General features: G+C 38.3%; 7 protein-coding genes, 1 long non-coding RNA gene and 2 pseudogenes across 11 annotated transcripts in view; 7 read left to right on the top strand and 3 right to left on the bottom strand.

Moving 5' to 3' along the window:
• The first annotated feature begins 1,408 nt into the window (after window positions 1-1,408).
• On the top strand, window positions 1,409-3,318 carry LOC133743258 (uncharacterized). Its single transcript, XR_009863020.1, has 3 exons — window positions 1,409-1,775; window positions 1,868-1,947; window positions 2,974-3,318. It is a non-coding gene; the product is annotated as an uncharacterized LOC133743258 (long non-coding RNA).
• An 8,882-nt stretch (window positions 3,319-12,200) lies between these two features.
• On the top strand, window positions 12,201-15,051 carry LOC133743265 (UDP-glycosyltransferase 82A1). Its single transcript, XM_062171133.1, has 2 exons — window positions 12,201-12,726; window positions 13,975-15,051. Exons 1-2 carry the CDS (start codon window positions 12,243-12,245, stop codon window positions 14,916-14,918), a joined length of 1,428 nt encoding a protein of 475 aa, XP_062027117.1. The 5' UTR covers window positions 12,201-12,242; the 3' UTR covers window positions 14,919-15,051.
• A 1,039-nt stretch (window positions 15,052-16,090) lies between these two features.
• LOC133725789 (OVARIAN TUMOR DOMAIN-containing deubiquitinating enzyme 11) lies at window positions 16,091-20,323 on the top strand. 3 transcript variants are annotated; one of them, XM_062153170.1, is made up of 10 exons: window positions 16,091-16,516; window positions 16,939-17,138; window positions 17,891-17,964; window positions 18,203-18,257; window positions 18,365-18,439; window positions 18,773-18,846; window positions 18,971-19,019; window positions 19,576-19,660; window positions 19,875-19,931; window positions 20,029-20,323. In XM_062153170.1, exons 2-10 carry the CDS (start codon window positions 16,971-16,973, stop codon window positions 20,070-20,072), a joined length of 681 nt encoding a protein of 226 aa, XP_062009154.1. In that variant the 5' UTR covers window positions 16,091-16,516; window positions 16,939-16,970; the 3' UTR covers window positions 20,073-20,323. The 3 variants fall into 3 exon arrangements, with proteins under 3 accessions (XP_062009154.1, XP_062009153.1, XP_062009155.1); XM_062153169.1 differs by having other exon boundaries at window positions 16,101-16,420; XM_062153171.1 differs by lacking the exon at window positions 16,091-16,516 and adding an exon at window positions 16,658-16,837.
• Window positions 20,324-21,229: 906 nt separating this feature from the next.
• On the top strand, window positions 21,230-28,007 carry LOC133725790 (heat shock 70 kDa protein 17). The gene is made up of 15 exons (XM_062153172.1): window positions 21,230-21,338; window positions 21,587-22,388; window positions 22,820-23,052; window positions 23,455-23,614; window positions 24,143-24,388; window positions 24,475-24,611; window positions 24,758-25,100; window positions 25,217-25,378; window positions 25,731-25,805; window positions 25,894-25,994; window positions 26,086-26,155; window positions 26,507-26,563; window positions 26,674-26,735; window positions 27,276-27,348; window positions 27,469-28,007. Exons 2-15 carry the CDS (start codon window positions 21,615-21,617, stop codon window positions 27,634-27,636), a joined length of 2,661 nt encoding a protein of 886 aa, XP_062009156.1. The 5' UTR covers window positions 21,230-21,338; window positions 21,587-21,614; the 3' UTR covers window positions 27,637-28,007.
• A 7,836-nt stretch (window positions 28,008-35,843) lies between these two features.
• Window positions 35,844-36,901, bottom strand: LOC133731800 (uncharacterized; annotated as a pseudogene).
• A 10,480-nt stretch (window positions 36,902-47,381) lies between these two features.
• LOC133725791 (UPF0481 protein At3g47200-like) lies at window positions 47,382-50,138 on the bottom strand. The gene is made up of 2 exons (XM_062153173.1): window positions 49,805-50,138; window positions 47,382-49,357 (listed from the first exon to the last, which is right to left on the bottom strand). The coding sequence occupies exon 2, from the start codon at window positions 49,288-49,290 to the stop codon at window positions 47,920-47,922; it is 1,371 nt and encodes a 456-aa protein (XP_062009157.1). The 5' UTR covers window positions 49,291-49,357; window positions 49,805-50,138; the 3' UTR covers window positions 47,382-47,919.
• Window positions 50,139-50,579: 441 nt separating this feature from the next.
• On the top strand, window positions 50,580-52,194 carry LOC133731815 (uncharacterized). Its single transcript, XM_062159240.1, has 3 exons — window positions 50,580-51,611; window positions 51,926-51,941; window positions 52,037-52,194. The coding sequence occupies exons 1-3, from the start codon at window positions 50,580-50,582 to the stop codon at window positions 52,192-52,194; spliced, it is 1,206 nt and encodes a 401-aa protein (XP_062015224.1).
• Window positions 52,195-60,838: 8,644 nt separating this feature from the next.
• On the top strand, window positions 60,839-63,395 carry LOC133725792 (pentatricopeptide repeat-containing protein At4g02750-like; annotated as a pseudogene).
• A 170-nt stretch (window positions 63,396-63,565) lies between these two features.
• LOC133725794 (UDP-arabinose 4-epimerase 1-like) lies at window positions 63,566-67,089 on the bottom strand. Of its 2 annotated transcripts, none has more exons than XM_062153175.1 (10): window positions 66,631-67,089; window positions 65,959-66,094; window positions 65,597-65,710; window positions 65,394-65,501; window positions 65,199-65,290; window positions 64,965-65,106; window positions 64,670-64,764; window positions 64,420-64,549; window positions 64,169-64,313; window positions 63,566-64,055 (listed from the first exon to the last, which is right to left on the bottom strand). In XM_062153175.1, exons 2-10 carry the CDS (start codon window positions 66,082-66,084, stop codon window positions 63,817-63,819), a joined length of 1,191 nt encoding a protein of 396 aa, XP_062009159.1. In that variant the 5' UTR covers window positions 66,085-66,094; window positions 66,631-67,089; the 3' UTR covers window positions 63,566-63,816. The 2 variants fall into 2 exon arrangements, with proteins under 2 accessions (XP_062009159.1, XP_062009158.1); XM_062153174.1 differs by having other exon boundaries at window positions 65,959-66,097; window positions 66,631-67,088.
• A 1,422-nt stretch (window positions 67,090-68,511) lies between these two features.
• The window catches only part of LOC133725795 (protein PAT1 homolog 2-like), a 5,748-nt gene continuing 3,925 nt past the window's right edge, over window positions 68,512-70,334 (top strand). Inside the window, exons 1-3 of the mRNA XM_062153176.1 lie at window positions 68,512-68,875; window positions 69,506-69,657; window positions 69,992-70,048. Coding sequence (XP_062009160.1) covers window positions 68,818-68,875; window positions 69,506-69,657; window positions 69,992-70,048 — 267 coding nt within the window. The 5' untranslated portion in view covers window positions 68,512-68,817. The remainder of the gene's footprint in view (window positions 68,876-69,505; window positions 69,658-69,991; window positions 70,049-70,334) is intronic.

Genomic DNA, 70,334 nt, shown 5'->3' on the forward strand with positions numbered 1-70,334 from the left:
AATAAATATTATATTTTTATTCGTCGATTTTGAAATTTCTGAAAGATTTTCGATGGATTTATATTTTTCGATTATTTATCGCCTTTCTGTTTTGGCATTGGGAATGCTTTAGCGATGATTTCGGTTTTGGGTTATTGCTTATGATTTATAATTTATAATTTAATCTCGCTTATTTGTTATTGATTCGAGAATATTTTGGCTTGTGGGACACGTCGTTCAATTTATTTGATTTGTCCTTGAGATTTTCCGAGTACAATTTGTGCTTTTATTTGCAAGATTTTGGGGAAGCTTTATGGATTTCGGTTTTCGCAATGTTTTCTTTCACCATACTTGAGTTGCTTTATTTAGGCTCCTCCTCACGTGGGTTGCAGTTGAGTGTTTTGTATAGGCGTCCTCCTCACGTTTGTGTTTGTGAGTTGCAGTCGAGCTCAGAGCCTGGGAGGCCCCGACCCGAGCCTGGGAGGCTCTTTGTTGTATGGTGATATTTATATTGCCCATACTTTATGTTTACTCTTAACCAGTAGGGCTGATATGTTTTCATAAGATTTTGAGTTTAAAGAAATATGTTTTATACACCTTGCATGCATCGAGGTTTTATACATTTAAATACATGGGAAAGTATTAAAGTTTACCATATTTAAATTATTTTGATTATTTATTTTTTGTCCACTCACACTAACGTGTTTTCCAATACTTTCTCCTGGGCTCTTCGGTTTCAAATGCCCAGTTTGCAGGCTAGTTTAGTTGAGGTCGGGCGTACCTGGAGTCGATGCATAGTCAACATCACAGCTTCTGTATAATTACCTTATTTTTAGTTTCTTGTATACCTTATGTATTAGATTGCTCTGATAACCTGTGGGCTAATTGTTCGTAAGTTGAGACTTGTATTGTGTTTTGGGAGTTGATATGATTCGGGGAGCAGGGTGGCTCCAGGAGTTGATGATGATGTTTGATATTAGAAGTGTAATTGTCTTTCTACAGGCTTTAGGTAGTCCATTTTTAGGGGTGACTCTGCCGAATTTTCGATAGAGTTATTCTTGAGGTGGGCCCCACAGGGTCATCTCGGATTTCAGGATGAAATTTGGGGCGGGTCCTATCAAAACACATAGTAAAATTTGAAATAATACAAACCTAACAACCTTCCAAATGGGGTTCCAATGCATAGGCCCAACCCAACTTCCACTCAAAACTGCGAGGCACGCTCGTAGTCACCTCACGCGCCACCATCAAAACTAGGGCTGGGATTTGGAACCGTAAAACCGGAGAAACCGCACCGAAAGTCTCGGTTCGGTTCTACGACATATGTGTTTGAATTTTTCTCGGTTCGGTTCATTGAGTTGTCTACTCGGTTCGGTTCCGGTGCTTGATTTTAAAACTTCCTTGGAACCGAAATACAGGTCAGTGTATAATTGGATAATAAGGCCGATGCTTATTTCTGTAAAATAGAAAGTTTCTCATGTGATCAGCCAACTTGTATGCGATCGGAATCTTATGTCATAATCTCCTATCCATTCGATCAAATTTTTTTAGGGTTATCTCTTCCCTCAAACTCTCACTCTCTCAGTCTCCATTCGATCACAAACGGAGACGACTCTGAGTCTCTGACTCTCTCACTCTCTCAGCCCTAATTCAGCAATGCTATGATCAAAACCCAGACGAGCGAGACGAACCCAGAAACATCGCGTCTTCGATTTGTGTTGGCCATCTGCGATTTGGTTGATGCAGCTCAGCCTGGGATTTGGTTGATCCGTCTTCGATTTGGGCCATGGCTCAATGTAAGCTTTCAATCCTTTCATTTTTCTCACTATACTCTCATCGCTCTGCAATTTCCCGTGAAATCTGACCACTTTTTCCTTTTCGTTTGAAGTTTGAACCCTGTCCTGCAGTGAGTGCAGTCCAGCGACTTTAGCCTGTGATTTCTTCCCATGAGCACTTCGAGTGAAATTGGTAAGCTCCAGAGTCCATGAATATTGTTTATTTATTGTTATTCCATCGTTTTGGATCTGTTGTTGACTGAGGTCTTTGTATTGGCTTTGGAAGACGATGAATTATTTTATTACTTAAGCATCTTTCCTGTAGGTGATGTCTGGGTAATGGTACAATTGTGACCATTTTCTGGGCTACAAAATCTTTTTATAATGAATTCAGTGGAAGATATAGTTCAGTAAGTATATCTGGTAGACAAATGAGTTTGGTTAATTTGTCTGGTGCATGCATCTAGTGCAGTGGTAGATATAGTTTAGTAAGTATTGATTAGCTGTGAAGTTATGCATGTTGAGATTATGTTATGATACCTTGATGATTCTTCCCTTTTGGCTATATAGCAATTAGCGGTATGTCTGAATGGAACTAATTATGCCAAACAATGCAAGTGGAAATTTTCTCAAAATAATGACATTCTACAAAATCAATTGCAGTGTCTATTTTACTAAACATGGAAAGGTTCTACATTGCCTACTGTACTTTACTGTCATTGCATAGCTGCCAATGTAGGTTTGCTTTAAAATCAATAAATCTAGCTCAATATAGTATCAAGCATTGAATTTGACCGTGGTTATGAGTTGTTCGCCACTGCTGGAGTTTCAAAGTGCATAAAAGTTTTTGACTTTTCCTCGGTATGATCTTGATTTGAAGGTGTTTTACAATTACTTTCAATAATAATGGTTTTCTATTAGAAAATGGATGCATTCATTATAGTGTACGATGCATTCATTATAGTGTACTACTAAAAGAGAGGGTAGAGAGATTATGCTATGTAGGTACTGTGAGGGGATTCCAATCCCAGTGGCTCAGACCACATGGTAGAAAACCATGGGCTTGATGATCAGTCCTGCTAACCATGTGTTGGTGGGCATCAAGATGCAGATTTTCAGTTGTAGCATATTGAAACTAAGCGAGGGCCAGTTAGCGTGCTTTAATACAATATGTCTTTCCCAACTCTTAACATTTATCTTCTGGTGATTGAATGTGCAGATGACTGCTTTGACAATGGAGAACATAACTCTGATTCTGAAGTTGCAAATGAACAATAGTCCATCTGTGGTTATGCGCAATGATGATAGAGGAAATGGTGAAGACTTCATGCTCTCAAAGCACGATTTGGCTACTGGTACAACAGAAAGTAGGAAGGAAGCTCATGAGTTTCAGTATTTTGGTTTGCTGCAAATTAATGCAGCTGCATTGTTCAAATTGGACAGTCTATTGTTTATTTTTATTTGCTGCAGTTTGCTGGGAATGTGTATTATTGCAGACTTGCTTTGACAGTTTGAGAGTTTTGAGTGTTTGATGGTTTAATGCTTTCATCAGTTTCATCTTTCATGCTTTGACAGTTTGGGAGTTTGCAGGAAATTGCTTATTTGCTATGTTGATGTTGATTGTTGAATATGTAGATTGTAGATAATGTTGAGTTTGAATGAGTGAATAGATTGTGCAATATTGAATCATTTGATTGTATGTATGGAAATCAGGAAAAGTGGAAACTGGATGCTGAAAAACAGTGTTTCTATATGGAAAAACCGAGGAACCGATCTGAGATTGGAACCAAAAAACCGAGAAACCGAGCTGGGAACCGAACTGATAATGGAATCGAGAAACCAAGAAACCGACCCGAGAATGGTCGGTTCGGTTCTATATCGGTTCTTTATAAAAAAAACAGCGGACCCGAACCGATAACCACTTGTCGGTTCCGGATCTGGGTTCAGTAAATGAAACTGCATAACCGACCCGAGGCCAGCCCTAATCAAAACTAAACTGTCGGCATGTTATCGCGTTGCAACTTGCATGCACTAGCTAGCAAAGAGTGGCATATCAACTACTTCATTTACCTTACAATAACAGTGGCATATCAGAATGTCATAAAACCAATAAAGTAGCTTTCCTAATATGATGACAACCGGAAATAAATCCAACAACACAACGTTTCATCCTGCCACTAGAAGGTAGTATACATTGTACAAAAATATATCGTTGCCTCTCTAAGGCTGAGAATGCACTCGGAGTGCACACACATGCAAATAGCCCGACTAGTCGTACAATTGTAAAGTAGGAATATATTGTTAGCCTAAGGGCTAGTTTGGGATTGCTGTGACTTTAAAAAAAAATGACTAAATTCAGTTTAGTCCCTCGAACTTTAGGGCTAAAATCACTTTGGTCCCTGACTTTTTTTTTTAATCACGATAGTCCTTGATCTTTCAAATTGCATCAATCACGTCCAAAATTTGAAATTGGCTTGAATGATGACGTCACTTGCTGAGTTGGAGCCGACATAGGGCCCCATTTTTCAGCCTTTGACCCGCCGAGAAGGGTAAAATGGACATTTCCCTTTCTATTCCCAATTCCAATCACACTCCCACCCTTCCATCTCAACTTTTCCAACCGACCACCCCAATGTCAGGCACCACCGCCGCCGCCCCACTCCAAACACCCCCCTCCTCTCTCTCTCTCTCCCTCTCCCCCCCCCCCCCCAGCACCTTCTCCGGTGCAAAACGACCACAGCTTCACTAGCAGCAAGCTATAACTGAAATGGTCAGCCCCAAATCTTCTCTCTACACCCAGAACCTCTTCGACTTCGCAATCAACCAAGAAGCCCAGAAAAGCCGCCGAGGACGGCGGTTCCGATGGTACCCAAAAACACAATCCGTCAAAACTCAATCGAATTCAAAAACCAGTGATACCATCATGTAGAGCTTGGAGAGGAGATCGATTTTCATACCTTACACAACCCCAAAGATCGCCGGAAATTGCAGATACACCTCCTCAATCAGAATTCCAAAACCTCAGTCACGGTGGTAGACTCCTCGGGCTTGGCAGAATCCGACGGCTGAGATTAATTGTTGGAAGTACTTTCTAGCAACCTCCTCTTTGAGCCGGCCCTTGGCGACCTTGTTGAAGGGCTCGCCGCCGCGGACGTACTCCATGACGAAGTAGATCTTGGCCTTGGTGGCGATTACTTCGAAGAGCTGGACGATATTGGGGTGGCGAACGCAGCGGAAGATGGAGATCTCGCGTTTGATGTGGACGATCAAACCGCCCTTGAGGATCTTCTCTTTGTCGATGATCTTAATGGCGTGGGTCGAGCTCTGATGCTTCTGGGTTTCTGTATGAAAGAGAGAGTTCGAGGAGAGAAAGCAGCTCGAGAGGAGAGAGAGAGAGATTTATTTTTTATTTTTTTATTTTTATGAATTTAACTTCAAAGGTTATTTTAGGAATTTACCCTTCTTAGGGGGTCAATGGCTGAAAAATGGGCCCCAATGTCGGCTCCAACTCAGCAAGTGACGTCATCTTTCGAGCCAATTTCAAATTTTGGACGAAATTGATGTAATTTAGAAGATCAAGGATCATCGTGATTAAAAAAAAAAGTTAGGGACCAAAGTGATTTTAGCCCTAAAGTTCGAGGGACTAAACTGAATTTAGTCCTAAAAAAAACTGTTGCTGATGTGTTGTGAGAATAATCAGCTGTGAATTAAAACAGTTTTGTGTTTGGTAAATAATATTTTTAAAAGTGCTGTCAGTACATAAAACAACTGCAGAGTGTGTTTTGATCTATAACAGCTTCTAAAAGCAACCTCTAGGCTGCTTCTAAAATTTGCTGCCAGTGACCTATAACTTTCAATTAAAGCTGCTTTTTATTTATTTACCAAATACAATAAAATCTAAAATTTTGAACAAAAGCTGATTTTTTTAAAAGTGAAGCAATCCCAAACGGGGCCCCTAAAACAGCAAACTAAAAACACAAAGTACAATGGCAAAATAGTCAAATTACCCCCTGACTTATACCATGATTGTCGATTTACCCCCTGACATTTTAATTTTGATTATTTACACCCTCACTTTACTAATTATTGCCGATTTAACCCCTACCGTTAACTTTTAGACATTTCATCCAATTTCTCCCTTAATTTAGTTAGCATGTGAGGAGCATTTTAGTCTTTTCAATTGTCTATCGAAAAAAAATTAAACAAATTAAACCAACAATCAATGTCAGATTTTAGGAGAGAGGGATATGGGGAGAGACGAAATCTGTCACCAACAATCCTTCGTTAATATGTGAGAGCTTTATTGGTCTCTTACCTTGAGTTAATATGTGCCCAAATTATGTTGGACAGTAAATATTATCCTCCATTGACAAGAGAAATGAACCTAGAATCCTCACATGCTAATCAAGCTAACGGAGAAATTAGATGAAAAATAAAAAAATTAACAGTTAGGGGTAAATCGGCAACAATTGAAAAAGTGAGGGTGTAAATAATCAAAATTAAAATGTCAGGGGGTAAATCGACAATCATGGGATAAATCAGGGGCTAATTTGACTATTTTGCCTAGTAAAATTTGAAATAATATAAACCTTACAACCCTCCAAATGGGGGTCCAAGACATAGGCCCAGCCCAACTTCCAGTCAAAATTGCGAGGCACGCTCGCAGTCACCTCACGCGCCACCATCAAAACTAAACCATCGGCATGTTACCGCGTTGCAACTTGCATTGACCACCGGTTGACGACGGCAGCCTAACTTCCAAGCCAGCGAGATTGAAGTCCGATCCATATCGCATATCAGGTCGAGGCCTCAGATTTTTTAAAGTCCCAATATATATAAGTTCCGACAAAGAGAGCAATATTTATCTCTCTCTCTCTCTCTCTGTTTTTTTTTTTTAACTCTTTTATGATTGTTCTCAAATTTATTAAACCATCTTGGGAGAATGCTTGTTTTTGAAGAGTAACATTTATTATGTTATACAACATGTCTGAAGGAATTGTGTCCTAAAACAATCATTTTGATGTAATTATTATTGTAATTATTATTAATCAAAAGGGCAAGTTTATTGTTCATTGCTTATATTTAATATTTGATTGAACAAGGTCCAAGGAATATGAGTTAAAGAGAAAGTAATCTAAAGAGTTACATGTGTGAGACCTTTACTCTTTCATACTCTTATCCTAAAAGGTTCCTAGTCATAGGATTATCACTTGGACATTGATAATCCGGAAAGACTAGCACATACTATGTATGCTCAATATGGAGGATGATATGTCTCTTGTCATTTGTGTAGAGACACTAATACAAGTATGTGGGTGCTCTTAACTTAAAGAGTACACTGAACGCGATCATTAGAGTTCTTGTATGGAGTCTTACTTACATGTCAAACTTGAACTCTAAATTGCAATAATACAAATTAGTCCTTTGACCTGAGACACCATAGTTGTCTTATGAGTGAATGGATTATCTCTTGATGATGCAATAATATTGTGTCCCTTAATGGATATAATAGATGCATTCATTGGTATAATCAATTCGGTCATGGAGACATGTGAGTGTACAATAAGGAATCTCTATCCTTAAGTAAATAAGGTGTATGTTCAAAGATGTGATTCAATGAGTCTTTGGCCAAAGCATTGAATGAGATTAAAAAGGAGTTTTTAATCACATTCTAAGAATCACATAAGAATGAAAATCACATTAGGGGATTGACATATCAATTCCATACCCCGATGATGTGATTTAGAACATAGTGTTAGAGAAGGACCGTATTGTATTGTAATTCCAATTGAATAGGTTCTTTGTCATTCTACATTAACTAGGGTAGTCATGATATGTTGCAAGACGTCACTCATGACTTGTGAAGTCCCCGAGGATTAATAAACATTTATAATCCTAATAACAAGGGAGAATCAAAAATGGAGTTTTTGATTCGTAAACAAAATAGAATGGTTTCTATAAACTTCACTGCCTTGTTAATTAGAACCTAAGAGATCGCACACCATATAAGTGGATCCTTGAGATTGTATATGAAGAAGATTAAACAAGAGTTGGTTATGACCAAATAATTAATTAGATTTATTATTTGGACATAATTAGGTTTTTCGGGTAAAACCGAACCTATTGGGCCTAAACGATTGTCGGGCTTTTCGTGTGGACTTGGGCTTCACTAAATGAGATTTAAATGAAAGCCCAAGACACATTTTTAGTGCCCAATAACAAGTATGGACCAGCCAAAATATTGGCTTTATGAAAGTCAATATTTTCTTTTAGTAATTGGAGTTATTTCCTATTATATAAAAGTGAAAGCATGGACAAAGAGAATAAGTGTGTCTCCACACTATTATTTTCAGATTTGAGAGAGAGAGAGAGAAAGAGTTCTCTCTTGGTCCATCACAAAATTAAAGGAAAGAAGAACACTTGCATAATTTCTTCTTTTCTTTCATCTTTCTTCATCTCTTGATTCACTTGGTGAAGATCCTTAGAGGCCATATATTTTTGTGGCTTTACTTGTTACATCAAAGAGAAGATTACAAGCACAAGAAGGAGTACAAGAAGGAGTTCTTAATCCAAGGTGCTTCAAGGTGGAGGAAACACACACAAGGAGAGATCAAGGAGAGGAACTTTGGTGGTTCACTTGGATCGGATTAAAATCACGCTCCAAGGGTGAGTAGAACATAAACTCCCTCTTTGTTCTTCCTTACTATGCATGCTATGTTTATATACATATCACAATAAGCCAAGATCATGGGTTAAAGGAATGAATTTTATGTTTAGTTAGTAGTTTAATGGTTAAACTAATTCCGCACTAATTAAAAAGTTTTGAAATCCATCCATTCCTTCAATGTCATGATGCGCGCTATAGAGAATTATCGCTAGCTAAAAGCTAAGAGCAACTCCAACAGCTTCCCCATATTTGGATTTTTCTCTACTTTAGGGAAAAATGAGTCTCTTTTGCTCCAACAGATTCCCTATAACTATCCCTATTTTAGAGAAAGTGAGGAAAGAGAAAATCAAATTCCCTATATTTACAGCAATCTCTAAAATTTTAAGGAAGAATATGAAGATTTTAGAGATTGCTGTAAAATAGGGAATCTGTTGGAGTTGGAGAAGAAAAAGATGCTAAAGTTTTGACATTTGCTTCCCTATTAAACATAAATTATAGGAAAGCTGTTGGAGTTGCTCTAACACACTTTACTCAAAACTTAATGAATTGCCTTTATCAAATTTTCGAGCATCTCATGCTGTACCATATAGCAAGAGAATTTAATTTCCAAGAAATGAAACGTGACCATTTATTTTCCAACTCTAATTTCTTCCCCGATCTTTTGAATGGAAGAGACCAAATGACAACGTCGTCGAACGTAATAGCATAACTCAGCAGAACTCGTGGTGTTTATTCTCATATTTATCCCAAATTTCACGCCTTGGCCTTTAATTTGCTTTATCTACTATCCCTCTCCAGGTGGACAAATGAAGCTTGGTCTGTTTCACATGCGTATATATGATGCGTCCCTTTCAAATAATGATCAAGGCTTTCATGCTCAAGCATTTCATTTCTAATGCACTTCCTGCTTCTTTACCTGACTTTGGTAGTTGGATGGCAGACTAGCTTGAACGAATACCTTATGCTTTAGTTCATCATGGAAAGCATGCATGCACTTTTTTCTTCTGCAATTGTCTATTTTATATAGCCGAGCAAAGAAAGTAAGAAACCAACGTAGATTGGATATATGGCGCACTTAGAAATTGGCGTTTTGCTCGAGTTTCACGCATTTAAACTTCACTTTCCGCAGCAACCACGTCGGCAATAGCTGGTTTTGGCTACACGGCAAGGCTGTAGTTTATGGCTACAAATTGGCCACAGGGGCTTTTCCATATGTTAATGCTATTTTCTTTTGCATTTAGACTTTAGAGTAGTTTACGGTGTGTAAGGCCATCTCCAATTCAAAGGGCTAAAAATAGCCATGGGGCTAAATTTTAGCCCTTAATTTTATACTATTAATTTATCTGACAGCTTCCGTCTCCAACCCAAAGGGCTAAATTATAGCCCTAAAATATATTTTAACATTTTGAATATGTTATATATATATATATAATGTTCTTATTTTTTAAAGTCAATTGACTTATAGTAATTTCAATAATTTTTATGATAAAATTAATTTTTTTGGTTGTATTTTGAAATGGAATAAAACTGGAATCATATTTGTAATATTTATTTTATTCATGACAAAAGCATTTAAAAAGGAACACAACAAAGTAAGAAAATGCAAACACTTGTCAGTGACCAAAGGCTAACAAAAGTTAAAAAAAAAAAAAAAAAAAAAAATTCCAACGGCTCTAACCAAAGGCTAACAAAAAAAAAAAAAAACATAACTAACGGCTACTTATAAAAAAAACAAAAAAAAAAACCATCGGCTAGCTGACGTCAGCAACTAGCCGTTGCTGACGTCATGCTCCCGTCAGCATCCACTAAAGCCCGTGGGCCACCATCAATTTGATACATTTTTTTCAAGGGCCAAAGTGCTACTCTTAGGGCTATATTTAGCCCTTTAACCCCACGTTTAGCCCTCCAATTTGGCCTTTTGGCCCTTAAGTTTTTGGGTTGGAGTCCAAAAGGGCTTTATTTTGGCCCTTTAGGAAGAGGGGTTGGAGAAAGGCCTAACTTCTCTCTCTATACACACACACGTCATGATAATGGTTATCATATTTTCATGTCATATTTTTTCCTTTTTAAAACTTCAGCCCACTCTTGATGGGATTCTAATAAATGACCCCCTAAATGGAAAACTATTACCTTACCCCCCCCCCCCCCCCCCCACTAAATACACACACCCATATTTTCATGCCATATGTACATATGTTAAATTGAAATTCTTATAAGTCTTTATAATAACCTTTTCATTGGAAACTCTCTTTCTCTCTCTCACTAAGTTTTGTTTTACAAAAATGAACAAAGCCTATTCAATCATTGGTTCATTAGGTATAATGAATGTACAATATTCAAGTGCCTGTTTTTTTGTAATTAGGATGGTATATTTGGATCGGTTTATCCGACTTTGTGTTATAAGTAAGTGTTTGTGGTTTCTGTTAGTGTTGTAACCTATTTGTAACACTTCCATTTGAAATTTTGAACGATTTGAACGGCACGTTGATAAAAAATTTCAATTCATCACGTGTCGAAAGGAAAAAAGTGCCCATGCCTCAATCATAAACAATGTGGGTGTCCATAAGCCTAACTCCAGCTCCATTGAGTGCATGCTTTGGAGGACTTCGAACACATGATTCACACCCACCTAACCAATATAGCTAGCAGAAAGCCTAAAAGTGATGAAAATGTACAATTTAAAAGATGAGAGTTGGGCCCAAATTGAATGGGGAAATTGTCCCACATTGGCACATAACTGATAAGGAAGGATGGTGTGAATCCAACATAAAAAAAAGACGCAGACATGTCCAATTTGTTAGACTTAACCGCTGTTTATTCTTTGAAATATGACAACTTAATTTCTTCAAATTTAAAGTTGATACTTTATTTTTTCTTAATGGGACGTTTGCTACAATTTGAAAGATTTAATACAACATTGCCCAAAAAAAGAAAGATTTAATACAACAACTTGCAGGTTTTAACAACAATAATATAGCTTCTTGTCAAATATGCTTATTTTGATCTAATAGCTTGTTTATGTCATGATTGGCCAAGCTATAGGGCTTTTGTCGGATGCATATTAGTGAGTTCCATGGCATGCAAGTAACTTTTATCGTATACTTTTTTGTTATCATATTTTGAAATATATTACTGTATTTAGATATTTATATCCATCACAAATTCATGTGAAATTATAGCATTTCATACAAATTTATATGTGAATACGTCAATACACATGATACAACAACGGATTAATGATTTGTGTGCATTGCGAGCATTACTATACTACTTGTCTACTTGTAGACGAAATTATCTATCCGTTTGAATATAATTGGTGGGGTCCCACTTAAATCACATAAATATATTTATTGACTTTTATTAAATTATATATTTAATTTATTTTTTAGTTCCTCAATTTATTATTCTTTGAATTTCCAATACCACCAAATCTCCGATCAATTTGAATTCCCAATACCACCAAATCAGTTTTTCTAGTAGTGTATGGTCATAACGGATGATATATACATACACGTCTTAACTATTAGTAGATAGTTCATTATTAACACGGTTCAATTTGAGTAAACCGGTCATGCAAATAAATTACTTTGTTTAATTGCAAATGAAGTAACTAATACTGTTTACGTCTATAGTTAAATGTAATATTGTCATAAAGTTTGTAGCAAAGGAGTGAACATGAAATATAGGCTTGTAAATTACAACACATGCATCATGATGCACATGCTTAGCTGACTCAACCTCCCTCAGCTTCTTCTCTCTATATATAAGCTTGTCTTGGAGGCTTATTAAATCCACCACCAAAGTAGTGAACAATACCAGAGATGGGGAATATGAAGTGCATAAGGAGGAGGTCCAAAACCATCATCCTGGTTCCATATCCAGCTCAGGGACATGTAACTCCCATGCTCAAGTTAGCCTCCGCCTTCCTCAGCCACGGCTTTGATCCGGTGCTGGTCATACCGGACTACATTCACCGCCAGATTGTCCCGAAGATTGAATCCACAGACAAGATTCAATGCATGCCAATCCCGGACGGGTTGGACAAGGACGCCCCGAGGGACTTCTTCACCATCGAGAAGGCCATGGAAAACAACATGCCTGTTCATTTAGAGAAACTTGTTCATCAACTGGATGAAGATGGAGGTGTTGTGTGCATAGTCATTGATTTGCTTGCGTCGTGGGCTATAGAAGTAGCCAACCGGTGTGGGGTCCCTGCGGCCGGGTTCTGGCCGGCCATGCTGGCCACGTACCGGTTGATCGGAGCCATTCCGGAGATGATCAGGACAGGTCTCATCTCTGATGCAGGTTAGCACCTGCTAATGCTAATTATCCTTAAGAATATATGCATGATATCATCACTGTCTTCATCATCTTCCTCTTTAATTCCCACTTGGTTTATTTTATTTGATTAGTGTTTAATTAACTTGTTAAACCTGGCGTGTTACACTGGTTGTTAGTCTGTTTATGTAAGTGGTCCAAATCTCTATGAGAAATGCTATGATAATATATAGTCAATAAATACAATTGAATATAGTAAGATACTAAGATCGATGTAGCACCATTCTGATTTAATTATCATGCAATCTGCTTCAATAAGACACATGCCATGCATATGTAAATAACATGCAAATTAATTTGCTGGGTCAACTGTGTTGGTGAGGATTATTATTCTTGGGGACACAAGTGATGCCTAATCTGGATTTTTCTAGCACACCATTTCCATCTTTTTCTCAATTGCAATTGCAGCTGGTTTTTTTTTTGTCTTATGTTGCTTGAAATTTCGGATACGTGAGTCGATCAGTTAGTTCAATTTTGTGATATAATAACAAACAATGATAAATCTAAAAATTTGCGTCTCTGAAGGTTTAGTACCTTGAAGCGTTATAAAATTTTAGGCAAAAACTTTATTGTTTAAGTTTATTTCTAAAATGTAATAACTATTACTCTAAATTATTGATTTAGGCTTCTTAATTTAGTCTTTTATTAATAGTTTAACATATAAAATAAATTGCCACTAGGTGACCTTTTGTATAAACAAATACCCCATGAGTACGTTCTACCATTGTTTCTAGCATGCAGTTGACAGTTGCAAAGTAAAAATATACTTAGCACCGGAAGGAAGGTGTGTATTGAAATTTAATTGAAGTCTTAAGACCTGAGCTTCATTTATAGACTATCAATTAACTAGACACGATATATCTGTACTCCTTGGGTAAGAGACACGTGCATAAATTAACAAACAAGATTAATTTGGTTGTTGAACAATTTGGTTGTCGAATTTTGAATGGATAGATTACTAGATACAAAGAGATAGAAAATTAAATGACAAAAAATTTATATGTATCACATTTACTGATCATATTGTTAATTGCATCTCTTATAATAATAAAATCACATTTAGAGCACTAGTGTATGCATCAGTTTTCTATAACGAAATTCACATACACAAGAGATGTGATCAACAACCTGATCCATCAGTACGTGTAATACAATTCATTTAATTGAATTAGCAAAACGAACATCCACTTATTTGATGTTTCTATGTGTTGGCAGGGTTTCCAAGGCAATTAGGTGGTACATGCTTCTTACCTAATCAACCCATGCTGTCCAGTGAAGAGCTACCATGGTTGATTGGCACTCCAGCTGCAAGAAAAGCAAGATTCAAATTTTGGACTAGAACCCTGGACAGATCAAGATCTCTCCAATGGCTCCTTGTGAATTCATTCCCAAATGAATGTTGCTTGGATGATAAGCAATCACAACATCAACAACTTGATCTTCATCAACTGGTCCAAACCACCACCCAAATCCAACAACAAGTTTACCCAATTGGTCCCTTGAGCAAGCTCACAACCACCAAAAATCCTAGCTTTTGGGAAGAAGACACAAACTGCTTAAGCTGGCTAGACAAGCAGAAGCCGAACACTGTAATTTACATCTCTTTTGGGAGTTGGGTTAGTCCCATTGGAGAAGCTAAGGTCAAAGGATTGGCATTAGCACTTGAAGCCTTGGGGAAGCCATTCATTTGGGTGTTGGGGTCTTCATGGCGTGAAGGATTACCAATTGGGTACTTAGAAAAAGTGTCAAAGATAGGCAAAGTTGTGTCTTGGGCACCACAAATGGAGATCTTGAAGCACAAAGCTATCGGATGTTATCTAACACATTGTGGGTGGAATTCAACGATGGAGGCCATCCAGTGCCAAAAGAGACTCTTGTGTTATCCTGTGGCTGGTGATCAGTTTGTGAATTGTGGCTACGTTGTAAATTTGTGGAGGATTGGGGTGAGATTAGGTGGGTTTGGAGAGAAGGATGTTGAAGAAGGATTGAAGAGGGTGATGGAGGAGGATGAGATGGGGAATAGGTTGAGGAAGTTATATGAGAGGACTATGGGAGATGAGGCTAATTCTAGAGCTGGGTCAAAACTCACCGACTTCATTGATCAGCTTAAGATGTTAACACTAGGGTCTTCTAATGGTGTCTATGATTATGATTTGTAAGTTGATATGTTTTCTAATTTGTAGACTCCATAATATTATGTCTAAAGTTTTAATATTCTGTCTAAAATTGTGTTAATTGAATTCGATCAATTGATCAAACATGTTAAAAGAATGATGGGATTACTTTCACTCATATGTTTTGATTTATTTATTCTGTAAATTAACACAAAATAATATAAAAATCTAAATATCACGTATAATAATTACACAAGTTAAATGTCATTTTTGTTGTCATAGCTGAGAGCCTGAGATCTTAGCAACATTGGAAGCGCTAGATGCAGTCAGATTGTTAATGAGTAAGTTTGAGTTAATATCCCGAAAGCATGTGAAGAATTATTACAATCTACTGACTCACAAGCTTGCTAGATCTGCGTTGTCATTAAGCTATGTGTTGCAAAGATCAAGGCCCTCTATGGCTCCATGAATTAGCAGATGGTAGCAGATTGGATGTGTTATGGGGTTTCTCGTTTGGAGAACAGTTTAGCCCCATCTTGATGTACTCCCTTTGAGTTAATAAATTTTCATTTCAGTCAAAAAGAAGTAATTAGTTTGAATGTTTTTAGACAAACTTCAAATATTTCATCATCTATTCATCTACAAGAAAAAACCGATGTCATTGACTCAATTAGCAGTTAATGTCGTAATTCGATCTCATTAAACTAAGTTCCACCACTAATATAACATATGTTTTTCAGATTAAATAAAAGTATTTTTAAAAAATATAAATGAATATAGATATTCCGAAAGTCTAAAGAGTACAAAGTATAATTGTCCTCTATTTTGTTTATATAAATAGCAAACTTTTGACAATTCTTACATTAGAGATGAACTAGTCATTGACCAAAAAAAAATACTGCTGGTTCACCATATATGTGAGTCGTGACTTGGTTATTATCTTATAAATTTATAGTCAAACTTAATACATTTTAAAATTATCATTTAAAAAGAAAATCATTATTTAAAGATATGAATATCAAACCCATTGTATCTTGATACACCTAGATGACTAAATGATTTTTTTAGTAATTATTAACAAATGATTTCGATTATAAAACTGTAAGATTGAAGATTCACAATTCACAACTACAATAAAGCGTATCTGTAACCCTAAAATTTGTACTTTCTTCTAGCCAAAAACAAATTGGTAGTTCCCAAAAATGATATCTATCCTAATATCCTATAAAGAAGCTGAGTAGCTCTCATCTTATTTTGCATTTTATAAAGCACACCCATATTTTTTCGATTATTATCTTTATTATTTTCAAAGTTATTTATAAAAGGCACACAACAATATACCAGAGTGACTTTTTCATTTTCCAATCAAAATTTTTATATTCAGTTGCATATCTTGTAGTTCATCCAATCCTCTGTTTGGTTGCTGAGAAAAGCCGACAAGAGAAACCTTTGATTTCGGATCTTCCTTGTTTGGTGGTTTGCTGCCGTGGATTGGAATATTGCAGCTCAAGAAAGCAACCACAATCTCCTAAAAGCTGAGCTGAGAGGTACACACCAAGATTGAAATGGGGGGAAAGGAATTGTATTAAAGATTTCATCTTTAGTCATTTTACTAATATCCCACCAACTAAACTGAGTTTCAGGTTCTTTTTCGTCTTGACTTAGTCTTTAATTCATTTCTATGTATGTTGCTTGTTTTGAATTAATCTGAGAATGTAATCAGAAAAGGTGATCAATTTGTGGACTGATTCAGAGAAGCTGTGTTTGTATGAATTAGTCTACTTTTTGTGACCTTCATATTGTATTTCTAGTTTTGTGGACTAATTCAACTCGGGTAAGATTTGTTCTTATAAGGATATGATGAAAGGAGCAAACTTTTTCATTTCATTTCTTACCATAATTGTTGATCACTAGTCATTAGTCCATAAGTTGTTGCGAAAGTTTTGGGGGTCCTGGCTTTTTGGGTAGTTTTTACTTGTTCCATTTTTGGCTTTGGTTGGGTGTTTTATGTCGAATTTAGTTGGGTGAATTTTTGGGTCAATCTAATATCGACATGTTTTTGCAGGGGTGTGTGAGCTGTTTGTTTAGTTGGGTAGTATGAATGGAAGCTATAGCAATGCAAGTGCGAGCTCAAGCTCGAGTTTGAATAGCAGCTCTCATGATACCGAGGATGACCTGACCATTGCAACTGTCTTGGCAGAAGAGGAAAAGCAGAAAAGTGATGGCAGGCTGGGGAAAAGACTCTCCCACTTAGATTCGATTCCGGTATGTTGGTCGATAATGTTTCGTCTTTCCTGATCAAGAGATAATAGAAGTGTGGCACCTTAACGTGCCTTGCGTATGTGTATATACTGGAGCGTATGTATGTATGGAAGGGAAATAGTTTATATGTGCTTTTGATGGAGAAAAGAGTAGGACACTAGGATGGTTCCAGAAATTGTTTTTGGTTTGGTTTTACGCAGAGTAAAACCATATCACATTTATTCTTTAATTTAATCAAACTAAATTGTAGTGAAATGCTCCAAGTCTGTCATTGCACAAGAAATTGGTACATGTAACATGATGGTCATTCATGAAGTACCCCTCTGCCCTTTCCCCGATCATTGGCGTTGCTTTAAGTCTCAAATGTTTTGGTTTTTGTTTACTCTATCATCTAACTACCTAGAGGGAGGGGAGCAGGAGGTGGTACCTGTTAAGTCAGAAGGCATATGAGTCTGTGCAGGTGTGGGGGGTGGTTGTGATATTAGTTTGTAAATTCTAATTGTTCTTTTTCCATTGTAAATGAGCATCATCTACTTCTTGCGTACACAGTTGATAGGTGTATGTGTTAGGATTGGGCACACCTTTCACTTGCTACATTATAGGTGTATCTGTTAATTCCTTGATTCGTGCTCCCTCAGTGTGCAATGCATGATTTAGTAATCTTCATTGACCTTGTTGCTAAAATAGGAAAAAGTATAAAGCTTTCTCGGTATTAACTGGATGTATATGTACTCATTGGTTCACTTTCTTTGCAGCACACTCCCAGGGTGAATGGGGAGATACCTGACGTGAATGATGCCACTCAAGACCATAAGAGGCTTTCAGAAAGGTAGTAGTTCACTGAACCTTTCTTTTAATCAGCTTATACTACATCATGAATTAGTTATTGTAGTTTGGTCCTAGCTTTGCTTTTCTGCTTTGGGTACTTTAATTGGGTGAACAATGCAAGATCTAGCTCTTACCAAGCAGCTGGCCTAATACCTGGGTTCGCACTGGCTGATTCTATAGCAGAAAAATAACCATAAATTTGGAATATACTAGGTAATAATGTTTGTTAATTTATTCAGGTTGGCTACCTATGATCTATCTGAGCTGCAAATTGAGGGTGATGGAAATTGCCAGGTTTAAAAATACTAGAAATATATGTCACCTCAGTTTATTTGTTTGCTTGGGTCAAGTCAAACATACTGCACATATGATTTGTAATATATTTAGTTAACATGATGCAGTTTCGAGCAGTAGCTGATCAGTTGTTTCGCAATCCGGATTACCATAAGCATGTTAGAAAGCAGGTTATAAAGCAGGTATGGCTGATCAAATGCATTTAGTTCATTCCTTATGTTAGCTCTTTCCCCTGATGGGCACTTCTTTACCTTGGTTTAGTTACTGTTAGGCTTGATTGGCTTTGGAAATTGTTTCCTTGAGCAATTGTTTAAATTGTCTTGATATAATTGAGGATTTGCAAATCCTATTACCTGGATAGTGTGGTGGGCGTATGATTCTGTAGAGTAGCTCTAGGGTAGCCATTTATTAGTCTCTGTCTTTCCTTTGATTTTCAATTTCAAATGAAAGATTACTTCTGATGCATGTATCTTCATAGTGCGCATTTATTTATACATTTGTCTTTTGTGTTTCAGTTAAAGCATCACAGAAAACTCTATGAAGCTTATGTCCCGATGAAGTACAAAAGTTACCTGAGGAAGATGAAAAAGTTAGATATCTTCTTTCATGCCTATTGATTTTTACTGTAAAATATGAGACACTGTTGCATTTGTCTCTAATTGTTACTTAAAGCTAACCTAATTATATATTTTAAAATATGTAAATGTTACTAGAAAAGGGGAATGGGGAGATCATCTGACCCTACAGGCAGCTGCTGACCGAGTAAGTTCCAGCTCTATGCAATTTCAGTTTTTTATATGTTCTGAGGTCATTTTGTGAAGATGCTTACTTTCTTCATCACTTGAACCATTTATTTGTGAAGGCATGGTTTGGATGATCTTATGTTCCATGTAATTGTTCCCTTGCATCTAGATGAGAAGTGAATTGTATTGTAATCATAAGAAGTGAGGAAATGGTGGACCGCAATTAATAAATTAGCATCACTGATCATAAATACTTGGTCCGCACTGCAAAACCTCACTTAGTTTCAGGTTTCGATTCCATTCACAGGCCTGAAATGCACTTCTTTGTTGTCTACTTTCCATCGAGTAATATAGTATCATTCTGCAGAAATCACAATCCAAGTTGATCTTTGTTTCATTTGTTTACAGTTGTGATTTAATAGTCAACCTGTAATTCTGATTAGAATGAAGTACAGATTCATAAAACATAATGTCCTGTTGATTTTTTTTTTTATTCATTGATGGTTTTGTTATTTCCCGCTCTATAGATATTTCCACAGTGATTGGCTTCTAACGCCTTATGGTTTTGTCTGTAGTTTGGAGCCAAAATTTGTTTAATCACCTCTTTTCGGGATACTTGCTACATTGAGATCCTTCCTAAAGACGGGAATCCTACCCGAGGTATATCTCATTTGCTTACTTCATCTTAACAAATCTAGTCAGGCTGCGTTGAAACTTGAAAGAGAATGCATAACGCATAACGCATAACAAATGTCAGTTTCTGTTCAACCTTTGTGTTATATTGGGATAGTAAAACTTCCAAGTAAAAATCAGTGAGGGTTCTTTTGTTTTTGCTTCAAACTTGAGCACCCTTTTGTGTTTTTTTTTTTTCCAGAGCTTTGGCTGAGCTTTTGGAGTGAAGTGCATTACAACTCACTATATGCTACTGCAGGTGATGAACTAAACTGCTATTACTCAAATATCTTATTTACAGTTTTGTTTCTTTTAGACAGTTTGGATATAGTACTAATTTTACTATCTATTTACAGATGTTCCCACAAGAAGTCCCAGAAAGAAGCATTGGCTTTTCTAGACTGAATCAGCAAGCAGACAGACCATGATGTAAATTAACAGGACTTCGATTTATTTGTTTCAAATTTTACCGGAGCAAGTTAAAAGATAGAACTTAGAATCAGATATCTGTATATAGAAGTTGCATCTTAAAGGATCCCATAGCTCTTCTAAAATTTCTGTCTTTGTTACCACAATTCTGTATGAGGAGCATGACTTGACTAAGTCAACTCTGTAAATTTGGGATTCACATCTTAAAAACTTACTACCCTCCGTATGAGTTACAAAAGGCCGGTTTGGTTTACCTTCTCACTCAACTCTGAGGTGAGTTTAAGATAGACTACAGACAAAATTCTATTGACTCTTCATGCGTGCAAGACTTGTCAAACATTCCGGTTCAACATTTGAAAGATGCTGGCAACTTTTTCATGTATATGTACCACCCATATAGACTAGACAAAATTCTGTTGACTCTTCATGCGTGCAAGACTACATTTCTTTCTTCATTTTCGCTCGCTTTGTATTTTATTTTTATTTGATAAAATAAAGTAATTTATATACAACAACAACAACACCAGCACTACTAATCTATTGTGAGTTGAATTCACGATCTCTCACTTAATTATGTCACTAGATTAGATGGTACTGGATGCTTGCCTAGCATTTTGCTTTTTGAAAATAAACTTAATTTATTTATTTTTATATAAATACACAATACATCATCAAAAACTTGATGCAAAGTGTGAAATGACATGGATGGAAATTCACTAACCTCGATTTCAACAAAATTTACGAAACTTTTACGATACTATGAATATGAAGTATTACTATTTATGATTAAAGAGATAGTAGCCCGAATTTCAATACTCTAAAATCATTATATATACCCTAAAAACGCTTTCCTCAAACTTCTCCTTTTTTTTTTGAAAGGCAAACTTCTCCTTTTTTGTTTTTTTGTTTTTTGTTTTTTTTTTTAAAGTGACCCCCCCTAGGCGTGTTGCCAACTCCAAAATACGTAACAAACACCTATGACAACCGTTGGCACAACATCACCCAGCGTCTACCTGACCACCACGTGTACATCCCGCCACCTGTCTCTTCCTAATTGGCTGTGCCCCCGCTTCACTTGCCACGTAAGCATTCCTCGTGTTCTTCCCCATATATATAAAGCCCTCGAAATTTCCAGCGTTCACTGAGAAAGTTCTTCCCTTTTGCTTTCGTTCATCTTCGTCAACCTCACCACCGTTTCTGCAGTCTTCTGGAGAATGCGATCTGCACATTTCTACTGGTCAGTCTCTCTCTCTCTCACCTCTTTCAATTTTCGACTATCTGTTCGGATTTGTATTAAGCTTCGTTTGTTTTCCGAGAAAATGTGAACACTGGTGTAGAAACAAACCGGTGCTGAAGATTGATTTTTCATTTTATTTTTTAATTTCGCGGAGACATTGATTTGAATTGAAATCTGTGTTACTTTAACTTAGTGGAAATGGTGTGAATTTTGGTGATTTATTATTTGTTTTTGTGTTGTAATCAGAGAGGAAGATTGAAGTCCTAGGGTTTAGTGATGCAATCTAGGATGGCGTCGATCTTATTCAAGCTAGGGTTTTGCTTATCCGTGCTATGCCTTGTGATTTCGCCTGCCCAATCCGCGGTTATGAGCATAGATCTAGGCTCCGAGTGGCTCAAAGTTGCGGTAGTGAACCTAAAACGAGGGCAGAGCCCGATTTCGGTTGCTATTAATGAAATGTCGAAGCGAAAAACCCCAGTCTTGGTTGCCTTTCACTCCGGTGACCGCCTTATGGGTGAGGAAGCCGCAGGGTTGGTTGCTCGGTACCCGGAGAAAGTGTTTTCTCAGGCAAGAGAGTTGATTGGGAAGCCCTTCAGTCACGGAAAGAGCTTTTTGGACTCGTTGTACTTGCCATTCGACATTACGGAAGATTCTAGGGGAACTGTGAGTTTCAAAATTGATGACAAGGTCAGTACTTACTCGGCTGAGGAACTAGTGGCTATGATCTTGGGTTATGCTGCTAATTTAGCTGAGTTTCATTCGAAAGCGGAAATAAAGGATGCCGTTATTACTGTTCCCCCCTACTTTGGACAAGCTGAGCGGAAGGGGTTAGTCCGGGCGGCACAGTTGGCTGGAATCAATGTTCTTTCTTTGATAAATGAGCATTCTGGTGCTGCATTGCAGTATGGGATTGATAAGGATTTCTCAAATGAGTCGAGGCATGTCATTTTCTACGATATGGGCACCAGCAGTACTTATGCAGCACTTGTATATTTCTCGGCTTATAATGCCAAGGAGTTTGGAAAGACTGTGTCGGTCAACCAATTTCAGGTAAATTTCAACCTATTTTGAACTATGTTCCAAAATGTAATAGTTTGAGCCAATGCATTTACTGGGTAATGTAATGCTTCCATGAAGCACATTTTATACATGATAGACTGGTTTGACCTCAAAATCCACATTGATTTGAATTTGAAGAAAAAAGAAAAGAAATGTTAACATAACAAGAAAAATTAAGTACTTGCATCCATGTTTTTGTTACCTAAGGAAGTATAGGTTTATATAATCCGCATGCCATATGCAATTATCCGAGTCATTTTCATTAGTTTTCCTTCTACATATTTTTACACAAGGTTGACTTGAGAAAAGTCTTGGAAACCATCAATCAGCTTTATCCCCTCTCCATACTTTGTTGCTCACAAAGTCACAGTTTATACAGATTTCTCAGCACTCTAAGCCATGTGCTTAATTTGTTTGTTCAGGTCAAGGATGTCAGATGGAACCCAGAACTAGGGGGTCAGAATTTGGAACTACGGTTGGTTGAGCATTTTGCAGATGAGTTCAATAAACAAGTGGGAAATGGGGTTGATGTGAGGAAGTCTCCAAAAGCAATGGCTAAATTGAAGAAACAGGTGAAACGCACAAAAGAAATTCTGAGTGCAAACACAATGGCTCCAATATCTGTTGAATCTCTTTATGATGATCGGGACTTCAGGTTGGTGGAATATTTTTGGATCTCTGTTCAAAAGTTTTATCAACATTATTTTACTTTTATTTGTTAAGTCAGTGGAATGAATGGGGTGAAGAGAGGTCATGTGGTAGTGGTTTTGTCAATTCTGTCATTTAACTATATGTATAATGATATACTTGTTGATAGATGCCTTTGCTGCCATTTTTAAAACATTAAGCAACTATTACTTTTTCCCTCACATGCTTTGGCTTGGTTTTGCATATTATATGCTTCTAGATCTGCCCTTCTAGAGTAATGAAAAATCAGCCATGTCAAATGTCTAAATTTACATATCTTTTCACCCTGTGCTCTGGCATTTTGGTCATGATGTTGTTTATGGTGATATCCCCCCAAAATATCCGTGCATGATATTTGTTTCGCTTCTAGGAGCACCATAACTCGTGAGAAGTTTGAGGAGCTCTGCGAAGATCTGTGGGAGAAATCACTTGTACCTGTTAAAGAAGTGCTTAAGCATTCTGGTTTAAAGGTGGACGAGTTATATGCAGTGGAGTTGATAGGAGGTGCTACCAGAGTGCCAAAATTACAGGTTTGAACTATTTTCCCCAGCTATTGGAGTCAGAATCTATTCTTCCAGTAATAAAGATGCACAATGCATTACATGAGCGAATGCCATCTAATGGGTATATAGGCCATATCCTGACATCTGGTTTGTTCAGTGTCTGGTTGTTGTCATGAAGTCTAGAAGATATATTGCTGTAGTTTGGTGAATAAGTTAATTTCACTTCCAAGTGTACTTGATCATTCTGTCTCTGTCCAAATTGCTGATCAATACTCCAATTACTAGCAGATTGTGCTTTGGCATCATATGTTACAGTTTCAGTTTTTGTGCCCTCCTCTCTCTCTCCCTCTCTCCACCCCCCCTCCTTCCTCCCTCCCCTCCGTTTGCATATCTTGAAATATTATTGTTTCCCAGACAGACCAGTAATGATAAATTCTTGTCTTCTGATGGTTTGCTCCATCACTTTGATATTTGTTCTTGAGTTGCATCAAATTCATTTTTTATATATTACAAAGTTTGATCATGAGATGATATTATCTATTTCTTTCAAAACAGGCTAAGCTTCAGGAATTTCTTGGAAGGAAAGAGTTGGACAGACATCTGGATGCTGATGAAGCTATAGTTCTTGGTGCCGCTTTGCATGCTGCTAATTTAAGCGATGGAATCAAACTGAATCGTAAGTTAGGAATGGTTGATGGTTCATCCTATGGGTTTGTGCTTCAGTTAGATGGCCCTGATCTTCTGAAAGATGACAGCACTAGACAGTTACTCGTACCGCGAATGAAGAAACTCCCTAGCAAGGTGAGTTACATTGGAGATACAAAATTCAATGAAAGGTTTTTATTGCATTAGTATTCCTTGCTAAGCTTCTCTCTGTTAAATGATAGATGTTCAGATCCTTTACCCATAGCAAAGATTTTGAGGTTTCACTAGCATATGAGAGTGAAGCTCTTTTACCCCCTGGTGCCACCTCTCCTCTATTTGCCAAGTATGCTGTGTCGGGATTGACAGATGCAAGTGAGAAGTAAGGTTTTATTTTATTTTATTATTTTTTCCAAATTTTATGGCGACATGATTTATGTTGCAATGTCTATGAGCAGTGACACCGTGTGTCCACTCTAAACCATCAGATAGACACTGACCTTATTACACACTTGTCTTCTCTCTTAGGTATGCATCCCGGAATCTGTCTTCCCCAATCAAAGCAAGTCTGCATTTCTCTTTGAGTAGAAGTGGCATTTTGTCATTTGATCGTGCAGATGCTGTAGTTGAAATAACAGAATGGGTAGAAGTTCCTAAGAAGAATCTGACAGTTGAGAATGCAACTACTGTTTCCCCCAACATATCGAGCGAAACTGGTGCTCAGAACTCCTCAGCAGAAAGTAATGACAACTTGAAAACTGATGATGGGGGAAACAGTAACGCATCCAACACTACTGTAGAAGAACAAGGTAGCGCCGATCTTGGTATTGAAAAGAAGCTGAAGAAGCGGACCTTCAGAGTTGCACTGAAGGTAATTGCCTTACGCTTTGTGTTTCTGACAGGCCATTAGGAGGCCACTAAATGTATAAACAAGCTAACTGCCTATATCATTGATTTTGTTATTTGATCTGTTTTTCTTTTATCTAGATTGTTGAGAAGACGGTCGGACCAGCGATGGCTCCTTCAAAAGAATCTCTTGCTGAAGCCAAACGTAAATTAGAGGAATTAGACAAGAAGGATGCAGAGCGGAGGAAAACTGCAGAGTTGAAAAACAACTTGGAAGGATACATATATGCTACTAAAGAAAAGGTGCGAACTTTTGCTTTTCTCAGCCATTGATAAGTAACTTCTAAGCCTTTTTCTTCTTCTTCTTTGCTTTTGTTTATAAGATGTTGATGTTTCTAGTTTTCCTTTTATAATTTAACATATTGGAATTTCTTATAATTCCATCTATTACTCACTTACTCAGTTAACCTAAGTTGGATATGCAAGAGGACTGACTTGACCATTGTTATTTATTAGATATCATGCCCTCAGAATTTTATTTTGATAAGTTTATTTATACTATGCTCTCATGGAAATTATCTAGTACTCGTAGTATTTCAATTCTTGATTCTACCCTATATGTTGATTATAACAATACACAACTTTCTTATTTCAGCTTGAAACATTGGAGGAACTTGAAAAGATTTCAACTAGTGAGGAACGCCAAACCTTCATTGGAAAGCTTGATGAGGTTAGAATTTCTTCCAGAACCCAAAAGTTGACTGGATCATATACATCTTATTTAATTTTTTAATCTAAACTTGTTACGTTTTTCTTAGGTGCAAGAATGGCTCTACATGGATGGCGAAGATGCTACTGCTTCAGAGTTTCAGGAACGTCTAGATATGCTAAAAGCTAATGGTGACCCAATATTCTTGAGGTATTGTTCCAATATAATTTGCAGAGATTAACTGAACCAAAGCTTGTGTCAAGTTGATGCAATGTATCTAATCTGATATTCTTGGGTACAGATTTAAAGAGCTCTCTGCACGGCCAGAAGCAGTGAAACACGCTCGAAAGTACCTTGTTGAGCTGCAGCAGGTACTTCAGACTGTTATTGTGTATGTATGCTTTTGAGCCAAAAAAGGCTAGTGAGAAAAGATGATAACGATAGAATTCAGATAATGTCACCTAATTTTCATTTGTTCATGATAGTAAATTAATAATAGAACCACTAGTATAATGTATAGAATCTTTCTTTTCTTGAATTTGTCTGCTTGCCCCAGAACTTTTTCATGTGAAAGATGCAAGTACGATCCGGTCAATCACCATTCAATATTGAAAGAGCTCTTATACCATAAAACTTAGAGCTTTGCAGTATATATCTGTATGGTTTTGGTGAACTATGAGATCATGGCAAGGATTAATCTTTACCATCATGATTATTTGCAGATTGTGAATGGCTGGAAGTCCAACAAATCTTGGCTTCCGAAAGATCGGATCACTGAGGTACTTGGATCATATCTAACCGAACTCAACTCTTCATGGTTTTGTAAGTATTTGACTTCTATATGAGTGGCCTCTGATGCCTAAGTGTGGGATATTCGTGTGTTTTCTAGGTTTTGAGTGATGCTGATAAGTTGAAGACTTGGTTGGATGAGAAGGAGGCTGAACAGAAAAAGTATGTTTGCCATTGGTGTAATTATTTCTCTCCACTTTCTTGTGTTTATGCCATTATGCATGTACATATAATCACACATGTAGATGCATTACAAATTATGTGATATAAATTTTGGTTCAACTGCAAAAAGAAAAAAAGAAAAAAAGAAAAAAAGAAAATATATAATTATATATATATATATATTTTTTTTTTTTTTTGTGGAACAATGGAGTAAACGGAAAGGAAAATGAGCCACAGCGAAGGGGAAATAAAAGAGAAGTTTACTATTAGAAAAACTGGGGATTCTCAAGGGCACTTCGTTGCTGTCCAAAGATGCACTTTATCTATTCTTTATATATTCAGGGGACTTGTAAATCCTCCCAGTTTGTAGGATTTTTTTTTTTTTTTTGTCAAAAAAGAAAGATGAACTTTTTAGCTATTTTAATTGAGTCTGGCTACTGAATGATGTTGTGGTTGTTCCCTTTAGAAAAATTCAACCATCCCTGCAAGTTTATATGACACTGCTTCCCATTTGCTTGACCCTTGTTTTGTTTGTTGAAGGACTCCTGGATTTAACACGCCAGTTTTCACATCCGAAGATGTATACATGAAGGTGTTTGATCTGCAAGAAGAGGTACTGTTGTAATTATGTTTCCCGATAAATGAAAATGTAATTTACAAGCTATCTCTCTACGAATGGTTGCAGTCCTTTTACATGCCATTGTTTTTATTAATTTATTTTATATATATCTAGGTTGACAGCATTAACAGAATTCCCAAGCCAAAGCCTAAAATTGAGAAACCGACGAGCAATGACACAGAGAGCACTGGAGAAAAGCCTAAAGACTCAAACATGACTTCTGAAAGTTCCTCACAAGACGACAAGACTGGGTCAGAACCTGAGGGCCATGACGAGCTATGATCTAACTTAACTGACATGTCGATTAGCATTATTATCATCTGCCTTCCCAATTAATGATCGTGGATTGGCATCTCTCTAGAAGGGAGAAACGTGCCTGCAATTTATGGACAGTAGAAAAGAGCAGCTCCTCTTCAGTTGGGTGCTTATCTAGCTTGATATGGTTGGGTAGTTGCTCAAGAACATCTCTCTTGGTTCTTTAATTATACTGCTATCGTATACGAACATTACAAGAGGCACTTATGGTTTTATCATATTGCCTCGTTAAAAGTTTTGATCATTGTTATATGTTCAGCTGACAATATGATAGGGATTTTGCTGTCAAGAAAGATTGTATCATCTTATTTGAGAAAATATGTAGCTCCTTTTTAGTATGATACTTGTGCTCTGGTAGTGGTCTATTTTCTCTCTCCTGGAATTTATTTAGTAGTTTTTTCTGGTTTGAAAGTGATTTTGCACTATATCAGGACGATCTTTTGTGCACAATGAACCAGCCTCTGCACCATTTCTCATCATGAAATCTGTCTGATCTACCCAACTATGCTGCTGTGCATAAAAGGTCGTCCTGATAAACCTCGATCTTTGTTTCCCAGATGGAGTCCAGATCCATCCCACCAGGAATTTCCAAATCTATATAAAGCTGTTTACATTAACCCGGCGCAAAGTTTTCTTCAAGCAAGCAAGCTCAGTGATGAAAGATGATATGGGGTGGTGTTTTTATCCGCCGCAAGCTCAAACTGATCTTCTCTGATCATGAGGACAGGTGGTCTAAGGAACTCTCAGATGATCTCATGCAAATGTTCTACAACGACTGCCCTTGTCAGATTATTTCAATTGCTGTGATGTGTGCTGTTCTTGGCGAGCTGCAATTGACAGAATGTGTTGCCTACTTGCCTTTCTGCTAATATATTCCCATGGCTTTTACTCGTTTCTTATCATTCATTCTACTTGCCTTTGTAAGCAATCGGAAAATGTACGAATCAAACAAATGTCGCACATATTACTGGCCGGGTTGTCTTGGATCAATGGAGGGTTGGCTGATCCTGTCTGCTACAACATCACTTCCTTCCTCTTGAACCCGCTATCAGGTTTATGCTCCGATCACATTCCACACCTAAATTCTTCTATGGAACGAAAGCAGTAGACTCTTCAGTACCAACAAAAACAAGGTAGCAGCAGCAGCGGCAGCTGCGGTGTTATGTGTCTTGCCTTAACTTTGAAAAAGATGGTGGTTTGGCTTTTTGTGCTCGCGCTGATAAATCATGGATCTTCATCAGGGCCGAAGGGGGATGAGAAGGCTCCAGAATTTGGGGATATAGAAATAGTTGATGGGAAGTTATATGTAGTAGGTAGCCATGTGGATTAATAATGGTCATGTCGTCTTGCGTTTGATCACCATTACCACCTTAATCGTTAGTGATATTTATACAGGTAGACAGAGGAGAAGAGAGGAAAAACAGAGTAGCAATGTGTTGGTGAATGTAAAATTATAATTTTTATTTGAGAAACTCATTGACAATAGGCTGAGGCGCGGGTATCTCGCTCTCTTTAAGGAGATTCAAATCCTATGCAGAACAATGCTGGTGCACCAGAAATCTCTTGACTTGTCCCCTTCAGGATACAACAGGCCAACAACAAGTTGTACGGCTCACAACAATTTGCAAAAATTAGAGAAACCCAAACCTCTACCAAAAGAGCATCTTTCTTTGGCCAAAAAAGAACAAAAGACACTTCAGAGTTTTTTGAGGGAAAGTTGATGGGTGAATAATTGAGTAGAAGTTGGGGTGTTTTTGAGCATGCAACAAATAGTGCTATTTATAGGCTCTTAGGACACTCCCTACAATTAATAGGGAAGTAACCAAATGTCATAGGTTACAAGAAAAAAAAACCCAAAATAAATATAAATCACCATGAGTTACAAATAAAATTCAAAATAAATTCTTAATTTAAACACAAAATAAAATCACCCAAATTTAATTTCAATAATAAATAAAATATTAAAATGTTACAACATTCCCCCACTCATTTTAATATTTTAAAAACAAATATAAACCAAAGTTACCAGCCAAAGACGAACCATTATGCGTCATAAAGGTGTGCTCTGCATTGAACCTTCACTTAGTGAAATAGCAATCCCTACTCCAAAGTTGATAGTGGTCTCAGACTTGAACTACAACTGCTTAAGGGAAAATAAGAACTACTTCTCACACATAATAATTCTGGTGTTAATATGAGCTTTATTAGCCAGCACGTTACAGCCTTGTGCTTATCCCAGTTTTTATGAGTGCATTTCAAGAATAAGCCCGATTTTCATAGAGAGCGGCTCCACTCTCACACTCATATAGGTAAAATCCGTCAAAGATGCTCTTGTAACTATGACATCCCACTCATATGAGCTACATATTTTATTAAGAGTTTTGAGTGAACTCAACCTTCATATATGTTACAAAATTAATGCACTTACATCTTAGGGATGAGTAAGAAAATATAGTGCATTTTTCTTACGGCAACCTTACGATTCGTTTTTCCCATTGAACCCAGTTTTTAGGATCTCTAATCATCGGGTTGGGTGTCCTCATATATGGCTCATGACAATATGGGCTTCAACCCCATCCTCCTGGATGTACTTTAGACCTTTTCTCTTGCCAAGCCCTTAGTTAAAGGATCTGCAAGATTATCACATGATTTAACATAATTCACATTAATAATTTCATCACTCAAATATGATCTCTTAGTACTGTGCTTTCTTCTTATAGGTCTGAATTTACCGTTACAATAACGGTTATTTACTCTACTAATAGCTGCAGTGCTATCACAATGAATCAATATAGGTAGTATATGTTTTTCCTACAAGGGAATTTCATGCAATAAATCTCTCAACCAATTTGCTTCTTCACGCTGAAGCTAGAGCAATAAGTTCAGCTTTCATGGTTGAATTAGAGATTATTGTTTGCTTCTTTGATTTTCAACAAATAGCACATCCACCTAATGTAAAAATATAACTAGTGGTAGAGAGAGAATCATCTGACAGAGTATTCCAATCGGCATCACAAAAGCCTTCAAGTACAGCAGGATATTTTTTTATAAAATAATCCATAATTTTTAGTACCAATCAAATATTTCATAACACGCTCAATTGCATGCCAATGTTCTTTACCTGGTTTACTTGTGAACATGCTAAGTACTCCAACTGCATATACATTGTCAGGTCTAGTGCAGTCAATTGCATAGCGCAAACTGCTAATTATGCTAGCATATTCATTTTGAAACAGGAAATAAGTGAACACTAGAATCAAAAGGAGTAGACACATTCTTATGGCCAATATAATCATATTTCTTCAAAATTTTCTCAACATAATGTGACTGATCAAGAAAAATATAATCACATGTTTTTGTTATTTTCATGCCCAAAATAACATTAGCCTCACTAAGATCTTTCATATCAAAATTGCTCTTAAGCATAATTTTTGTCTCATCAATTACATGATTTGATCCAAAAATTAAGAGATCATCCACATAGAGGCTAATAATAACATGTGAATTTTCTCAAGATTTATAATATATGCACTTGTCACATTCATTTGATTTATAGTCATTTTCAATGATGCAGGAATCAAATTTTTTATGCCACTGTTTAGGAGCTTGCTTTAAACCATAAAGGGATTTAGATAACTTATATATCTTGTGCTCTTGACCAGGTTCTATAAAACATTCTGGTTGGTCCATATAGATATCTCTTCATCTAAATCACCATTTAGAAAAGTTGTTTTTACATCCATTTGATGAATAATCAAATCATGAATTGCAGCAATAATAATCAATAATCTAATGGATGTAATCCTTGTAACCGGAGAAAAAATATCAAAAAAGTCTAGATAAGCTTTTTGCTTAAAACCTTTAGCAACAAGTCTAGCTTTATATTTGTCTATACTTTCAACGGGTTTAAGTTTTTTTCTAAGGACCCATTTACACCCAATGGTTTTAAAACATGAGTATTATTAGAAATCAGAGACTCTATTTCATCATTCGCAGTCTCTTTCCAGAAAATTGCATCTGGTGATGATAAATCTTCATATAAAGAAATAAGAATTTCCTCAACATTGTAAACATGATAGTCAAGCCAAAATCTTTTTTAACTCTAGCTCTCTTACTTCTCCTAGCTAGGTTCATTTTCATAAGTTTCTTGTATATGTAAATTAGAAGAAGAAGAACTAGGTGGGTAAAGATATTTTCTCTAGATTCTTGACCCCCACTTTTTTTTGATCTAAAAGGAAATTTTTCTTCATGAAAAATTGCATCACCAGATTCAATCACAACATGATTTTCAACATCAAGAAATCTATAGGCTGTACTATTTAAAGCATATCCAATGAAAACACAAGTAGTAGCTCTAGTACTCAATTTAGGTCTTTTAGGATTAGTTAACCTCACAAAGGCTAGACAACCCCAAACTCTAAGATAACCCAAATTTGGTTTGTGCCGCCCCTTCCACACCTCAAAATATGTAATTTTTGTAATTTTATGTGGCACTCTATTCAACATATAACAAGCAGTTAAAACTACTTTACCCCAAAGATTAGAGGGACAACCTGAATCAATCAACATGACATTTGTTAACTTAATCAAAGTTCTATTTTCTCTTTCTGCCATACCATTAGATGTAGGTGAATAAGGTGGAGTAACTTCGTGAATCACTCCTAAAGATTGAACAAAAGAATTGAATTCAGAAGAATCATATTCTCTCACTTTATCACTTCGGAGCCTTTCAATTTTTTTACCAAATTGATTTTCAACCTCAAGGAGGAACTCTTTAAATTTGGCAAAAACATCACTTTTATTTTTCAACAAATAGACATCAACATATTTAGAACAATCATCAATAAAAGTGATAAAATATATGTTACCTCCACGAGTTAAAATTCCCTCAAATTCACACAAGTCTGTATGAATTAATTCCAATAGCTCGGTATTCCTTTCAACATTTTTGTGAGGCCTTATAGTAATTTTTGCTCTACTGCAAGTCTCACATTTTTTAAAATCTTTTTGCACTGAAGGAATTAAACCCAAGCTACTCATGATTCCCACATATCTACTATTTATATGACATAAACGTGCGTGCCAAAAATTCAAAGAAGAGAGCATATAAACTTAAGTAGATGGTTTATTATTATTCTCAACATTCAATTTGAACATGTCTTCACAAGCATAACCTTTACCCACAAATAAGATAACTCTAAACAGTTAGTTGAGATTAGCTTTTTTTTCTCTCTAAACCCAACAGGCCGGCGTTTTTCTGCCTGCGAGTTTCGTGCTCGTCCGGTGGCACCCGGGCGTCGGGGCTGCCCTCCGGGCTGTGCTGACGTCTTGGGATCTGCTGCCGGACGGGTATTCTATTGCCTGTGGGTCTCTGTCGAGGGGATGCAGGGCTGGGCTTGGCGGCTGGTATCGACTGGGCTAGGGGGAGGTGGTGGTCGTGCAACCAGGGAGGGAGATCGATCCCTGAGGCGGGTTTTTGGATCAACGGCGCCTCGGGTTTTCTCGTCGGTGGTGTGTGGTGCTCAGATCTGTGATCGGGATTTGTTTTTCTCCGTGCTGGCGTCGGTCGTGGCGGCGAGGCCGTGGTGGTTTGGGTCGTGCATAGTGAGCGATTGTGGCGGCGCAGATCGTGGCGACTCGGGTCGTGGCGACAGACGGTGAACGGAGATCTGCCTGACTGTGTCGTACGGCGGGGATGGGATGGACAGGTGGACTGGGCCGGATCAGTTTGTTGGGCCCTGCGTGGATCTCCTTTGCCGGCTGCCCTATTTGGGTTTTTAGTTTTGGGCTGGGGTTTCTACCCTAGTCCCATAGCTTCTAATTTGGGCTAGGGTTTAGGCTCTTGGCCCAAACCTATGTTTTTAGCTTTTGTCTAATTACAATAAGTTTCTTGTATTAGGAACCTAATGAGTGTTTTGGCTTGTCTATTCGCTATGTTTCCATAACTTCTAGGCTCGCTTTTAAAGTGAGCGATTAGTTCGAATATAGTTGGTCTATCCTATGTACTACTGTGGCTCCTCCACGAAACCTTGATCTGGCCATTGTTATGTGTCAGCGGGTGAGTATGTAGTGGCCTTCTTGGCATGCGCTATTATCAATGGAATTACCATTATTCAAAAAAAAAAAAAACCTTTACCCACAAATACACTTTTTTTGGTGATCACATATTGATCAGATTTCATAGTTTGTTTAAAATCAGCCTTATTAAGAGATAATTCGACATCAAAATTTTCTCATGGAGGGTGTATGCAATACATCTTTCAAAGTTAGCACCCTACCAGAAGTAAATTTGAGCTCCACCTCACCAGTTCCAAGCACATGAGTAGTATGTGAATCTCCAAGCATAACTGTTTTGGGCTCCTTAAAATGAGTGAACCAATCTTTATCATAGCAGATATGCCTATTAGCACCACAATCTGCTCACCATCCTTCAACACTTTGAACCATATTTACATCAGTTATCATTGCCACATATATATGGTTCTTTAGTGACGTGAGCTTGAGGAACAACCTCACATTTTCGATAATTGCAATTTCGAGCAATATGCCCACTAGTATATTGTTGCTTATTTTCTGAAGGAGGATATTGGTTCTTATTCACATATCTTGGTTTGCCTTTATTTTGTTGGTGAAGTTTACCAACTTTTTTCATATTTTTCTTCTTTGGCTGCATATATATGAGAATTTTTATGAAAATGACCATTGTGCATATTATTATTGGAAGATACTAAATTTACCTTGGATGTGTCATTGTTTGTATCTTGCATAAGAACATCTTTGCCTCTTGCTTCCTCCTCAACGCGGATGCGAGTGATCAAGGTCTCTAAGGAAATCTCCTTTTGTTTGTAACGCATGGATTTTTGGAACTCTCTCCATGAAGGTGGAAATTTATCAATGATACCAGCCACCACTAGATTTTCACCAATTTTGACACATTCTAATGTAACTTCGGCTACAATCATTTGGAAGTCTTGGACTTGCTCCTTAATTGACTTGCCATCCACCATTTGATAGCGGAAAAAGTGGCTTGCAACATATTTTTTCGCACCAGCTTCCTCGGCGTCATATTTGCTCTGTAATGCTTTCCAAATTTTCTTGACAGAAGAGTATGTTGTATCATAATAATCATAAAAATGATCAGCAAGACAATTCAAGAGATAGTACCGACAATTATACTAATCTTTTTGGAAATTTTCAACTTTTTCTTCATGAGCAAGGAGTTCATCATCCTTCATGCATTTAGTACTCTTCTTTGATGGATTCTTCTCCGTTAGCACATAGCTAGGCAACTTTAAGAATATTAAGGTAGAAGAGAACTTTTCCCTTCCATATCTTGAAATGTGCACCTTTGAAACGGAAAGGCTTATTGAGATCTCCCACATTGTGAAACGGCTTCTCTTGAGTACGCTCCATCTTCCTTGAATCTCATTAAAATTGTTGGTGAAATTACAATAAAAATTATAATTTCTATTTGAGAAACTCGTTGACGTTAGGTTGAGGCGCGGGTATCTCGCTCTCTTTAAGGAGATTCAAGCCTTCTGCGGAACAATTAATGCCGGTGTATCAGAAATCTCTTGACTTATCCCCTCCAGGATACAACAGCCTAACAACAACTTGTACGGTTCACACCAATTTGCACAAATTGGAGGAACCCAAAGCTCCACCAAAAGAACACATTTTTTTGGCCAAAAAAGAACAAAAGGCACTTCGGAGTTTTTTGAGGGAAAGTTGATGAGTGAATAATTGAGTAGAAGTTGGAGTGTTTTTGAGCATGCAACAAATGGTGCTATTTATAGGCTCTTAGGACACTCCCTACAATTAATAGGGTAGTAACTAAATGCCATAGGTTACAAGAATTAAAAATTCAAAATAAATCAAAATATCACCATGAGTTACAAATAAAATTCAAAATAAATTCAGAATTTAAACACAAAATAAATTCACCTAAATTTAATTTTAATAATAAATAAAATATTAAAATGTTACAACACAATGACACAAAATGTTACATATATAGTCCAGTAGACAAAAATTACAATCACACAAATCACACTTGAACCCAGGCCGTGCACACAATCACGACCTCGGCTTAAACTTATTATTAACATAAAAAATAAAAAAAGTACAAATAGAGATTACGACCCAATTTCGAAACTTTGCAAGGAAGACTGAGAACAGCAGAAGGGCTAGCTCACTGGGAGTCTAGGACTTGTGGTAAGAGAGAACCGAATATATAGTCTGTATGACGGTAAGAATTATAACAAGAACTACTGCATTAGAAACTGACCATATTGATGATGGATTGTACAAATAGTCACGCTTGATCGATGCTATCCATCTCTATACCCAACGCCTCTCGTAATACTCCTTCACTTTTAAGGAAATAAGTGTAATTGACAAAGAAGAAAAGGAGGTTGTAATAGTATTATTGCAAATGTCGCAGAAGCAACCAGCCATCTCCTCCTTGCTGATGTCGTACTTCGGAAGAATGTGTTTGGCGATGAGAATCTCCATATCTTTGGTTAATTTAATAAGGTCATTCACGATCCTACAATCAAACATAATTTGATACCAATGGGGACCCCTCGATTCGCACTCTTCCATCGCGACGAGGTTTCTCAATAAACAGAAATCATTACGCCCCCACTAGCTCTATCGATGAAATATCCATTACTCCGTTGTCGAAGGTTATGGTAAGGATTTTATCGTCGCTCTGTCTATATTTGAATTCGACACCAATTTGCACAAGTTTCGTTGCAGAAGGAGGGAGCGAGAACCATGATGGGAAAACTCCAATAATGTTGTCTGGTTCAACTGAAAGGAGTCGATAAGTGTCAAGTAGATGACGGCTTTTGGATGTCTTCTCTACAGTCACAACCGGATCCTTCCCCCACATTCTGCCATGAAGCTCCTTCTCCTAGAGTCTGCAACAAAGCTCCCATAGAGACTTGGACTTTCCAGGAGATTCTTGATTGTGTATGTCTACTTCCTTTGTGAGTTTGAATAAACAGTCAACAACTCTCCAAGGCAGCTGGTCTTCTAGTAGAAACAAGTCTAATGTGCAATTTTAGCTAGTTGGGCTAAGTTATCTCTAACTGCTATTAGATAGCTATTCCTTTTGAATTTTGATTTCTTGATATGAACAAAATTCAAAACCACATATCATCCGCACTTACTCCGTCCAACACTTCTTCAATTCTCTTCTAGGTAGTAGATAGTAGTAGGTAGACATCTCCAATAGAATAACTAAATTCAATTTTTAGCTATATATAATTATTTTTGAAGGAAAACTCAACTCCAGCAGACTCATATTATCCGCACTTACTCCGTCCAACACTTCTTCAATTCTCTTCTAGGTAGTAGATATTATTAGGTAGACATCTCCAACAGAAGAGCTAAATTCAATTTTCAGCTATATATAACTATTTTGAAGGAAAACTCAACTCCAACAGACTAGCTATAGCTAAGTTAAATTTACCTTTAGCTAAAATGGCTAACTTATTTAGCTAAACAATCAAAAATAGTTAAAGCAAAAGTTATATTTATCTCTCTTCTTTTGTCCACATATCAATTTACAAATCGATAAAATATAGTATATCACTTACAAATAGCTACTATTGCTGGAGCAACATTGTTAAATCAATAGCTATATTTCTTAACTTACTCCGTCCAACACTTCTTCAATTCTCTTCTAGGTAGTAGATAGTAGTAGGTAGACATCTCCAGCAAAATAACTAAATTCAATTTTTAGCTATATATCTATTTTTGAAGGAAAACTCAACTCCAGCAGACTCATATCATCCGCACTTACTCCGTCCACCACTTCTTCAATTCTCTTCTAGGTCATAGATAGTAGTAGGTAGACATCTCCAACAGAATAGCTAAATTCATTTTTTAGCTATATATAACTATTTTTGAAGGAAAACTCAACTCCAACAGACTAGCTATAGCTACGTTAAATTTAACTTTAGCTAAATTGGCTAACTATATTTAGCTAGACAATCAAGAATATAGCTAAAGCAAAAGTTATATTTCTCTCTCTTCTTTTGTACACATGTCAATTTACAATTTGATAAAATATAGTATATCACTTACAAATAGCTACTACTGCTGGAGCAACATTGTTAAATCAATAGCTATATTTCTTAACTTACTCCGTCCAACACTTCTTCAATTCTCTTCTAGGTAGTAGATAGTAGTAGGTAGACATCTCCAACAAAATAATTAAATTTAATTTTTAGCTATATATAACTATTTTTAAAGGAAAACTCAACTCCAACAGACTCATCATATCATCCGCACTTACTCCATCCAACACTTCTTCAATTCTCTTCTATGTAGTAGATAGTAGTCGGTAGACATCTCCAACAGAATAGATCAATTCAATTTTTAGCTATATATAACTATTTTTGAAAGAAAACTCAACTCCAACAGACAAGCTATAGCTAAGTTAAATTTAACCTTAGCTAAATTGGCTAACTATATTTAGCTAGACAATCAAGAATATCTAAAGCAAAAGTTCTATTTCTCTCTCTTCTTTTGTCCACATGTCAATTTACAATTCGATAAAATGTAGTATATCATTTATAAATAGCTACTATTGCTGGAGCAACATTATTAAATCAATAACTATATTTCTTAACTTTAGCTAAATTTAACTAAAAAGTAATTTATATTGTTGGAGATGCTCTATCATCATTTACTTTCTCTCATTCCCCTACATTTACCAAACATGTACTTTAATCTAAGTAACTTTGAAAATCAGTTTAGAATAAATTACAAAATATTTTTTAATAAAGTAAATTCGTAAAAATTACTTCAAACACCCACGTTTTTTCCACTTTGTCCTCTCTGCAAAATTTCATCTAGCATTGGCATAGTAGGTACACATCCATTTTTTAATAAAATAAATTTGAAATACATGTAATATCTAAAAAAGTGGTTCACCTCACATTACTCATAGTATGATACATGTGTCTAGGCCTGGGCACGGTCCCAGACCGGCACTGTTTTGACCGGGACCGGGACCGGGACCGGCAAGTGTACTTCGGGCCGGGCTTTCAATATATGGAAATAGGGACCGGTTAAACCCGGACCGAGAGTAAACGGTACGGTTTGGCCGGGCTTTCGGTTCCTGGCAGCAGTTGCAGCAGAGCTGCATTTTGCCACCAAAACCTACTGCTGTCCTGCACTCCTGCACTCCAGCTTGGCTGCTTTTGTTTAGGAACTAACTATTAACTATCCAAGAGTCCAAGACCAGCAAGAATGCAAGATCCAAACCTGCAAATTAGCAAATAAAGACTAGGAAATTGCAACTCCAGTCTCCAGCAATTCAATATTATGTACCAATTCATACTACCATAGTACCATTCAACAATCAACTAATCAAGTCATCAAGTGAAGCAAAAAAAGTCAATAACTCAAACTCAATTACTCAATTACTCAAATTCTCAAAGACTCAATTCATCAATTGTCAATAACTTGAAATTTGAAACCAATCAACCATTCTGCAAATAAGCAATTAATAACAAAGACTAGGACTACAACTCAGCAACTTTTATTGTGTCAACAAAATAACATATTAAAAATAAAACAAATCAAACGATTCCGCTCTGCAAATAAGCAGTTCAGCTATGCAGCTGCTGTTTTGCAGTTATGCACTTATGCCTCTTCATTTTTTTTTCCCTACACAATTCAGTTTAAAAAGACGTATTACAAGTTTGCAACTTATACTTTGCAATAAGCCAACAATAAAAAGTTAAAAAAAGAAACCGAAAAAGCCAGTAAGGAATTATTTTCAGTATTTTGAATCATTTGATATACCTTTCGACTTTCTTGGTGGCAGCAGCAATGCAGACTTTGAGGTTCCAGCTGCAGGTGCAGCTCTTGATGAGGGAGTTGCAGCTGCATTTTTTTTGGAGATTTTTGCAGACCTTGGTGCATTTTCAATTTCGACAGCCACTTGCTTTCCCTTTGCTACATCTGTAACAAGTAAAAGAAGGCAAACAATAAGTAAACGACCTTTTCTTCTTCTTTTTTTCAATTGAAACAACAAATCAACAATCTGCAGCAAGCATACCTCTTTCCATTTTTTCATAAAACTCAAGCTCTTCTAGGCTTGGATAATATTCAATATCAGATTGATCTCGTTTTTTGATCCAGTTTTGCAAACAAATCAATGCTTCCACAGTTGTAGGAGTTAAAGAACTCCTAAAAGGGTCAATGACTCTCCCACCGGTACTGAATGAGGACTCCGATGCAACTGTACTGACTTGGATTGCAAGTACATCCCTTGCAACAAGAGCAAGGTTTGGATATTTGCAGCCGTTGATCTTCCACCAATCAAGCAGCTGCCAATCATCATCTTTGGGATTCTCTAATGGATCAAGTAGATACCTGTCAACTTCACTCTCAACAACAACCTCGTCCGATTCAGCTACGGCTCTTTGCCAACCTTCTAAAATCTCAGCCATTTTTCCGGACATTTTTTTGGTCTTCTCCTTGGACTTGGACTTGGACTTGGAAGATGTGGCTGTTGCTTTTGTGTTGCTAGAAACAACGCAGCTTGTTGCAGTGCTGCTCCTAGAACTCTTTGAAGATGCATTGCTTGATGATCTATATAGATCGGTTAAGGATACCAACAGCTCCTTCACATCATTGGCCTTGGCCTTTGCTTCGGCAACATCAAACTGGAGGTGAGTTATGCAAATGTGACTAATGTTCTTCAACTTGAACCTAGGATCCAAGACAAGGGCCACTAACAACAGCTGGTTCATATCATCAATCGTTCCAAAATACTTCCTAAACTTTGCTCTCATCTTCACTGCCATCTCCATCATTAGCAGTTCAGTTTCACTTCCATCGGCATCACTCATCTTCGGAGGCACAAAGAGTGCATCAATCTCAGCTTCGATTGCTACAATGTCATGAAAAGCTTTATGAGCAGTGGGGTGTTTGGTTGCACTAATTCTCATTGTCACATCGTAAAAAACCCTCAAGAACTTCACAAAGATTTCAGCTTTATCCCAATCTGCACATATTGGTGGCCCAACTCTTTTTCTCGGTTGAACTCCTTTTTTTTTAACTTGTATTTCAGCCTCTTCTTCCTCCCCAACCTCTTCATCTTCATCAAAATAGTCATTGTACTTTGCTGCTTCCTCATCAGCCATCCGATCAAAGGCTGGCTTCACCTCCAAAGCTATGTCAAGCATCAAAAAGGTGGAATTCCATCGCGTTGGAACATCCAAAGCTGGGATTTTTTTAGAATCTATGTGTCCTTCCAGGGTCTCCTTCTCAACACACTCCTTGAAGCAGTCCAATCTATTAGAACTACTTCTAATATATTTCACGGCATTTCGGATTGCAGCACAGCTTCTATCCATAATTCTCAAACCAGCCCTAACTATGATGTTCAAGATGTGAGCCAAACACCTCACATGCATGAACTTGCCACCAAACATGGGGGGATTCTTCCATCCAGCCATTTTCCTTTGTAGATACTCGATTGCCACCTTATTTTCACTAGAATTATCAACTGAAACAGTTAAGACTTTGTCTATCCTCCACTGCAGCAAGCATGTTTCCAACAGCTTCCCAATCGTGTTGCCTTTGTGGTCGGGAATTACACAAAAGTTCAAGATTCTCTTGTGCAAATTCCAACCACAATCTATGAAGTGTGCAGTTAACACCATATAGTTGATGTTCTGTACATATGTCCAAGTATCTGTTGTTAAGCACACTCTATGGGCCCTTAAGACAATCCGAAGCTCCTCTCTCTTCTCTTCATACATCTCCAAGAAACACCTCACTATTTTTCTCCTAGAAGGCACTTCAAATCTTGGAACTGCTACCTTGCAGAAGTACCTAAACCCTTCATTCTCAATGTGGCTGAATGGCAGTTCATCACTAACTATCATTTGAGTCGCAGCTTTAACACAATCTTCTTGTGTCCACCCTTTATTTACCTTCAAGCTAGGTTCAGCTCCACCATCACTAATCAATAGCCCTTGTGTGTCTTCTAAATTCTCCCTTCCAGGATACTTTTTGCACACCTTTTCAATATGTCTACGCAAAGTACTTGTTCCATTAAACGAAGAATCAGCAGCAAGGTCAGCCGCGCAATACTTACATTTAGCCCGTTTCTCAAATCCACATTCCTCTTTCTTCCCATGTTTTTCAATGTAGAGTGTTCTGTCATACTTTTGATAATGATTCCACACATTTGACCTCGGGGCAGCCTTCTTCGTTTTATTTTCTCTTCTTCTCTTTTTCAAGTTTTTCGGCTCACCTCGGGATGACTGAGTTGCTGCTTCATCTTCTGCACGGATTGCAGCTTCTGTTTCCTTGGCTGCTCCTTCAATCTCAACTTCCTGTCGAACAGAAATTGAATCATTCCCAGCAACAGCCACTTCATCATTACCATCTTCTGAATGAGAACTCAACGAATGACTTGACTCTGATGAGGTGACCATCAAATCTGAAATGAGGACTGGTTGTTGTACAGCTGCCGAGCCTTGAGCCACAGACCTGTAAAAGACAACAGAACTAATTTAATGTCCATTCAAAAAGAAGGTACCAACTTTGAAATTATGAACAATGTAGTAAACCAAAACCGATCAAACTGGGAAGACCGGAAGACACTAGAATCATAAAATTTTGACTGAGAAAACATGTGAATATTTGGAATTAAACTCAACTAGAGAATTGATTCATCCTAAAACTTATGGAACTTAATCTATGTGAAAGAAAAACAGTGGATACACCAAGAACCAAATAACACAATAGTAACTACAAAAGATACGAGTCATGACTCATGACATACGATTGTCCAAACTCCAAAGTTGCTCTGCCTAGAAAATAGAAATGCCTGCTAAACCACCAAAGGAACTTGTGTTGCCTACAAAGCCAAAAGCACCAATTGATAAGGTCAGGCAATCAACTAAATAAAATAAAAAAGGCTCAAGAAATTAAATAAGCACAACCTACCAAGAGTCCAAAAGTGAGTGTTAAAGTCCTCCTTCCTCGTTCCTCCTCGGCTCCTCGCCTCCTCGTCCTCCTCCTTGAACCAGTAAATTGATTATTTTCTTAATCACTTGATAAAATCACTAATTCTATCATTTGATCATTTCTATGATTTTGAAAGTTTGGAATTCAATTAATCAACCATACGGACTTAAATTAAGCAATTAGATAAAACACCATCATTTCATAACTCGCAAAAATAAACCACCCACAAAAATTTAACCCATAATTTAACAGAGGAAAACAAAAGCTGATAACAAAGAACACAAGAACTATCAAACATAAATCTTATACAAAAACAGTGTTACACACTTACACACCAGAAATGGACTTTGAAGACTATCCAATCAATCTCAAAACTTACATAACTCAATAAAGTTTATTACTTTGCGCAAACTAAAAGCAAAGAAGTGAAAGAACAATAACCCACTATCGCAAAAACAAAGATTTATAAACAAATCTACAAAATCTAACAACAACTCAGTAGCACAGAGCCACAGATCAGAAAGACAAGAGCAAGAAACAAAGATTTGCTCGAGAGACAGAGTAATACCTTTGGAACTGGGTTTCTCAGAGCGAAAGTTTAAGTCTTTGAGAAGAGAAGACCGAGGTTGAGTGAGAGTGTGAGAGTGAGACCGAAGTCGAGAAGAGGGAGTGAGTTTCCCTCAATGGCTCAAGTCTTTCTCCTCACCAAACTGAACTTCACAGTTCACAGCATCTCCCTGAGGACCCTGATCATGTTGGAAGAGTGGAGTTCGATAGATCAGAGGAGTAGCTGAGGCCGAGAGCCCGAGACGGAGTAGCCGAGGCCGAGTAGGTGAGTGTGAGTGTGAGGTCGTATAACTGATCTGATTTAGGTGATTAGGTCATTTAGGATTTTAGGGCCTCATCAATCACGTGTGGTCATGTCCATACTAATAACATAGACCCTAAAAACTAACCAATAAATGAAGGACACATACACATCTTCGGGTTTTTCGGTCCACGAAGTCAGCGCAATTCTGGGACCGGGACCGGACCGGCAACACTTAGTAATGGGACCGAACCGGCCCGAATGTAGTTATTTTTAGTGCAAAACCCGGACCGGACCGGCCGGTCCGGATCGGTTCTATCCGGTTTTTCGGTTTTCCGGTTATTTTTGCCCACCCCTACATGTGTCTGTGCTTTCACAATCAGTTACTTGATCAAACTGATACACTAGCGCAAGAGGTGTCGTGTCTAAATTATGCAAGAATGGTGGTTGCAGGTGATGACGGCTTGATATTGTGTCTCAGACAAATTTGACCTTCCACATGCATTATGGTTGATAAGACATAATTGAACAATTTCGATCCACGTGTGTCGTTCATAGAGGTAACTTTTAAGCTAGCCAACACTTTCGATAGGCATCTCATGCCCAAACCATGATCTTCGTTAACTAGCCTTCAACAGACCGATATTGAGGTTCTATGTTTGTGGGGGAAAATGCCTTGTGCTTTCAAGGTAGAAACTATAGGAAATTGGTAAAAAAAAAAAAAAAAAGGGAAAGTATAACTTTTTTTTTATAAAGGTAATAGCCAGTCACTTTATTGATAATAATAAGAAGAAATATTATAACTTATAGATGTAGAAACTACATCAAAATATAAAATAATAATAACAAAATCAGATGCAACTAGGCATCGGAAATAAAACATAACAAGGAGATTAAGAGATGCAATTAAGCATTTGATGTGGCATCGGACATAATCCGGGCTATGTAAAACTGTACCAATAGTATGGTCAACCATACTTCCACGCAATGATAGGCGTCGAATAGAGGGTGACCTTCTATCAAGGTAATCGGCGATAGTTTGACCGATCTTGCCTACTCCACACAGAATAATACGTTAAATAGAGAGCAATCTTCTACCTGAGTAGCCAAAAAACGCATTCCAAAATGCTAAGAAAAGTTAGGCCCATAAGAAATCTCTTAGATCCTAGATATGAACCCTAACAGTAATGGACTCATACACCAGTTGCAAAGCCCGAAAAAGGAAGGCCCAATCAAAAGCCCCACAAGATTCTCCTCTGGACACCTAGAAGTTCTCTAAGCACCTAGACCGTCCCTGACTTCGACCCCAACCTCTGCTCCACCACTCTTGGCCTGAGAGAGATCATCCAGTCCCCACCAACACGAAGCCCCCCCACCGCCACCACTGTCACCTGCTAGAACACATATGCCGCCCAGACCCCATACATTGAATAGCCCTGCTGCCAGATCACCCTCTCGATCTGGGACGCTACCGGACAACCGCCGCTCCAGTGCACCGAGAAACTGAGTTGAAATCCGGCTCCTCTCGAGCCCCTCACTCAGCCACATCGCCTCCAAACCAACGCCGCACGCCGACAACTTGAGTCATGCCCGACTTGGCCAAAGACGCCCAACTCTCGGTGCAGACCCTATCCAGGAAGGCAATGCAGCCATGGCTTTTTCATCCACGATCAGAATAGATCTAAAAGGGAGAACTTGCCACAGGCTGAGGTGCGAACCACGACAGGAGCCGTGAGCGAAAGACCCGACACCAAGGACGGTACCGGAACAGTACTCCATCGAAGATGGAGAAAAGTACGGAGAGGCCGGAGGCGACGCTTTCCCAACCCTAGCAGAGCAAACCCGCTAGGTATTTTCATTTTCTAGTTTCAGGGAAAGTGTAACTTGATGTGATGTATACGTTAATAAATTCATAATTTTAAGCTGTTATAATTTTAGGTTTTGAACTTATCGATCACAGACTCTTAAAATTGTTTCTTAGGTGAGCAGGTAAGACGATACGATAAATAATAAATTTTCTTAACATAGAGTCCTAACTTGAACAGTCCCCATTCCACGAGTAAATTTCTGACACTACCCCTATATAAAGCTCTTTATATATGTCCATAAGTACATTAACCCTAGATGGATCTTGTTCGAGGAAGCTAATGATCAATAGCCTATCAAGAAAGTTGCTATGGTGTCTTGATTTTATTCCCTGCTGGCTCAAAACGATCTTCAATGTGCATGATGACAGGTGGTCTAAGAAACTCCCAGATGATGTCATGCAATTGATTCTACAACGATTGCACATGTCTGATTATCTTAGTTGTCGTGACGTATGCCGTTCTTGACGAGCTGTAATCATCAGCAAACGTCGTCTTCCGGCTAATGATCCTACTAATCAACTCCCATGGCTTTTGCTCGATTCTTGTTATTCATACTACATCAAAGATGGCTGCCTCGGAAGTGATCGAAAGCTTTACAAATCCAGAAAGGATTGCACAATTTACTGGCCGCGTTGTGTTGGATCAATTGAGGGTTGGCTGATCATGTCTTCTAAATATGAATCAGTTTATCACTTCTTCCTCTTGAACCCCGTATTAGGAGCTCAAATTATGCTCCCATCACATTCCGCAGGTAAAATCTATCAAATAAAAGCAGTAGCCTCTTCAATACCAACGGAAACAAGGTTGCAGCAGCCGCGGCGGCTGTGTTATGTGTCTTGCCTTGTCTCTTGCCTTGACGTTGAAAAACAAGGTCAGTTGGCTTTTTGTGCCCCCGGTGATAAATCATGGACCTCCATTGAGGCCGAGGCGGCGGAGTGGGATGATATGGCTCTAGGATTTCGGGATATAGAAATAGTGCATTAGAGTTTTTAATGGTGTTTGACATTGAATTAGATACCAATGGCTGCGGAATTCATACCTGCACAGCGCAAAGGTTGGTTACTCATCACCCCAACTTTGAGAGCGTAGTTGAAGACAGAGTCTACCATCGGATTTGTTACCTAGCAAAAGGTTCTGAATCAAATGAGTTGTTTATGATTTTGCATAAGCATCATCGTTACACGACCAGAGGATTTCAAGTGTTGAAGTTGGAGTATAATGTTACGACTGGTCCTCAGTGGGTAGAGATTGTTGACCTCGGTGATCAAGTATTATTTATCAGTGGGCTCAACAACAAATTTATCTCTCTCGGTACGTAGTACTTTTCATGATAAAACACTTGAAAAAAAACTCAATTTATTTTATTTTCGATTCGTCCAAAACATACGAATGTGGGGTGTTTTCCTTGACAAATAGGAGCATCATACCTTTGAATAGTCCCAAGGATCATTTGCATATGGGAATGGATCGTACTGTTTGGTTCACACCAAATTTTTGGTAGCTAGCTCATAATTAGGATATAGAGGAAGGCTCGGTTACTATACTTTTCTTGCTGGCCATTTGTTGGTTACTATTTCAGTTTTTCTGCTTTCTTCATTTTATCTGCTTGTTGTAAGTTACCGGTTGATCTGATTCACCTTGCAGAATTGAGACTGCGTGCATGTGTTATTATGGAAACTTGGGTGATTGGGTTTGTTCTCAGCAATATGTGTAAAGGCTTGTTGTGATGCCAAAGCAACTCCCAGGCCATATATCTGAACATAGTGATTAGTACTCTAGCCAGCCTCACAATTCTCCATATCGAAAACCAAACCGAAACCGAAACCTCAGTGTAATTTTCTTCGTAGTCAGTAATGCACGCCAGCTGTTCGATAATATGTCTAACAGAAACCTTGGTTTTTTGGCACACTACGATTTCAGGGTGCCTGCAGAACCATAAGGTGGAGGATGGTAAAGGGCTTTTTGTTAACACGCCGGAAAGTGACCTTTTATCTTGGCCGGGCCTGTGATGGTAACTTGCTATACTTGAAGGTGTGTGATCTGGAATACAAGGTACATTGCTGCATTAAGTGGAAACTTAATTGACATCGTTTTCTCTATGAATGTAGTCCTTTTACATACTAGCTTACCAGAATTAACATAATTCCCAAGCCAAACCTTAAATTGAGAAAGCAATTCTGCTAGAGGTAAAGCCAGCAACTTTGGCCATAATGAAACAACACTCCTTCGTTTTGATCACGAAATGATTAGCAGAAACACAATTCCACAAAAGCTATAAAACCACACTCGTCCTAATTGAACTTGCTGACATTTATCCAATTAAATAGAGGTGGGAAACAGAGGCAAACAATTACAAGGTATACTGCATACTCCATTAATAAATGAAATTACTATCACTCAAATTCCAGGCCATGCACACACTCACGGCCTTAGTTTATTTCAACAACAACAGATTACAGCATAAATTGTGAAGTTCGTAGTTATCATTTACAGAGAACATGCATAACAACAATTTTCTGAACCTTGCAAGAATAACATTGAGAAAACCAGATATGCTCACCGGAAGGGCTATGACTTGTAGTAAGAGAGGACCGAATATATGGTTTGCAGGACCGTAAGAAATATAATAAGGACAATTGCATTAGAAACTGACCATATTGATGAGGGATTGTACAAGTAGTTATGTTTGATGTATACTATCAATCTTTGTAGCCAATGTTGTTTATAATACTGTCTCACTGTCAAGGAAACTTGCCAAAAAGACTTGCAGCAGGAGGAAGTTGCAAAACCATTGCAAATGTCGTTGAAGAAACCGGCTATGTCTTCCTTGTTTATACTGGTATGAATAATCTCTTTCTCCATGAGAAACTCCACATCTTTACTAGATTTAATAAGGTCACCCAATGCCCTGGCATAAGTGCTAATTTGATACTTATGGGGCCCTGATTCACACTGTTCCAAGGCGATGAGGTTTCTAAAGACAGGATTATCACCCTGGATGGTTATTGGTGCAATCTCCATCACTCCCTCGAGGAAGGTTATGTTTATGTTGATGTTATTTCTTTTGGGTTGAAATATGACTCCAATTTGCTGAAGTTGCGATGCAGAGGGCATAGAGTCCCAAAATGGCATAATCTCCTCTTTCTTGTCTAATTCAGCAGAAAGGATCCTGACATTGTCAAGTAAATGTCTGCTTTCCAATGTCTGCTCTAGATGATCGTCAGACACGGTCCCCCAAATTGGGAGACAACTGCGAGTAAGCTCAGATAGTGACTTGTACATTCCATTAGGTACTTTTGTGAGTTGGAATAAACAGTCAAGAACTCTCCAAGGCAGCTGGTTTTCTAGCATAACCAAGTCACTTGTAAGTGTTGGCAACATTGCTAAACTAATATTGAACAGTGGATCATCCGCATCTGCAGGCACTTCTCCTATTCTTTTGCGGTAGTATTCAAGAATAAAGCAACCGTCAACCACCATCATTTCTACAAATGCTTCACTGCTCAGATGATCAAGTTTTTCGTTATAGCATTCACGACAATAGTCTTCCATGCTTCTGATTTTTTCAACAATGTGCTCCAATTTGGTCTCAGGATTGGGTTTTCGATCAAGGAGCTGGTGCAAGTACCAAAGCTTAAATTCTTCCATGGCTTGCAGATTCTTTGTGCCATGGTGAAATGGTCCAATTGAAACTAAACTAGGAACAAAATCATTTTCGTGAAGCTTCTTTAGTGCATCAGGGACTCTGTATATGCAAGTACTAGGTGGTGATGGTGCTTTGCTAAGTAGCTTTCTTCTAATGGAGGATGCTATCTTGACACTCTCCTCATTTTGATTTCCACTCGAAGTTTGGTTTTTCACATTGTTTGCTGCTATCACACTCTCTTCCTCTTCTTTAATTTCGATCAAGTAGTGCTCATGCACATTGCTCTCTGTCATCCTGCAACTGCTTCTGACTTCAAGGTACGTACGTGGTCGAAAGCTGTGCACTTGATATTGTACGTTCCTATCAAATTTCAACATTAATTGGAATCATACACACATGTATTTAGGATCGATGCTGTGATCAACTGACAGTCGCAAAATTACACTCCAAAGTCAATATTCTTTTGTTATGTTAAAAATAAAAAATAAAAAGAACAAAAAAAGGAAAGAAAGAAGAAGATGTAGTCAGTTTTTTTATTTTGGTACAAGGTTAGGAATTTAGGATCTCTTTTCTTGTTTCCAGTTGTGTAAAAGATTTACAATCTCTTTTCATGCCCCACACCCCCCTATCTGTACCTTCTTCACTGTTGTTTTTGTTATTTAATAGAATCTGATTTTAGCTCAAATAGTAGATTTACAATCTCGTCATCTTGTCTTTATACTAATGACATATTTCAGAGCTTGCAAATGTAATCGACAAAGAAACAGAGGTCTAAGAATAAATATTTGTGCTAATGCTTTTTCTTACCTTGGAATTGATGCTGGAACTGTGATGAAGTGAGTGCTTGATCTCCTTGCAGCCTAGCTCTTTGCTGGGATCGGATGATTTAAGACCTTATCTATCTGCTAGACATCATCCCACTCTAATAGTGCGAGAAAATGAATTATTTGCTGTTTTGGCCAGGGCTAGTTAAGTCTCCATGCCATAGCTTTGCTTTGTGAACTGTGTCCACACAAATCAGTTGCTTACAGAATTCAAAACCATCATTCGCACCTAACCTTCTTCAGTTATCTCACTTTCCCCTCTTATGATTAATCTTCTTCTTCACCCTTCTAGCGAGTTTGTTTTATTAGTTACTTGGTATCGTTCATGTTTCTGTGCTTTCACAATTCAGATGTCTCTGTCAGTGGATTAGGGCCAATTGACGAAGCAGTTAAATAAGTAAATAAATATTTTAACGCAAATGACTCACTGTCCTATCGTCATAATTTGATGAGACAGTACAATATATACCGTATTATATAATTATTATGTTAATATGAAATTCAGATTGTAATAGGAGACCCAATCCAACAAAAAGGAACTGTATTACGGGTGTTTAGGGAGTGCAGGGACCCAAGCTTTATATAGAGGTAAAGTCCAAACTGTTCTAACTTAGTGATCATTATCTTTTTAGTTTATCATAATAAAACAAATAATAGTCTCCTAATGCCTTATTACTCCATCAAAAAAGACAAGACCTTGGGACTCTTCTCAATACGAATAATAGGGTGAAGACTCTTGTTCAAGCAAGCAAATTAGCATGAAGATCCTCAATCTAAGAAGCCTATCAAGGAAGTTGTTATGGTGTCTTGATTTTATTCGCCGCTGGCTCAAAACGATCTTCACTGTTCATGAGGACAGGTGGTCTAAGAAACTCCCAGAAGAAGTGATGCAATTGATTCTACAACGACTGCTCGTGTCAGATTATTTGAGTTGCCGTGACGTGTGCCGTTCTTGGCGAGCCGCAATTGACAGCAAGCGTTGTCTTCCTGCTAATCAACTCCCATGGCTTTTGATCGGTTCCCATCACTCATTCTACATCAAAGATGACTGCTTTGTGAGTGATCGGAAAATTTACGAACCAAAGAAATGGCGCACACATTACTGCTCGGATTGTGTTGGATCAATCGAGGGTTGGCTGATAATCGAAGGAACTGGACATGCATCAGTATTTCATCAGTTCTTCCTCTTGAACCCTGTATCAGGAGCTAGAATTATGCTCCCATCACATTCCGCACCTAATTACTTCTGCGGAATGAAAGCAGTAGCCTCTTCAGTACCAACAAAAACAATGTTGCAGCGGCGGCGGTGTTATGTGTCTTGCATTCACTTTGAAAAAGAAGGTGGTTTGGCTTTTTGTGCGCCCGCTGATAAATCATGGACCTTCGTTGAGGCCAATGCGGATCTAGAACTTGGAGATATAGAAATAGTTGATGGGAAATTATATGCGGTAGGTAGACACCCATTAGAGTTTTTAATGTTGTTTGACATCCAATTAGATTCCAATGGTGGCGGATTTCATACCTACACCACTGAAAAGTTTATTACTCTTCACCCCAATGTCGAGAGAATAGTCCAATGCAGATACTCTTCTTTTTGGTCTGAAGTTGAAAACAGATACTACTATCAGTTCTGTTACCTAGCAAAAGGTTCTGAATCAAATGACTTGTTTCTGATTTTGCATAAGCGTGACTTTTTAAGTGGTGAGACCATAGGATTTCAGGTGTTGAAGTTGGAGAATAATGCTACTACTGGTCCTCAGTGGGTAGAGATTGTGGACCTTGGCGATCAGGTATTGTTTACGGGCGGGATTAACAACAAATTCATCTCTTCTGGCAGTGTTTCACATGATCAAGCCTTTGAAAGAAACTCTATCTATTTTGTTTTTGATTGGTATGAAACATGCGAATCTGGGGTGTTTTCCTTGACAAATAAGAGCATCAAACCTTTGAATTTTAATAATAAGGAACAGTTGCATAAAGGAGTAACGGAGCCTCTTTGGTTCACACCAAATCCTTGGTAGCTAGCTTTTAATTATTTGTGTCTTCCTGATTATTAATTATGAGTTTTTATGGGTCTATGAAGTTTCATCGTCTCTTCTTGTAGGGAGTTGCTGAAAAGAGTACATATTTTGTTATGCTTGCTGTATAACTTCCACTCTTTCATCATTTCATTTAGAAAGTATAAATGTGGGTGCTTTGAATGCAATGGTTGCAGGCTATGTTCAGTGTGACAGAATGGCTGAAGCTCTATCTCTTTCCAGAAAATTGATTAACAAGGATGTTATTTTTTGGACTACTACATTTACTGGTTATGCTCAAGTAGGGCAGATGGACAAAGCACTTCAAAACACACACTCTTACTTTGATAATTGAAATGTGATGGAGTGCTTAATTGCTGTTCTTGCAGCCTGGCAATCTTTGCCTGGATCGGATTCACAACCTCCTGTCTATCTATTTGTAGGCTCAGCTCCCACTTGAATAATGGGAAATTCAAATTAATCATTTACTGTTTGTTTTGGACCAAAGTTTGCTGTTGGTTTAACAAGCCAAGTCTAATACCGGATGAGAGAGCCTCCCTCTCTCGACTAAAACCCGAGCCGTCAAGGCTAGAACCTACTTCAATTCGATCTACTCTTTACCTCACTCTCTCAACCTCTCTCACTGTCATCTCCTCTCCCCTTAATCTTCTCTTCCCTTTCCCCACCTATTAATCTCTGATTCAGACTCTCTTGTTTCTCTCTCTCTTCAACCTAGCCCCGAAAATCCAAATGGTCAACGTTGGCGACATTGCCGCCAAGACAATGGTTTTAATGGAGCAGATCCTATGACGTTCCCTTAGAGCATCTCCAATGAATATGTCTTTTGTCACATGGTAAGTTCAACAACTACTTTGGACATATTAAAATTCATACATGGCAAAAGACACCTCCGTTTATATGTCAAATTTGACCCCTTTATTTCCCAATTTCAATTCACTGCACACCACTTATTAGTTGGAGCTAAGATTAGTCAAATGTCAAATTTAAAACAAGAAGTCAATTTTGCCATGTAATATGTCAAACTTAAATTTGACACAAGCCAAAACACATTTCAATTGGAGATGCTCTTAGCTACGAGCTTAGTCAGCTTTTGGGCCGGGCCTGGGCCTAGATTTGGACTTTGGTATGGTTTGGAACTTTGGCAGCTATGTTGGATTATGGACTTGTGGATGCTGGGCCGGAATCAGTTTACTTTTGTGTTAATAGAATGACCCATTTTGCTAGGAAGCACTTGCTCCCTAATAGCAAAAAATCCATAATTAGGGTATTGAGTGCTGCCTTGCGGCAGACTCTAATTTTGATGTAGTTATGATGGTCACACATATAAATTAGAGTATGTATGAGGACTTTGACTTTATGTTTTTGTTATGTACTATGGTACTTTTACTTTTCTTTGTATTTTTGAGCGGCCAGACGTATATAAGTGTGTTACACTATGTGTGAGGGAATTATATTTACGAGCCACTTCATGGAAAGTGTATTTATAATGTTACCACATTGATAATAAAGTTATAGTTTCTACTCAAGAAGAAAAAAATCTTATCGGACTATCAATAAATTCATTTTTTTGTATTATAAAAAAAAGGGTCCTTGACCCAAAGCACCAAAATAAGCAAAAATATCACGCCCCGAATTTTAGATAAAAATATTCAAAATCCGAAACGCGATAACTCAACAAGCACAAGAAAACACTTAGAAAAGAAATTTCATTTAAACTAAGCAACAAAACAAACCAAGCTCACGAATGTCAATACCGACTCGTTCTTTAGAGTCACATATTACATCACAGAGAGTTTACAAATTAAACTGAACAACAATTTAATATGTAAACATAGCCACCACTCTCACTACACAATGAATGATTAAAACTAAGAGTACCCTTCTAAGTCCACGCTACAGAAAGTACACCTCAGCTTCGACGACGGTTACTTGATATTCTAACCTGCACAATAACCCGTACATCATGGAATAGTGCACCAAGTTGAAACAACAAACCTAGTAAGCTTTTGCAAGCTTGTATGAGTAAACCAAAATAACCACAAACTCTCATTTTCGACTCAAGGACAACAAATCAACATAATGATTAATTTCAACATTAAATCCTTTTCTTTTTAAAGAAACACGTGTCACCACCATGACAAACCACATCAATTGAAATCTCACCTACAAATCCAAGAATTTATTTTTCTTTCCTCACGACAGAAAACATTTCTCAATTAAACTAAATAAATCAGTAATCCCTACATAGAAAATTAATTTAGGAGATCACATTAAAATCAATAAATAGAAATTATAGTAATCCCTGCATATAGTTTAGTTCAGGAGATTACATTAAAATCAAACAATAAAATGAAAAATGAATTAAATAAGGAAATCAAACAATTCACACTAAAGCCAAGAAACCACCCTTTGAACTCCATTAAAATTTCTCAAACAACACATGCTTAACAATTTCTCAACTCAAGAGTAAATTAAAGCAACCAAAATCAACTCCACAAATTAGTAAGAATCCAAGTCCCTCATAGACAATAAAAGAAAGAAATACCCGAAACTCTCTTTTAAAAGCATGTACTCATGAGCACGATAACACAAAGTTATCCCCCCAAGAAATACATTGTACTCATGAGCACGATAACTCAAAGTTATCCCTCAAGCAATACATTGGTAGACAAACTAGAGCTCTAACTGATCGTAACCACTCACCCAACCAAAGGCGTGGTTCCCCATTTCCTTGCCTCCATCACCAATGTGACAAAACGTCCTCAGACTAAAACATTTAAAAAGTCTCACATGACTCAAAATGTTACATTCAACTCAATCACCATTGTGACAATAGGTCCTCCGACCGAAAACATTTAAAAAGTCTCACATGACTCAAAATGTTACACTCAACTCAAGATACTCTTCAACACAATAAAATCAACAATTACATGATATATTGTATTTCTGCAAAGAGTAATGCTCAAAGCCATAACCAGAATAAAACCGCAATTATTATACTTCTCATAATGTCACACCACCAAGATATATATTTCACGTAAATATATATACACACACACACGTAGTCATCCACTCATGAATGTCACTAATACCAACTATAGTTCACAATTGAAAACTCAAGAAAATCATTTTTATACTTAAAATATCATTTTACTTACCTATGAACCGTAGCTGAACAAGTTCATATAATTTAAAACAAATCTTTATTTCCATAAAACAATTTCACAATTTAGTGATTAAACCGAACAATAAGGTAGCTCTGTTCATAAATGAACCACGTGAGATTTACTCAACTCTAAATCCAGTTGCATCTTCTCTTACAGCCGAGATAAAATATCCGCCCAAGACAACTTCGTCAAGCACCTAATCATATACAATCTCAACTTAATACACGATTCAAAATAGAAGTGATTGCAATTCGAACCGAACATCTAAACCCAAAACCAAAAATTTTGTCAATTGAGACAAAACTTCCTCCGTGACCTCCCAAGGTCTTTGAATACTTCTAGGATCAATTTCTCAAAATTATAAGACGATCCAAAGATCAAATCTTCATGGATCGTAAACCGAGAAAACTGAAATCATGTAAATCTAGCATGCTTCAATTTATCACAATATAACCTCATGATATATCGACAAGCTCGTATCGACAAGCAGGTGACAACCATGAAAACATAACCTAAAAACTCGGTCGGACGCACCGCCAAATTGGGTGGAGAGACCTATGCCAAAATCTTCATCTCAACATGTATAACAACTTTCACAACTAGCACAAAATTTGAATCAAAGCCAATTGGCCGGAAATTACCTCGAAAGCTCAAGAAATCGAAAAATGTCTGTTTTCCGATTTGCTTCGATTCTTCCTCCACGATTCAAATTGGTTAAAGCCACTTGGGGAGCATGATCAGCATCTTCAGGGCTTCAAGAAATGATTGATGGCGCAACCAACGGTGGCCAGACGGTGGAGATATCGGCGTTGACCGGAAACTACAGCTAGGATCAGATTCTCCTTGTTGCGCCGCCTAGGGGCCAAGATGGGTGACGATCCTACCCTAGATCGACGGAGGAGGAAAAGGCAAAGTGATTGCGACCAGTGGTGAGGCCTGAGGTGGCCGGACGACGGATATATCATCGGAAGAAGCAAACTGGCGATTTCCTGTGGGAGGAGAGAGAAGAGAGCTCGGGTTTCCAATTTTGGAAACTTGGGCTTTTTTGCAATTTTCTGAAGTTTTGTCCTTTATACAAAATGAAAACTTTTTCCGATGGCCATAACTTCTTCATACGAACTCTGAGTTTCGAGTTCTGCATGTCCACAAACTCGTATCAACGCGTGCTACAACTTTTGTGAAGGAAGTTTTTGAAGAAACTCAACGAATAAAAAGTCAATCTTTGACCCCTCGAAAATAAAACGTTTCGAGTAATTATTCTTCCAAAACACTTTTGCTCCACCCTCGAACCACGAAATTGTACTAATGAACACTTTATTAATTCCTAGAAATTTCAAGAAATTAATAAGGAATTTTCAGGGTATTTCAAAAATTATTCCACTTATCCCAGCAACAAATTTTTATTCTCATTTACCCAATTTCAACTAAAATGACAACTTTGCCCTCTATCTAATTAATGAATCACATCCATGCCATCAATTTCTCTCTCTCTCGCGTACCCACAGATCGTGGCCGGAGAAAGTTTCACCGCCGACATGGCCGGCTCCCTCTGGCTGCGTTGAGTACGACCTCGGGCTCTCCAAACGCTGTCGTCGAGCTCTCTAATTGAACGTCGTCATGTCGTCGTCGATCGACCGTAATCCTTAATTTAAACCATAAAACGATTACACGGACTACATCCATCTACTCCGCTCCAAACGACCGGCGGTGGCGGCAGGAGCAACCCCAAAAGCTTTCTGTGTCCGCCAACTGGTTTCCGATTCCGGCCACTTCACGGCGTCTCACCAGTGTCGGCAGCTTTGTCTCGAGGTCAGCAATCTTTCTGTGCTCTTCCCTTGTCCAAACAATGATAGGTGATTGAGAAATGAAGTCAGAAAGCTTTGTGAGTTCTTCGGTATTTTCCGGGCAACTCCAGCATTTTGAGGACGATCGAGTTCTACATATTGGTACTCTTAGTTTTCAATTTTAGTTGGAGTTCAAACAATTGAGATTTTGCCATCTCAAGAGAATGATGATTTGGTGCCTGGAGCTTTTCTCTGGGTGCCTAAATCAATTTCTTTCTTTCATTTGTTTTTTTTTTTAGGTAAAATGGGGGCAGAAGGCCCAGAAGGAAAGAAAAATGAAAAAAAAAAAAAAGGGTTCTATTGGGGCAATAGAGGTCTGTTAAGGGTCTATTAAAGGACAATAGACGTCTATTTGGGGACAATAGATGTTTTGAATTGTTGTAATCTCCTCGTTTTTTCTTTAATCAAAGTTTTATCTGTCTAATTTAGGGAGATTAGTTCCCATTTCGGCGACCGAAAGTTCTATTGGGGGGCAATAGACATTTTGAATTGATGTAATCTCCTCGTTTTTTTATTCTTTAATCAAAATTTTATTTGTCTAAATTTAGGGAGATTAGTTCCCATTCCAGCGACCAGAAGTTCTATTGGGGGGCAATAGAGGTCTATTGGGGGCAATAAATATTTTTGGCAACCTATGAGATCTTTGATGACCTCTTTAGGGACCTCCGGCGAGGTTTTTAGAGAAGTCAGTGGATGGCGGCCGGTGACCGAAATCCGGCGAAGTCCCCTGTGGTTTCTCTCTCTTCCATTTTCTGTCTCTCCATGTAACAAAAGAGGTGCAGGTAAAATAGTCTAAAAAAAAAATTGGATATTAGGGAAGACCTTATTAGAGTCTTTATAGATAAGGGGAAATGAGGTGTACTCCAATCCCGTCACATTTATCGTTTTGCTCCGTATTTCTTGGAGGTGAAGTTTTCAATTTCAAAGAAGAGAGAACCGTTGGTGTCCCGATGTTCTGTCCGGCGACACGTCTTCTGGACATCGTCGTCAAACTGGTAGGTTTAGTGTTTCAGTCTCCCGGTGAAGGTCCGCAGGGCAGTTCAGGCCGGGACGAGATCGATCATTGGTATTGTTATCCCCATCTACAACTGTCGAGCCCAAGGAAGAGTCTGCAACCGCCAAGGTCAAGAAGGCCTGGGGGAGGCCGAAATGGTCAATCAAGGTGGCGCTCTGGCTACATCCTGAAATCAAGGACGAATCGGCAACAGGTGTTGATGGTTACTGGATCTGGTGTCAATGGTTTTCTGGCAACAGTCCAGGTTGGTTGTCATGGCACTTGCCTTGATCTGGCAATAATTCCTGCCTTGATCTGGCCGAAACGAGGACGATTGATTGATTGCTTCCACGAAAGCAATACTGTACCTACAGTCCAGGTTCGTCGGCATGGTGGTTTGATGATTGCACTGCCGCCGGTCAGATTGGGCAAGATTGACGAACATGGGCAACTTGGGTTGTGGGCTTGGCATGGGTCATGGGCCTATCTCCACTCTTTGGGCCTCTGCTGGTGGGATTATATTATGTTTTATGTAGATTTATTAATCTGTTTCAAGTTTAGGTGTATCTTATTTACAATAAATCCTGCCAACTCTTAGTAAGGTTATGTGGGCTCAGTACCAGGCTACATACTCAGTATGCCTTGTCTGCCCTAGTGAGGGAGCAGATCATGAAATGGGTGCAACCTGTTTGAACCTAAGGTTTTGGAGCCAAACACAACCTCCTAGTGGTAGGATGAAACGTCGTGTCGGCGGATTTATTTCTGATCGTCAGCATATTGGGAAAGCTACTTTATTGGTTTTATGACATTGCTTTAACTTTTCGATATGCCACCATTCTTGTAAAGCAAATGGAGTAGTCAATATGACACTCTTTGCTACATGGTGCATGTTCGAATACATTGCAGTAATAATGACTCCTGTTATTATTCGGGAGGTCTTCTTGGGTTTATTGTAATATGGGGTTTATGTTTTATGTTTCCCCCTCCCCCCGTATTCATCTGTTTCATCATTGAAGGTCAGAGGGCGGTTACACCAGCCCTTATTTAAAAAAAAAAAAAAAAAAAAAGGAAATGGGGTAAGTGAGGCAAAAATGTCTAGAATTATGATAAGGGTTTTTGTCCATTTATCCTATTTCTAGAGATTTTTTTCCCACTTACCCCATTAAGTTTTTTTAATTCCCTCTTATCCAAAACACTCGAGGTCTTCCCAATACCCCATTAAGATTTTTTTTTTAATACCATTTTACCCTCACCTTTGTTACTTAGATAGAAAGAGAGAGAAAATGGAAGAAAGAGAAACCATAGAGGACTTCGCCGGATTCCGGTCACCGGCCGCCGGAATCAGGCCAACTTTCGCCGGAATCCGGTCACCGGCCGCCAGATTATTTCTAGAGATTTTTCTCCCACTTACCCCATTAAGTTTTTTTAATTCCCTCTTACCCAAAACACTCTAAGGAGGTCTTCCCTAATACCCCATTAAGATTTTTTTTGTTTTTATTTTTTTTAATACCATTTTACCCTCACCTTTGTTACTTAGATAGAAAGAGAGAGAAAATGGAAGAAAGAGAAACCATAGAGGACTTCGCCGGAGCCCGGTCACCGGCCGCCGGATTCCGGTCACCGACCGTCACCCACCGGATTTTTCCGAAAACCTCTATTGCCCCCAATAGACATCTATTTCCCTCTAATAGACGTCTATTGCCCCCCAATAGAGGGGCAATACAGGTCTATTGCCCCCCAATAGACGTATATTGCCTCCCAATAGAACTTTTAGTCTATTGCCCCCCAATAGACGTTTATCAGCCATGTATTGCCCCCCAATAGACGTCTATTGCCTCCCAATAGATCTTTCAGTAGCTGGAATGGTAACTACTCTTTCTAAAATTAGACAAATAAAACTGAGTAAAGAAACAAAATGAAGATATTATATCAATTTTAAAACGTCTATTGCCCTCTAATAGACGTGTATTGCACCCCAATAGAGGGACAATAGAGGCCTATTGCCCCCCAATAGACTTTTAACAGGCCTCTATTTCCCCTCAATAGCCTTGTATTGCCCTCCAACCCTCCAATAATTTTTTTTTCCTTCCTTCCTTCCTCCTACCCCCATTTTCCCAAAAAAAAAAAAAAAACTCGTTCCCTTTCTTTTCATGATTAGTTCCACTGGGTCTCTTCACATGTGAGCCTCAGAGCTTGTGAGGCATGCATTGATGATATTGGAATTGAATCAATGCTTGGCTTTGCTTGCAAAAATTAAAGAAGACAAACAGTGGCTCGGTACCAATAGCCCAAAGCATGATTGCTAAAAGTCTAAAACCGTACATTTGATATGCGAAATTTGGAACTGCAGGCATCAATGTTTAATGAACTTCCTCTCAGTTCAGACCAAACTTCAAAATCAGATTGATCCCAGCGCTGGCATCAGAAGACCGCACAACGCCAGCAACTGAACCGATGAGACAAACTCTTGAACCTCCATAACCTGTACCGGAATCCTCCGAGAAGCTCCTGCGCTCGACGCCGACGAGGTGGACTTGAAACGAGCACCGGAGGAGGAAGGAAGGCTTCGACGCCGGCGAGCTTGAAGGAGGCTTATGAAGCGCGACCTCGTCCTCCTCCCCAGTTGGAGATTTAGTCGGCCATGTCGTTGGGAAACTTTCTCCAGCGAAGTGGAGAGAGAGAGAGAGAGACCGGTAGAGATCGTGCCGGAGAGAGAGAGTGTGTCGTGCTGCAGAGAGAGATGGAGAGTGGTATAAAACCTAATTTATTAATTAGGTTAAGATTAGAATTGTCATTTTACTTCAAATTGAGTTAGTGGGAATAAAAACTTGTTGCTGTGGTAAGTGAGATAATTTTAGCTGATTTTAGTGCTTTGAGTCAAGAACCCTTATGATAAATTGTCAAAATCAATAAGCTTACAATGAGGACAACCGCGTTAGAGATTGACCATATTGACGAGGGTTTACACAAGTAAGTCGCGTTTGATCCTTGTTATCCATCTCATCTCCGTAACCTACCTTCCTCATAGTACGTTGTCACTTCCGAGGCAGGTTCAAAGAACGTGGAACAACATGCAGTGGTAGTAGTAGTAGTAGTAGTAATAATACTATTGCTGCATATAGTGTTGAAGAAACAGGCTATATCTTCCAACGCGATGAGATTTCTGAAGAGAGATTTTCCACGTTCGTCAATTAATATTGGTTTAATCTCTACTACTCCAGCGACGACGGAATTTATGTTGAGTATGTTGTCAACTAGTTGTTCTCTTATTGGTTGATTTCTGATATGTCATGATATTAAACACTACGGATTGCATAGCAGGACCAATGAAGCTGAGATCAATTGGTGAAAAGGGAAGCCAGGTTTTTAACCAAAACCTGAAGATTACCCAGTTGGGGAAGTTGGGCCGAATCGAAGAAGCTATCAAAGTTCTCTCACAAATAACTCAAGGGAACACTGTCACATACAACTCTATGATGTCTGCCTAGGCTAAAAATGGTAGGGTTGGTAATGCACGCCAAATGTTTGATACAATGTCTCACAGAAACTTGCTGTCTTGGAACAATATGATTGCAGGGTACCTGCATAATAATGAGGTCGAGAGAGCTTATGGGCTTTTTGTGAGAATGCCGGAAAGAGATCTCTTCTCTCATGGACTTTGATGATAACTTGCTGCACGCGGAATGGTGAGCTTGAGAGAGCCAGAGGACTGTTCAATTTGCTTCCGGATAAGCGCGATGCGGCCTGTTGGAATGCCATGATTGCAGGGTATGCGAAGAAGGGGAGGTTTGATGAAATGCGGGCGAAAAATTTGGTTTCTTGAAATTCAATGCTTGCAGGGTATACTAAGAATAGGGAAATGTGTTTCGGGTTGAGGTTTTTGGCCGGCGAGGAACGTGGTTTTGTGGAATTTGATGTTGGACGGGTTTGTGCAGGTTGGTGATTTGGATTCTGCTTGGCAGTTTTTTGAGAAGATTCCAGACCCGAATATTGTTTCGTGGGTTACAATGTTGTGTGGGTTTGCGCAAAATGGGAAGATTGCGCAGGCAGAGGACCTCTTTGAGCAGACGCCAAGTAGAAATGTGGTTGATTGGAATGCAATGCTTGCAGGCTATGTTCAAGACCACCAAATTGACAAGGCTGTGAAAATTTTTAGGGATATGCCAGAGATGGATTCTGTATCATGGACTACAATGATCAATGGGTATGTTAGAGTTGGCAAGCTTGACGAAGCAAGGGAATTGCTAAACCGGATGCCATACAAGAACATTGCAGCACAAACAGCAATGATATCTGGATATGCTCATAATGGAAGGATGGATGAAGCAAGTCAGATCTTCAATCAGATTGCTATTCGTGATGGTGTTTGTTGGAACACAATGGTTGCAGGCTATGCTAAGTGTGGCAGAATGGTTGAAGCTCTATCTCTTTTCAGAAAAATGCTAACAAGGATGTAGTTTCTTGGAATACTATGATACATATCTGGATAAAGCCCTTCAAATATTTGAGGAGATGGGCGAGAAGAACATAGTTTCTTGGAATTCTCTAATTACAGGTTATGTGCAGAACGGGTTATATCTGGATGCACTTAAGAGTATTGTGATCATGGGACAGGAAAGAAAGAGGCCTGATCAGTCAACTTTTTCATGTGGTCTAAGTGCATGTGCTAATCTTGCAGCTTTACAAGTGGGATGGCAACTTCACCATTTGGTTGTGAAGACTGGTTATCTAAATGATTTGTTTGTCAGCAATGCCCTGATTACGATGTATGCTGTGGAATGGTTGTGAGTGCTAAACTAGCGTTTGAAGATATCAATCATGGGGATATTATTCCAAGATATCTGGGTATGCTCTAAACGCGTATGGTAAAGAGGCAGTAGAGCTCTTTGAAGAGATGCTAATAGAAGGGGTGAATCCAGATCAACTGACCTTTGTTGGGGTGTTGTCTGCATGCAGTCACAGTGGGCTGGTTGATTGGGGATTAAAATTGTTTAAGAGCATGACTCGAGTTAACCTTATTGAACCTCTAGCTGAACACTATGCTTGCATGGTAGACTTGCTTGGCCGTGCAGGGAGGTTAGAGGAAGCCTTTGAAATGGTGAGGGATATGAAGGTCAAGGCAACTGCAAGAATGTGGGGTGCATTACTTGGAGCTTCCAGGATACACCGGAATCTAAAGTTTGCCAATTATGCTACCAAGAAACTTTTAGAACTCGAACCTGATAAAACTTCAAATTTTGTGCTATTGTCAAACATGAATGCTGAGGTAGGCAGATGGGATGAGGTTGAAATAGTCAGCATGTTGATTAACCAACGTAAAATGGAGAAGCAACCCGGCCGCAGTTGGATTGAAGTCAGGAATCATGCTTTTCTCTTTGATGATCCAGTGCAACCCAGAACAGCAGAGATATGCAGTGTACTGAACTCCCTAGCCAGAGAGATGAAAAACACTAGTTCCTTCATGACATCTTACAACTGATGAATGTTTTACCACCTACAGATACGATAAATGGTACGCCTTTTCGCTTTTCTTAAACTGCTACATTTTAGCACTTTGTAGATTATCAGACTCTTTTGTTAGTGCATATACAAATTATTGGGGTCCTCTTGGTAGAGAACTCGTACATTTCCATGGACATGGCAGGAAAGAAAAAAGATGTTCCAAGTAATTTGGAGCATATGTGCAGATAACATATACAGTAGAGTATCAAAATTTTCTCTGTTTTAATCATCTAGACGACCCTTTTGATTTCTTTTTTGGGCATGAACAAAGTACAGAAATAGAAATGCACACAGGCCTAATCTTGTTAGATATGAACAAAGAGAGATATTTTCTAGTTGCCCCCATTGGACTTCTACAGGCCAATCCAAGTAAAAGATGTGCATGTTCAACTCAATGGAGCACCATCACTAAACATATTTCTTTCCACTTCAATATCTTTGACATTTTCTCAAGCCATAATATTTAAAGAACCATAACCGTTGAAATGTTTTTTTTGCCATCTCCATGCTGTCTGTAGGCTCTGTTGAAGATTTGTGTGCTGAGCCATCCAGTTTAACTCTTCCCTTATCTTGGAAGGATCACTATAAACTTTAGCATAATCCCCTGGCCTTCGACCTAGATATTCGACCTTGATATCTGCCCCTGTCGCCTTCTTACATGCTTCCACAAACTCCTTCACTGAACTACCTGTTATCAAAGTGATTTAAAAGATTAGGATTACTGAGAGCCAGAAGGGAAAAGGAGGGTAAGTCGAGGATAGGAGAAAAATGAAATTTAAGAAAGAAGCTGGATTTCCCAACCTTTTCCAGTTCCCACATTGTAGATGCCAACTTTACTTGGCTGTGCGTTGGCAAGAGCTTTTACATGAGCATCAACCAGGTCAGTGACATCAATATAGTCCCTCACGCAAGTGCCATCAGGTGTCGCATAATCTATTCCTCTGACCTAGAAAACATGAATAAAGCAATTCACTTCTACAATTCAAAGACTAGTAGAGGATTTTTCCCTTCACAACTCTAGGCGAGAAGGCAAGTGGAAGGAGATGAAGTACCTTCAGTCCAGAAATAATTCCTCGAGCTGCATCAAAACAAGCTCCAGATATTCGGCCTTGCTCACGTAGCTCAGGACGAGGAGCCTCTCCTAATCTTCCCTCAGGATCTGATCCTATAACATTAAAATATCTGCATATAGCCATATATATGTTAGTGATGGTGGGGAATATGTGCTCTATACTGCTTCCAAGTAAGCAGAACATAACAAACAATATAAAGATGAGGTATAGAAACACAGGATTCAACTACCGTAAGATCATGACTGCCATGTTTGAGTTTTTGGAGAAATCCAGTATGATATCTTCTGCCATCTTCTTGGCTTTTCCATATGGATTGATTGGAACCTGAAATTAGTGCATTTATAAATACAGAGCGTTGGACCATGATAGAGACCAAAAGTTGTTATATTGACCACAGCATTGATACAGGTATTAGTGTCTGTTGTATATGGTTTGATGTTAGACTATAAACATAAGATAATACACTTGTGCGGATAACACAGACTAAGATAATGAATTATGGCAATTCTCTAATGAATTCTTACTTGCTTAGTTTCTTCTGTAATCGGCATAGTCTTGGGTTCGCCGTATGTGGCACAAGTACTAGAATAGATCAATGTCTTTACATTGTGTGCTGCCATTGCCTCCAAAACCAATAGAGTATTTGATGTGATATTATGATAATACCTGCAGAACAAAATGATTAGAATATCGAGCATGTTTAAAGCTTAAAGCTTATAGTTACTAATGCAATCAGCTCATAATTAAAGATTAGATACCTAAGAGGTTCAAGTGTACTTTCACCAACATAAGCAACAGCTGCAAAATGCATAACAGCATCAAATGCATTTTCTGAGAAGATTTTATTGACCTAAAATATAGGAATCAAGGAATGTCCAACACCCAGTGTTTTATTGAAAGAAATGGAGAAAAACAAAAATCAGTGATAGTTTCAATTAGCATGATTAGGATACAGCTTTTGCATCTCCCAGGTCAGCTTTAATAAACTGAAGCCTCCCAGGTTCTGGAAATAACTGCTGAAGAATCCTAACAGCACCAATATTTCCTCGAGAAAGATTATCCTGTAACAAGAGATTTCAAATCAGTAATGTCCAGTGAGTAGTTTTATTCAATCTTAACAATGTTTGTGAATATGATCAAGAAAAGGCTTCTTTACCACTATGGTTACACGGTATGAATCCTTCAGCAGCCTAAGTGCAGCATGAGAGCCTATGTAGCCAGCACCTCCAGTAACCAATACATGTGTTACTCCTGCTTCGTGATAAGAGAACTGCACATACAAGAGATAACAAAGTCAAATTTTACAAATCATGGTGCCAGGAAACAAAATTATGACAAGAGAGAGTCCGGATCCTCTTCTGATCTTTTGGCAGCAGTCTTCTGCATATGTTTGATATTAACCCCCACACTCATCCATCAAACACCAAAACAATGTTGTTTTGGACAAATAAGATCGCCAGACTCCGAGCTAGCTATGAGCCTATGACTGTGAGTTACTTATACGAATCAGAAAAATACCAGGTTGCGTTCATTGCTGGAGTTAAGTGACTGCTTGTACACGAAAATGCAAACAGTAATGAGGACTGCAGCTGCCAAAAATCTGCCTGGAACATTGCCCCTTCGTTTCATGTCTGCAAAATCCATGGCTAGCTAGCTGCTGCAACCACAGAATGAAGTGAAGTGAAAAATTAAATGGACTGTGAAGCTCTCTGTTACTACTTTTTGTGCTTATAGCAGGAGTTGAGACAAGGACCAATTCTTCATTTTAATAACTCCGGCCATAGTATACTCTCGATGTGTCCTATGCTTGTAGTTAACTAAAGGTCAAGAAGTTTGCCGACCACCATCAAATTATACAGACTTTTGGCCTTGACTTGGCAAATCACACACAGAGAGAGAAGAAAACCCAGTAAAGATTACAGCTCAAACTACCGAAATCCGATTAGTTTTCAACTAGTAAAATTGAGGATTCATATCGAAATTCAAACCAACACAAGAATCCCACACTAGAAAGTCTAAAAGCCAAACGTAAAACGTCAAGGAGATCATATACAACAGATTTAAAAAGCAGGGAGTTACATAAATTAACACAGATTAATGGAACGTTATGGAAAACCAGAAGGCACAGGCATCAATAAAGACACAGTGAGAGAACAAGAAACATATGACAAAGAAACCTCAACTGCTCACCTCGGTGAACCAGAGATATATAGAAACGGAAACGATGGAGGATCACTTAATGGATCTTTGTTGGAGAATATAAAGGAAAATGTCTCTGTATACGTTGCAGAAGAACTGGAATATATAAATATATTGGACCGGTACAGAAAATACTATTAACAAATGAGTCCACCAAAGAACAGGGAGGAGTGAAAGGGAAAGAAGAATAAGCAAATTAAGCATGAAAGTTGAGAGGGATGAGAGACTTTTGGACCAAGTCCAGGGTTTTGTGTGTAAAAGTCGAAGAGGGCGAATTTGAGCGTTAAGGGATGACAAAGCAAGACACGTGCATGCGTTGAAGGTCAGCGCCATCTGCATGTGAAGCTTCGATGGTGCCTGAAGCTGTGCGTTTCATATTACAAAACTTGAGGTATACAACATGTTCATCCCTGTCCTTTATTTTCTTTTTCTTTGTTTACTCATTTGTTTTTGTTCATGATCTATTGTACTCGTCTGGTTTTGATTCGTGACAACTATATATTCTCCCCCAATCATTTGGAATTTTGGATATAGGTGAGCCATTTGGTATACTCTAGTAGTCTGGTTAATAATTCAGCTTCTGAGATTAGTATAATTCCTACAGAAAAAAGACTGGTCGCTTTGCCTTCATTCTAATCCAGAATCTGGCCCCAAGTGCTTTCCTCTCCAACTCCTTTGAGCAGTGCTTAAGGCACTTCCAAGCTTTAAATTAAATTATTGTTGGGATAATTGAAAATTCCATTGGTTTTTGTGTTTTTGTGTTGAAAGTTGAAACTTTCTACTTCGTGGGTCTCCACAATTATAAGAGGTACCTCTACTCTCCTAGAGTCCTAAGCTTCTACCTAAAATGGTAGGATGACTTTACCTCATTCTTGCACTGCATAGCTTTCTGGCTGCATTATAGACCATCAGTTGATCAAAGTACATTTCTTTTGGATAGAAGATATTATTATTGATATGTGATTGATTTTGAATTTAGGATAAAATTTGAGAGTGAAACTCACGATCTTCATTTTACAATCCACACTCAATGTTTCATTTTTTAGTTTTTAAGTTTTGTTTGTTTGTTTGTTTTTTTTTTTTTTTGTAATGTAGATTGTAAAAATGTGATGTTGAGATATTTAAAAAAAAACACAGATTGTGGATTGTAATATGATGAGTGCAGGTTTCACTCTAAAATTTTTAGAATGCATATTCTTATAGTTAGTTGATTGCAATATTAGAGCTATGTTTGCGTTTTGAATGATAAGTGATGAACAAAGAAAAGCAAAAACCACACAACACAATTACCTGTCAGTGCATCAAGTCTCAACCGAAACATAGCGTAATGTGTATTCTACTTACAAAATACAATATTCTCGTGACGTAACATATGAAAAGGTAATTAGTGATTGTTAACGAAATCATTTCAGTCTCGTCCAATGTCTATATAAAATCGCTTTCAGATATGTATACTTCCCTAAAAGCCTATTTCATACAAAATGAGAAATTCTCCTACAATACCGAATGAAATTCTAGCAAGAACAACACCGTGTCTTATATGCTTTCTCTAAATCCTAGCCACATAGAATATCCTTTTTCTCGTTCCACGTCCCCCCGACGCTGACGTGTCAACAACCCTCCCATCGTGGAGCCCACAGAGCTCCTTCTTATCAAGTCAAGGTCAAGTGCAGCTGTCAGGCCACGCGTAACTCTCCGATTCGCTCCCACACCGACCGGATCCAACGACCCACATTGCCCCTCCGGAAGTCCGAATATCCGACTTTAATACAGAAAAAGAAACAGTTACAAGACACCCAATCCCGCCCCGCCACGTAACCTCCACTCCCTCTCTCTCTCTCTCTTTCTTCACCGCCATTCTCCTCTGAGCTCGGCACGTGCGCGAAATGCGAAAGTCGTCGTCTTCATTCTCTCTCTCTCTCTGTGGCTTTGCAAAATGACCTAACCCACCACCACACAGGTTTATATCCCTCTCTGAAGAGAGAGGGGTACCCTTTTTTTTCGTTTTCTCTATTCCTTCCCACCGCGCCCTCCGATTCCCGTCTATTTACACTCCCGCCATTTTCCCCCAATGCAACCCTCGCGCCTCCTTCACTCTCCGAGGCCGTGATCCGGCCCCCCCCCCTGTACGACGTCGTTTCTGCGGCTTCTTCTCCGGAGCGAATCGGCTCTCTAGACATGGAGAGATCTGGTAGCGGCGGCGCCGATTTCAGGGACTTGCTTCGGAGTTCCTCAGGTCCGGTCTCGTTTTCTTAAGCTTTTCGAGATCTACTCCTGGTTTCTTCGGACTTTGGATTTTTGTTTTTTGTGGAAGCGTGAATTTGAAGGAGGTTGCGTTTTTTTTTTTTTTTTTTTAGAGTTTGAGGAATCAATTGCATGAGGAGCTTTTTGGCTTTTCGGAATATTTTGTCAGCTTCGAGATGAAGAAATTAGGGTTTTTTTTTTTCGATGATTGGAGGATTCTCTGATCTGGAGATTGTTTTTGGTTCAGTCTGGACCTGATTCTGATGTTTTTGATTTATTGTTGAACTTGTTTGGGGAGCTTGTTTGTATTGGTTGTGGTAAAATCGATTTCTGGCGTTTGTGATTGTCGATTTGGTTTGCTTTGTAGCTGTGTTGAAGCAAGTTCTTGTCTTGGGCTAGTTATGACGATGGTTAAAAATTTGTTTGTGTTTGTGGTTGAAATTGATGATTTCCTGCTCAGGGCTTTGGATAGTGATGAGACAATTGTTCATGTTTAGCGTGAACTGCACAATTAGCATCACCTTCATTTACAAATTTTTTTTTTTTACTTTTTGAAATTTGAAGTACTAGAGTATCAGCTCTACTGATTTGGATGCCTAACTTTGTTGCAATTGTCGTGCAGAGAATAATGCACTCTTCGATGCATCACAATATGAATTTTTCGGCCAAAATGTGGCGGAAGAAGTTGAGTTGGGGGGTTTAGACGATGAGAATGACAGAAAATCTGTATTTGGGTCCGTGGATAATGAGTACCATTTGTTCGAGAAGGATGAGGTTAGATTCTCTTCTCCATTGAATCTTACAATGCAATATAAAGCCTTTATGCAGTATTTGATTTTGTAAAATCTGTATTTGATCACTACTTCATACAAAAAATTACTTTCCACTACATTGGTGTGGGTATGTTCTGCATTATTCATTCTGGGTATTCAAGCACATTGCATTGTGCCGTATGCAGCCTTCTCCCTCCCTTTTTTTCCCCTTTTGTATTAGTAGCTGGTTGTCTATGGGTATATACTATGAACTTATGCAGCTTATTGGTGACTCAGAACTGTCTCCGATATAAAGCATTTCCTTGACTCTAATCTTATTCCGTTTTTGTATTTAGGGCCTAGGGTTGGGATCTTTATCTGATGTGGATGATCTGGCTACTACTTTTGCAAAGGTCAGCTTCCTTAACTTTGATGATCTTATTCCTAAACCCTATTTCAAAGTATTTCAGTTGCAATCTTTCATTGCTGTAATCCCTAAATTTAATGCTGATGCTCAGATATTCGAGTGTAGTGTTTTTATATTCTTCCTTTATACCATTTTTCTTTTGTTTCTAGAATACTAGTAATTTATGATTCTCCTCTGTTTATAAGTCTGCTCCCCAATACCCTTTTTCTTTCTTTTTTTTATATTTTTTTTGTAAGGCTTTCATAACTTATTTATATTTTTTCTTGAAAAAA

Source organism: Rosa rugosa, chromosome 1 (assembly GCF_958449725.1).
Source record: "Rosa rugosa chromosome 1, drRosRugo1.1, whole genome shotgun sequence".
Taxonomy (NCBI): domain Eukaryota; kingdom Viridiplantae; phylum Streptophyta; class Magnoliopsida; order Rosales; family Rosaceae; genus Rosa; species Rosa rugosa.

Excerpts from the sequence above, each read along its gene's own strand:
- LOC133725791 (XM_062153173.1), bottom strand. The coding sequence starts at position 49,290 with ATGACAGAGAGCAATGTGCATGAGCACTACTTGATCGAAATTAAAGAA.
- LOC133725794 (XM_062153175.1), bottom strand. The coding sequence starts at position 66,084 with ATGGATTTTGCAGACATGAAACGAAGGGGCAATGTTCCAGGCAGATTT. Across the intron at positions 65,291-65,393 it reads ACCTGGGAGATGCAAAAGCT|GTCAATAAAATCTTCTCAGA; the intron begins GTATCCTAATCA and ends CCTATATTTTAG. Across the intron at positions 64,550-64,669 it reads ATGGCAGTCATGATCTTACG|ATATTTTAATGTTATAGGAT; the intron begins GTAGTTGAATCC and ends GGCTATATGCAG.
- LOC133725790 (XM_062153172.1), top strand. The coding sequence starts at position 21,615 with ATGCAATCTAGGATGGCGTCGATCTTATTCAAGCTAGGGTTTTGCTTA. Across the intron at positions 25,101-25,216 it reads CCTTCAGAGTTGCACTGAAG|ATTGTTGAGAAGACGGTCGG; the intron begins GTAATTGCCTTA and ends TCTTTTATCTAG. Across the intron at positions 25,806-25,893 it reads TCATTGGAAAGCTTGATGAG|GTGCAAGAATGGCTCTACAT; the intron begins GTTAGAATTTCT and ends CGTTTTTCTTAG.
- LOC133731815 (XM_062159240.1), top strand. The coding sequence starts at position 50,580 with ATGAAGATCCTCAATCTAAGAAGCCTATCAAGGAAGTTGTTATGGTGT.
- LOC133743265 (XM_062171133.1), top strand. The coding sequence starts at position 12,243 with ATGGGGAATATGAAGTGCATAAGGAGGAGGTCCAAAACCATCATCCTG. Across the intron at positions 12,727-13,974 it reads AGGTCTCATCTCTGATGCAG|GGTTTCCAAGGCAATTAGGT; the intron begins GTTAGCACCTGC and ends ATGTGTTGGCAG.
- LOC133725789 (XM_062153170.1), top strand. The coding sequence starts at position 16,971 with ATGAATGGAAGCTATAGCAATGCAAGTGCGAGCTCAAGCTCGAGTTTG. Across the intron at positions 17,139-17,890 it reads CCCACTTAGATTCGATTCCG|CACACTCCCAGGGTGAATGG; the intron begins GTATGTTGGTCG and ends CTTTCTTTGCAG. Across the intron at positions 18,847-18,970 it reads TACCTGAGGAAGATGAAAAA|AAAAGGGGAATGGGGAGATC; the intron begins GTTAGATATCTT and ends AAATGTTACTAG.